Consider the following 72,089-nt stretch of genomic DNA (forward strand, 5'->3'; position numbering starts at 1 on the left):
TTGACCAAGGCCTTAGGAGCTTCTTCAAATGCATCAATTTCCTCTTGGAGCTTGTCCTTGCCTTTTTGCTTGTGGTCTTGTGGTGGAAGATCATCTTGAGCTTGTGTCCCTTTGAAAGAAGTAGGATCATACTTCTCTTGTTGAGGAACAAACTTCGTCTTGGGGTATTGATCTTCTTCCCACTCAACTCCATTGGCATTGAACTTTCGTTCAAAACCAACGCCTTGATTCTTCCGGTGCCTTCCTTGCTTGCGTACAATTTCCTCGAATTGCTTACTTCCGGCAAGGCTCTTGTAAACACCTTTCTCTATAATTCCCTTCGATAAGCTATTTTCTTGCTCAAGTGTAACTTGGCTAAGAGAATCATTAGTGGAATCAAGAGAACTACTAGAACCAACAATATTTGATTTAGCATGATTATTGTTACTACTAGAGGAAGAATCTTTCTTGTTCTTGTTACTAAACTTGACTTGAGGCATGTAAGTGGATAAGAGTAAACGCTTGGCAATGTAAGAAGAACTTTTCTTGCGAAGATCATCATTGATGGCTTTTAAGAACTCATGCTCTTGCTCAAGGTTGAGCTTTTCAAAGCGTAATTTCTCATGAGTCCTTAAAAGTTCTCGATGATCTCCTAAGATAGTTTCATGAGCTAACTTAAGAGTGTTTAGTTCTTTAGTTAGAGACTCAATCTTCTCCTTATCATTGTCATTCGTTCTATCTTGATTAGCATGATTAATTGACGTTTCATCACAGTATTCATCACTAGAGTTGTCAACAAGTAAATCATCATCACCTAACAAGTCATCTTCATCACTATTGAAATCAACATACTCGGGGTGTGATACCTTTGGGCCTTTGGACCTAACAAGTCATGTTCCAACTCCTTCATTTGGTGAGTCAAATATGTCGTAGGAGTTGGTTGTCACAAGTGCTAGACCGGCAACACCTTCATCTTGAGTATATTCGGAGTCGGAGTGATAGCTTCTCTCGGAGTGGTTGTCGGAGTCGGAGCCGGATACCCATTCACCAACATGAGCTTGATGTCTTCGTTTTGTGTAGCTCCTTGATGACTTGTCCTTTCTTTCCGAATCCTTGCTTCTCCGTGAGGGTCTTCGTTCATAACGATCATCTCTACTCCTTCTTTCTCTAGATGGTGATTCTTCTCTTCTACTTCTTCTCTTGGGAGAATATTCTCTTCTCTTGTAGGGGGGCGTACACTCATTGGAATAGTGTCCGGGCCTTCCACAATTGTAGCAGTTTCGCTCTCGACTACAAGATCTTTTGTCATTGTAGGACCTTGACTTGGAGCTTCTCTCTTTGCTTCTACTCTTGTAGAACTTGTTGAAGTTCTTCACCATTAAGCTCAATTCTTCATTGAAGGTTTGTTTCTCACTCGATGATGTGGGGGCTTCACATGAGGCTTTGTAAGCACCACTTGATTTGTTGTGAAGTTCCTCTTTATCCTTGAGTGACATCTCATGAGCAACAATTCTTCCGATGACTTCCGTTGGCTTGAGATCTTTGTAATTGGGCATCATTTGGATCAATGTGCACACGGTATCATATTTTCCATCCAAGGCTCTTAGGATCTTCTTGATGATGAATCTATCGGTCATCTCTTCACTCCCTAAGCCGGCAATCTCATTTGTGATAAGAGCAAGCCTAGAGTACATTTCAGCAACACCTTCACCATCCTTCATTTTGAACTTGTCAAGTTGACTTTGAAGCACATCCAATTTGGATTCCTTGACGGAGTCGGTACCTTCGTGCATATCAATCAAAGTATCCCAAATTTCCTTTGCATTCTCAAGACGGCTGATTTTGTTGAATTCTTCGGGGCACAATCCGTTGAAGAGGATATCACAAGCTTGAGCGTTGTATTGCAGCATTTTCAACTCTTCCGCGGTGGCTTCACGGTTCGGTTCTTTCCCGTCAAAGAATTCACCTTGCAAGCCAATACACACAATAGCCCAAACGGTGGGGTTATGTCCAAGAATATGCATTTTCATCTTATGCTTCCAACTAGCAAAATTAGTACCATCAAAGTAAGGACCTCTACGGTGATAATTTCCCTCGCTAGACGCCATACTCTCCTAGGTTGTGAAACCAAGGCTATGACCGCCAAAAGCTATGGAAATCAAAGCAAATGGAGACCAAAGCTCTGATACCACTTGTAGGATCGAAAGTATGTCTAGAGGGGGGGTGATTAGACTACTTGACCAAATAAAAATCTAGCCTTTTCCCAATTTTAGTTCTTGGCAGATTTTAGCTATCTTAGCACAAGTCAAGCAATCTCCACACAATTCAAGCAAGCATGCAACTTGCAAGAATATAAAGGGAAGGGTTTGGAGGATTCAAACGCAATTGGAGACACGGATGTTTTTTTCGTGGTTCCGATAGGTGGTGCTATCGTACATCCACGTTGATGGAGACTTCAACCCACGGAGGGTAACGGTTGCGCGAGTCCACGGAGGGCTCCATCCATGAAGGGTCCACGAAGAAGCAACCTTGTCTATTCCATCACGGCCGTCGCCCACGAAGGACTTGCCTCACTAGCGGTAGATCTTCACAAAGTAGGCGATCTCCTTGCCCTTACAAACTCCTTGGTTCAACTCCACAATCTTGTCGGAGGCTCCCAAGTGACACCTAGCCAATCTAGGAGACACCACTCTCCAAAAAATAACAAATGGTGTGTTGATGATGAACTCCTTGCTCTTGTGCTTCAAATGATAGTCTCCCCAACACTCAACTCTCTCTCACAGGATTTGGATTTGGTGGAAAGAAGATTTGAGTGGAAAGTAGCTTGGGGAAGGCTAGAGATCAAGATTCATATGGTTGGAATGGAATATCTTGACCTCAACACAAGTATAGGTGGTTCTCTCTCAGAAAATGTGTATTGGAAGTGTAGGTATGTTCTGATGGCTCTCTTCACGAATGAAGAGTGGGCGGAGGGGTATATATAGCCTCCACACAAAATCTAACCGTTACACACAATTTGCCAAACTCGGTGGGACCGAATGGTTAAACTCGGTCGGACTGATTCAGCAAACCTAGTGACCGTTAGGATTTTCGGTGGGACTGAGATGCAACTCGGTAGGACCGATATGGTTAGGGTTAGGGCATAACGTAATCTCGGTGTGACCGATTACACAAACTCGGTGGGACCGATTTTGGTAATAAGCTAACCAGAGAGTTGGTCAGGTAAACTCGGTGGGACCGATTCGCTCATCTCGGTGAAACCGAAATGTTACAGAAGGGAAACAGAGAGTTTACATTGCAGTCTCGGTGGGACCGATCGCTCATCTCGTAAGACCGAAACGTTACGAAGGGAAACAGAGATATTACAATCCCATCTCGGTGAGACTGAGATCCCTATCGGTGAGATCGATTTGCCTAGGGTTTGTGGCAGTGGCTATGACATTTGAAACTCGGTGGCGCCAGATAGAAAGAATCGATGGGGTCGAGTTTGACTTTTGGTTTAGGTCATATGTGGATGTGGGAAGGTAGTTGAGAATTTTGGAGCATATCACTAAGCACTTTGAGCAAGCAAGCCATTAAGAAACACCTCAACCCTCCTTGATAGTATTGGCTTTTCCTATAGACTCAATGTGATCTTGGATCACTAAAATATAAAATGTAGAGTCTTAATCTTGAAGCTTGAGCCAAACTTTTTGTCCTTAGAATTTTGAGGGATCCACTTTCCTCATCCATGCCATGCCATTCATTGAGCTTTTCCTGAAATATTAATCTTGGAATAATGTTAGCTCAATGAGCTATATGTTGTTAGGAATTACCAAAACCACACAGGGATAGTTGCACTTTCAAGTAGCTCTTAGCGCATCCATTGCATGGTAATCCCTACTCCTCGCATTGACATCAATTGATGGGCATCTCCATAGGCCGTTGATTAGACGTGTCGATGTGAGCCCTTCTCCTTTTTTGTCTTCCCCATATTAATCTCTACCATAGTATTCTATTCCACTTGTAGTGTTATATCCATGGCTTGTGCTCATGTACTGCATGGGGGTTGAAAAAGCTGAAGCACGTTAAAAAGCATGAACTAATTGCTTGGCTGACACTGGGGTAGTGCATGATTTATACTTTGTGTTAAGAAGATGGAGCATGATAAGACTATATGATTTTATAGGGATAGCGTTCTTCAACATTTTTATTTTGAAAGACATGATTGTTTGTTGGTATGCCTGAGTATTGATGTCTCAGATGTTTTGAAAGACATGATTGATTTTTCCATGCTATTATAGTATCAATCTTGGATGTTTTATATGCAATTATATATTATTTTTAGGAGTAACATATTAACCTAGTGTCAAGTGTCAGTTGCTGTTTTTTTGCCTGTTTTTGGCTTTCCAGGAAATCAGTACCAAACAAAGTCCAAACGCTACGAAACTTTTTGACGATATTTTTCTGGACAAGAGAGACCCTATAAGTTTCGGGAGGAGACCCGAAGGAAAACAAGGAGACGACAAGGCAACACGACACACCTTGATGCCTTGTGGGCCCCTCGTGGCTCCGTCTGACCTAATTCCACCTCTATAAATTCTCTAAAATCGGGAAACCAGTAGATAGCCACCAAAAATACTTTTTTTGCTGCTGCAAGTTTCTATTCTTCGACGGTCTCATCTGGAGGCCTTTTTCGGCACCTTGCCGGAGGGGGAATCGGTCATGGAGGGATTATACATCAACCTTGATGCCTTTCCGATGATGAGTGAGTAGTTTACCACAAACCTATGGGTCCATAGCTAGTAGCTAGATGGCTTCTTCTCTCTTTTTGATCTTCAATACAATGTTCTCCTCGATGTTCTTGGAGATCTATTTGATGTAATCTTCTTTTGCGTGTGTTTGTTGGGATTCAATGAATTGTGGGTTTATGATCAGATTATTCATGAATATTAATCGAGTCTTCTTTGAATTATTTTATGTATGATTATTATAGCTTTGTATTTCTCTCCGATCTATCCATTTGGTTTGGCTAATTAGAGTGATTTAGCTTGCAATGGGAGAGGTGCTTTGTAATGGGTTCAATCTTGCGGTGCTCTATATCTCAGTGATAGAAGGGGATAAGACACGTAACACTATTGTTTCCATTAAGGGGAAAACGACGGGGTTTACTCATATTGGTTGGATTTACTTTGTCTACATCATGTCACTTTGCTTAAGGTGTTACTCTGTTTTTCATGAATTTAATACTCTAGATGCATGCTGGATAGCGGTCGATGGGTGGAGATATAGCAGTAGATGCCGGCAGGAATCATTCTACTTATGTCGGATGTGATGCCTATATACATGATCATTGCCTTAAATATCTTCATAACTGTTAGTCAAAAAAATCGTCATAACTATGCACTTTTCTATCAATTGCCCAACGGTATTTGGTTACCCACCGTATGCTTTTTGTTCGAGAGAGAAGTCTGTAGTGAAAACTATGGCCCCAGATCGATTTTTATTATATATAAAATCCAAAAATACTTTGCCACAATTTATTTACCATTTTTTTGTGTTTTTATTTATCTATCAATCACTACCAGATTTGATCCTTACAAATAACCGTCGAGGGGATTGACAACCCCTTGATCACATTGGGTGCGAGTATTTGCTCTTTTGTGTATCTCGATGTATTTTTTTATTATTTCTGGTGTTCGTTGTACTGCCATAATTGAAGCTGAGTAGATTATAAGTTTTTCCCCAAAAACGAGGTTTCGCGTGGTTGTCCTACTGGATTGATAACCTTGGTTCTTAACTGAGTGAATACTTATCTCTGCTGCACTGCATCATCCTCTTCTTTTCGAGAAAATCTCAACGCAGCTCACAAGTAGCAGCCACTTATCTCCTTTTCCAATGCCGCTACACCACCCACATTTGGAGCCATATTTTTCCGTGGCTTGGTATGCATCACATATCTACGTCGGCCATGCACACAATGGCTTCCATGAGAGCATGGTGGAACAACAATCTTCAGATTCGCCTTGGATCCCCTAAGTCGCTGGCCTCCCTGATGATGCTCATCTCATTGGAGATATGGGCGGAGTGTAATGCCAGGGTATTAGAAACACGACCATCCCTTTCACGGTTCTAATCAGTAGATCAAAGTGGAGGTGTCTCTTTGGGTGGTGGCCGGTGTGAAGCACATGAGTGTTGTGATGCTGCAAGAGTAGACCTTTTATTGATTTTTCATTTTTGCCGCTTTACAACTTTCGTTTGAAACTTCCTTCTTAATCAATAAAATGGTAAATCTTTTGTCTTGTTTCAAAAATAAAACTGTGAAGGAACAACTACCGTGACATAACATATCAGTTTTGCTAAAGCACATCTAAATATGCCATAAGTATCGCACATCTAAATTACATGTCATTGATCTTACGCAGAGATTCGTGTGACTTTTTACTTTTTATTTTTTTTATCAGTTTTGCTAAAGCACATCTAGATGTGCAATAAGTATTGCACATCTAAGTCCTATGTCATTGATCTTATGTTGAGATTCGTGTGAATATTTTCTTTTCTTTTTTCTTTTCCTCTTTATGCTTGATTCACCCACTTAGATGTGCAATAATTAGAGCACATCTAGATGTGCCCTAGACACATCTTTTTTCATCTCTATGTTTGATTAAATCAGTTAGATTAGATGTGTAATAATTAAAACACATTTAGATGCGGTGACGGGAAGGTTATTATTACAGACGTTAACAGTTGAGACGTGTGTCGGCCCGGCATAATTTTTTCGACACGCGCGGATGGCGTGGCCGCCGTGCGGGAGACCCCTCCACGGCTCCACCGCCCCACAAGCTAACAAAACGGGCAGGTCACAGCCAAGCCGCAACATTAAAACACGAACCCCGTCCTGTTGTCTTCACTCCACTCTCCACTCTCCACACATCCACACACAGGAGTACATCACACTCCGCGAGAGCCGACACCGGTCTGGGAGAAGAGAGCAAGAGGCCATGGCGAGCGAGCGCAATGGCGACGGGGGCAAGGCGCGCGCCGCGGAGAACGGCAACGGCGGCGGCAGCGGCGTGCCCATGGAGATGCCGGAGATCAGGCACACCAAGCTCTTCATCAACGGGGCCTTCGTCGACGCCGTCTCCGGTACGTATCTGCCTGCTTTTGTCTCGCGCACGCATCTATCATGGCCTCTGGCCTGCACTGTCATGGTCGCCTTGGTAAGATAGGCCGGATCGATGCTGGTTATCCCAGGAAATTGCTTGGTCACCATTACAGCAGTCGAAGCAAATTTTTTTTTACTAGCACCATTTTGGTGGTGAACTAAGGCGCAATCTACAAGCCAAGAAACTGCTGTTCGGTCTAGTTTGTTGTGAGGTTCGGTCGTGGTTAGCTGAACCTTGAATCCTGAACAGTGAATGCTCTATCCACCGGATACGAGGCCGGTTTCTGGCGCGGTGCCGAATGTCCACGACGCACAGTTCCTCGGGAAAATGGCATGTCCGCTCTCCGCGGCCTCGCAAAGCTATAGCAGTTACCCATAATTTTCCCTTGTCCTTTTCTCAAAGAGAAAATCAGCCATCATGAGTAATCAAGCGAACAAAGCGCAATCCACGTGAGTAACAGGAGTAGCTTCCTGCAAATTAAAGAGTAGACATGTGATGTCTCGGCTGGACACGGCGAACCGAGGCGTGAGGTGAGGGCGAGCATCTCTTGCTCAAGGAGTTGTCGCGGAAGAAGCCGACTTAGTCGTAGGTGCCTGAAATTCTTACTCGTCTCTTGTAATGGGCCGATCATAGTAGTTTAAATTTTGTACTATTCTACCTGATCATGTCTTTGACCTCGTCGCGTTTGCATCAACTTTGATGCAGAGAGAGAGAGAGAGAAAGAGAGAGAGAGAGGGCTCTAGCATCCTTTTTGAAAGGAAAAAAAGGTGGCGTGGCAGGGTGCTTAGCTAAAAACGTCCTATACAGCAAGGCACGCACTGGCTAACCTAAATTTGGTAATCACAAGCTGTAGCCCATCTGACCTCTGCCCAAACGGGACTGATGAGCTCGCAGGAGCCACCGGGCATGCTAAAATGGCCACAACAATACATGTGTTCTTCTAGAAGCTCATGCGTACCATTTCACGTGCGGTGCGCGCGCATGGGGGATCTGCAGCGGGGCGATGCAGCCACTGTACCGCCACGGCCGGCCCACTCCCGCGTGTCCTTCCTTTCGTTCTCGTCTGGTCTGGTCCCGATTGTAGCCATGTCCGTTTCTGGTTTGTACGAGCGCGCGCCCGTGAAAATGCGATCGTGAAAATCCGATTCCAACGACCCACGACACGGGACGGGCGACGAGTAGGGTCCGTCGCTGTCGAGGCCCGTCGCCTTCTAGAAGCGACCGCTCGCGTTCGCGTTTTACTGGCTTGGCCTTGGCCGGTTGGGCGGCCCCCTTGCTTGCTTGTCTGCATGCTCCAGCCTTCCAGGCTGCTCGCCCGGGTTGCCGGTAAAGTTCCCAGACGCAGTATGACAGAGGTGCCTTTTCCAGCGGTAAAAATAACTGCCCTTTTGTCAGATGTTTCTTTGTAAAAAGGTCTCTGCATTTGTATTAAATTAAAGGCTATTAATGGATAGAAACCCTTTAGTAGAAATTGAAAAGAAATGTAGGCCAGTTCCTTCGGAAATGGTAAGAATACACACAAGACATAAAAAAGAAAGAAATTACAACTCGGTTTTCAGCGAGCCAAGCGAACACATTCTTTCACACCAGCCGGCGTCGCGTCACCACTACAACTTGTGGTTGGGAAGTCGGCGAGCTAAGATCCAACGGGGCCAACACCTAAAGAATAGGATCCATCGTAGAAGCCTTGTGTGGATCGAAATCCCAACGCCGAACCATCTTTTGAACATAGCTTTCGTGAGCTTTGCAACGGTGGCGGATCTAACGCCGCTCCGATGGAGAGGGGGCATCAACCACACTAAAGAACAATCTAGCGAGTCAGGAAGACACCTGATGGGAGAAATAGAGGCCATGGCCTTGTCGTTATCGAAAAAACGATTGGGCAAACATCACTCCAATCTCCAAAATTGACACTAAAATACAAAATTAAGATTTTTTTTTTGAAAAATCAAAACATTTCAGTACAGTTGCTAAAAAGTGTGAAATTTTTTACATGAAATAAATTTTAAAATTAAGAAAATACATTACCTCATAATTATTCAATAAAATTCATACAAAATCACGATAGTTCTAGATTTTTTTTTGTAATGCTTACTATGATTTTGTCTTTCTTTTTGTAAAATTTCCGATTCTTCTCATTTTAATAATTGTTGGATTTCCATGTTTCTCACAAAATATCTCTTGTTTTGTTAATATACTCAGATCTTTTAAGAACTCTCAGATTTTATTTTGAAATGTTATGACTTTCTTTCCAACGGTTTCTAGTGCCTAGGATGTCACATGTGCTAAACCACAGCCGGGTCATCATAATAAGTAGTACTACTCCTTAAAAATTACTCCCACAGTCCTTGAAAGAGTGTACTTCCAACTTTGATGGAAAGTCAAACTCTTTTATATTTGACCGTATTTATACAATAATACACCAATAATTATGCCATCAAATTAGTAGCATTAGATTCATGATAAAATATATTTTCATCATATACCTATTTGGTTTCACAAACATTGCTGTATTTTTGCACAAACTTGGTCAAATTTTGAGATAATTTACCGAAAAAGGGTTTCCCCTATTTTGAGATAATTTGACCCTCCAACTTTGTTAGAAGTACACTCTTTCAAAGACAGAGGGAGTAAGGGTTAAACTTGTGTTATTGTAACGTTCCCTAACTCGACCAATGGCTGAGGGCTGGATGCTTATTCCAATAAGAATATCAAAATCTTGTGTTTGCTAAGCTTAATCAACTAAGATTTTGTAAATTTAGTGGGAAATGTGAAGCCTTTAGATTTTGCTCCAATAAGAAGTCAATAACCGAGTATTTTAGAAATTACATTATGGTGCAACTCGGTCAACAGAGAGAAAGGAATCTGTAAGCCATTCGAAATCTGTATAAACTGATAGCTGATCAGTTCGTCTGTTCGTGTCAGCTACGGCCCCAGGGGTAACAACAGGCGTAAGATTTAAGTACCTGATGGTGGTTTTTCTCCCCTTCTGATCTGAACTGATAGCTAATTCAGTAGTTTTTCTCCCCTTCTGATCTGAACTGCACGGCTGTTATGTTGGTGGTCTCTTTGATCAGGTAAGACATTCGAGACCAGGGATCCGCGTACCGGGGATGTGATCGCCAGCATCGCCGAAGGTGACAAGAAGGACGTGGACCTGGCGGTCAAGGTGGCAAGAGAAGCCTTCGATCATGGCAAATGGCCTCGCATGCCCGGATCCGTAGGGTTCTTTCTTCAGTCAACTCCTCATGGCGAATGGCCCTTGGCATGTTTACCTGAAAAACAACCAATGGCGCGCAGGAAAGAGGAAGGATCATGATGAAGTACGCGGACCTGGTGGAGGAGCACGCGGACGAGCTGACCCTGCTGGAGAGCCTGGACGCCGGCAAGCCGTGCACCGTCACCAGGGCGGTCGACATGGCGACCGCCGTGAGGTCCCTGCGCTACTTCGCGGGTGCGGCCGACAAGATCCACGGCGAGACGCTCAAGATGTCGAGGCAGTTCCAGGGGCACACCCTGCGCGAGCCCATGGGCGTCGCCGGGCTCATCATCCCCTGGAACTTCCCTGCCATCATGTTCTTCTCCAAGGTCGCCCCGGCGCTTGCCGCCGGCTGCACCATGGTCGTCAAGCCGGCCGAGCAGACCCCGCTCAGTGCCCTGTACTTCGCTCACCTAGCCAAGCAGGTCAGATCGGTCACTTAACACGTGAGACACAACGTGATGTCTCTGCTGTTATGAACTTTTGGCGCTCTGTTCTTGAGCAGGCCGGAGTCCCGGATGGGGTGATCAATGTGATCACCGGCTTCGGCCCGACGGCGGGAGCGGCGATCGCGTCTCACATGGACGTCGACATGGTAATCTCACAGCATCAGTCATTCAGTAGTTGTACCTCAGCAAGTGGTCATACTGTTTTCTTGCTCTGGTCGTTTGTCCGTGCAGGTGAGTTTCACGGGATCAACAGCAGTTGGGCGGCTGATAATGGAGGCGTCGGCGAGGAGCAACCTGAAGCCGGTGTCGCTCGAGCTGGGTGGCAAATCTCCCCTCATCATCTTCGACGACGCAGACGTCGACATGGCCGTGGGTCTCGCCATCGCCGCCAACTTCTTCAACAAGGTGAAGAAAATGTTAATGATCAGTCGTAGCGTAGCCATACGAGGGATCATTCATGGGTCTCAAGACTGAACCGGGAATTCACAGGGAGAAGCTTGCATTGCGGCGAGCCGTGTGTACCTGCAAGAGGGCATCTACGACCGGTTCGTGAAGAAGCTGGCGCAACGCATGGAGAGTTGGGTCGTCGGGGACCCTTTCGATCCTCGCGTCAATCAAGGGCCTCAGGTTTAAAATTCAGGCATCGACCCACTGTTGTTTGTGCGACACAAGTTGATTTTCTTGTTGTATCAGAAACTTAGCAGGTGCTACTCATGTCATGTGTGTAGGTGGACAAGGCTCAATATGAGAGGGTGCTCGGCTTCATCGACCATGGCAAGAGAGAAGGGGCCACCGTCCTGACAGGGGGGAAGCCCTTTGGCCAGAGAGGCTACTACATCGAGCCCACGGTTTTCACCGATGTTAAGGTCGAAATTCACCGCCAGACCACAAACTGTAATCCCGTTACATGATCACTTCACTCTCTATCTAGCACATCTGACATCATGGTACGGAATCTCTGAACAGGATGACATGATCATTGCAAAGGAGGAGATCTTCGGACCCGTCATGTGCCTTATGAAGTTCACGTAAGTTCATTCCGGATGATCGGCATAGATCTGCTATTGCACTCTGAATCTGTGATGATCTTCTACATATAGGTCGGTGGAGGAGGCGATCGCGAGGGCCAACGACACGAGGTACGGGCTGGCGGCGGGGGTGGTGACCAAGGACATCAACGTGGCCAACAGGATGGCGCGGTCGATCCGCGCCGGGGTGGTGTGGGTGAACTGCTACTTCGCCATGGACAGCGACTGCCCGTTCGGGGGCCGCAAGATGAGCGGGTTCGGCAAGGACGACGGCATGCACGCGCTCGACAAGTTCCTCGCCGTCAAGTCCGTCGTCACCCCCGTCTACGACTCGCCCTGGCTCTAGGCTGCATCTCTCTAAGCTCTCTGCTTCTCTTGTCCGTGCACAGCTCCATGCCGTCGTACTACACACTTTAGTAGTACGAGGGAAGCAGCAAGAGAAGGTGAGAAACATTGTTGCAACGTTGTTTGTCGATGCCGTGGTAATGATTCCTGCCAGTAATTTGCATTGGTGTTCTAAAGTGTTACTTTAATCCTGAGCACAAATGCACCCGTATGAACAGTGAATTCCAAAAAAAAAAATAGAAAAACAACGTTCATTCATTCAAAGTCGGGCTCTCCTTGAGCCTTCGTTCTAAAAGAAAAAAAAAGAAAAACGAATAAAAAAATCTGAATTTTTTGTGGATCAACGAACAAGTTTTAACATCCTGCAAAAAATCGCCACGAAAAGATATTTGCAGAGGTGTGCAAAAAACCAAAATGTGTGCTCCAAAATGCTTCTTTTTGAGACTTGAATTTTGTTTTTTCTGTACAGGTGAAAATTTGCAGGAAGGATGTTAAAGTTTTTTTGATGTTCATACAAAGCAATTCAGTATTTTTTTATTTTGTTTACTATTTTTCAGATTTTTTTGTTGAAGTTCAACCAAAATTGCAAAAACCTATCACGTTATGGTATAGGGTTACTGAAAACTATCACTTTTTAACATTTCTCGAAAATCTACCACAATTTTCGTTCGTTGTTCCAAAAAACTAATTTGTCACACTGATGCATATGTTGGTTAACTTTAAGCATGATTATGGCAGCTCGGGTCCACTCGTTAGGTTGACCGTTGACAGGTTATGATAGGTGGGGCCAATTTTTTTAAAGCAATCAGGTCCCTTTAACTTTTAGATAAAAAGCAATCGGTCCCTGGAGGCTTTTTTTATAAATTAGTAAGATGCTCGTGCGTTGCACGGTACATCAAAATGCATTGATCTGACAGTTGTTTATTTAACAAAGTATGTGGCCATGTGGGGTCATCTCATATCTAACAAATATCGATAGGTTTCTTTGAATATTCATTCTTCTCTAGAGCTCACAAGCATATGGTGAATAGTAAATGTAGGCAAAATAGATTAAAAAAATATCTTTTGCAAACAAAAGCATTCAAGTGTTCAACATGCATCCAAAACTTCATGAAGAAATACTTATTGTGCCTTGCAAAAAATGATCATTAAAAATTATTTTTTGAGTATCGATTTTTTTTTCTAGATCCCCATGAAGGTAACTCGGGATGACTTGGGAAGGGGCGGAGGAGATGGCGAGGAGGAGGGGGTCGTGGTGGTGGTTGGGAATGCGGTCTGAGAGAAGGCATGAGAGGCGTTGGGGGCAGAAGGCGCCGAGAGCAACAACCTCTCTAGATAATTCTTATTTTTTCCTGAGATGGCTAGATGAGGTGGGAGGGGGAGTGGCTGAACGTGAGAGGCAGGGGGTTATCTATGAACGAGGACTAGAGTGTGGGGGTCTTTTTGCAAAGCTGACATAGTTTGTCTCAAATGCGTTGGATGTAAATCGAACGGTTGTAAATGAAGGATGATAGGCACACCATCATCACCAACTCGGCTTTTTATAAGAGTAGAGATAAAAAGTTGTTGGTTGTTGCACTGCTACCTGTCGTGTTGCCGCTTGCCGCCGCGCCGCCTTGCCGTGCTGATGCTAGCCGCCGCGCTACTGCTTGTCGCGATGCCTTGTCGTGCCGCTGCTTGTCGCCACCCACCAACTGATGTTGCTTGCGCTGCCTGTCGCCACTGCTGCTTGCCCCGTGGCCCTCTGAGAGCACAAGTTCTCCCTGGATGGTTTTGGTAATTAATGTCAACATATTTCTTGTTGGACTAATGTTTTCATCTAGTATATTTCAGACAAGTTCAATAGATGGAGTGACATGGACAAGAAGATGTGGAACCCCTTCAAAATGCTAAGGACAAAAGATTGGCTCAAGACTCTACATTTTGTTTTTAGTGATCCAAGATCACATTGAGTCCATACGAAAGCCAATACTATTAAAAGGGTATGAGATGTTTCTTAATGGCTTGCTTGCTCAAAGTGCTTAGTGATATGCTCCAAAGCCCTCAACCACTTTCTCATATCCATATATGTCCAAACCAAAAGTCAAACTCGGCCCCACCGAAATTTTCCATCCGGCGCCACCGAGTTCACTTGACATAGCCACTACCAAAAACCCTAATCAATTCGGCCTCACCGATGGGATCTCAGTCTCACCGAGATGGGCTTGCAAACTCTCTATTACCTATTGCAATAATTTCGGTCTCACCGAGATATGTAATCGGTCCCACCGAGTTTGCTTGACCAACTCTCTGTTTCGCTTATTACCCAAACCGGTCCCACCGAGTTTGTGTAATCGGTCAAACCGAGATGAGGTTTTACCCTAACCCTAGCACATCGGTCCCACCGAGTTGATCGTGTCGGTTCCACCGAAAATCCTAACGGTCACATTATGAACTGAATCGGTCTGACCAAGTTTTTTGATTCGGTCCCACCGAGTTTGGTCAATTGTGTATAACGGTTAGATTTTGTGTGGAGGCTATATATACCCCTCCACCCACTCTTCATTCATGGTGAGAGCCATCAGAACATGCCTACACTTCTGTCATACATTTTCTGAGAGAGAACCACCTACACTTGTGTTGAGGTCAAGATATTCCATTCCAACCACATAAATCTTGATCTCTAGCCTTCCCCAAGTTGCTTTCCACTCAAATCATCTTTCCACCAAATGCAATCCTATGAGAGAGAGTTGAGTGTTGGAGAGACTATCTTTTGAAGCACAAGAGCAAGGAGTTCATCATCAACACACCATCTATTACCTTTTGGAGAGTGGTGTCTCCTAGATTGGTTAGGTGTCACTTGGGAGCCTCTGTCAAGATTGTGGAGTTGAACCAAGGAGTTTGTACGGGCAAGGAGATCGCCTACTTCATGAAGATCTACCCTAGTGAGGCAAGTCCTTCGTGGGCGATGGCCATGGTGGGATAGACAAGGTTGCTTCTTCGTCGACCCTTCGTGGGTGGAGCCCTCCGTGGACTCGCGCAACCGTTATCTGCTACCTCTTGAGCATGCGTTGGTTTTCCCTTGAAGAGGAAAGGGTGATGCAGCAAAGCAGCGTAAGTATTTCCCTCAGTTTTTGAGAACCAAGGTATCAATCCAGTAGGAGACCATGCATGAGTCACCTCGTACCTACACAAACAAATAAGAACCTCGCAACCAACGTGATAAAGGGGTTGTCAATCCCTTCACGACCACTTGCAAGAGTGAGATCTGATAGAGATAATAATAATAATAAGATAAATATTTTTGGTATTTTTATGATATAGATTGAAAGTAAAGATTGCAAAGTAAACGGTGCTAGAAATAGCTAATTGACGGAAGATTAATATGATAGAAGATAGACCCGGGGGCCATAGGTTTTACTAGTGGCTTCTCTCAAGATAGCATAAGTATTACGGTGGGTGAACAAATTACTATCGAGCAATTGATAGAATTGAGCATATTTATGAGAATATCTAGGTATGATCATGTATATAGGCATCACGTCCGTGACAAGTATACCGACTCCTGCCTGCATCTACTACTATTACTCCACACATCGACCGCTATCCAGCATGCATCTAGAGTATTAAGTTCATAAGAACGGAGTAACGCTTTAAGCAAGATGACATGATGTAGAGGGATAAACTCATGCAATATGATATAAACCCCATCTTGTTATCCTCGATGGCAACAATGCAATACGTGCCTTGCTGCCCCTACTGTCACTCGGATCGAGCACCGCAACATTGAACCCAAAGCTAAGCACTTCTCCCATTGCAAGAAAGATCAATCTAGTAGGCCAAACCAAACAGATAATTCGAAGATACTTGCAAAGATAACCAATCATACATAAAAGAATTCAGAGAAGATTCAAATATTGCTCATAGATAATCTTGATCATAAACCCACAATTCATCGGATCTCAACAAACACACCGCAAAAGAAGATTACATCGAATAGATCTCCAAGAGAATCGAGGAGAACTTTGTATTGTGATCAAAAGAGAGAGAAGAAGTCATCTAGCTAATAACCATGGACCCAAAGGTCTGAGGTAAACTACTCATACATCATCGGAGAAGCTATGGTGTTGATGTAGAATCCCTCTGTGATCAATGCCCCCTCCGGCAGAGCGCCGGAAAAGGCCCCAAGATGGGATCTCACGGGTACAGAAGGTTGCGGTGGTGGAATTAGGTTTTCGTGGTGCTCCCCGATGTTTTTAGGGTACATAGGTATATATAGGAGGAAGAAGTAGGTCGGTGGAGCCACGAGGGGCCCACGAGGGTGGAGGGCACACCCAGGGGGTAGGCGCGCCTCTGCCTCGTGGCTTCCTCGTTGGTTGCTTGACGTCCACTCCAAGTCCCCTGGATCACGTTTGTTCCAAAAATCACGCTCCCGAAGGTTTATTCCATTTGGACTCCGTTTGATATTCTTTTTCTGCGAAACACTGAAATAGGCAAAAACAGCAATTTGGGCCGGGCCTCCGGTTAATAGGTTAGTCCCAAAAATAATATAAAAGTGTATAAATAAGCCCATTAAACATCCAAAGCAGAATATATAATAGCATGGAGTAATCAAAAATTATAGATATGTTGCAGACGTATCGTTACCCTTCGTGGGTTGAAGTCTCCATCAACGTGGATGTACGATAGCACCACCTGTTAAAACGTGATCAAAAATAATAATAGCTTGCTTGATATGTATTGCGAATGTTTAAACATGTGCTAATACTCCACCTTAACTTGAAGAAAATAAAAACTGTAACTTTCTCTTGTTAAGAGTCTATTCACCCCCGTCTAGACACCTCTTCTTGATCCTTTCAATTTGTATCAGAGCAATGAGACACTTTGGTCTTGATGATAGTGACTATGATCTTGATGATGCGATGATACACTTTGGTCTTATGGCTAATCTTCGCGGCTACATGGCTGGAGGAAAGGAATGGGTTCTTGATAGTGGGTGTGCCTATCATATGACCGGAGACAAAGATATGTTTTGTGAGCTTGCTGAAAACAACGGCCCTTGAAAGTATGTCACTTTTGGTGACAACTCAAAGGGTAAGGTGGTTGGCCTTGGTAAGGTGGCCATCTCACATGATAGATCCATACAAAATGTTATGCTCGTTGAATCTCTTGGCTACAATTTACTTTCCGTATCTAGACTTGCTGACTTTGGTTTCAATGTCCTATTTACTGAAGTAGATTGCCAAGTGTTTCATAGAGATAATCATAAAATGGTCTTTACCGGTACACGTAGAGGTGATCTATATATTGTTGATTTCACTAGAACTTGCCTAATTGCTAAATCCTCGAAAGGCTGGTGGTGGCATAGAAGGTTAGGTCATGTGGGCATGTGAAATCTTGATAAGCTTATTAAAGGTGATCATATCCTTGGAGTAAAAGATGTTATATTTGACAAGGATAGACTTTGTAGTGCTTGTCAAGCAGGAAAACAAGTTGGAGGAAGCCACCCCGTGAAGAACATCATGACCACGAGAAGACCGCTCGAGCTACTTCACATGGATCTCTTTGGTCCCAATGCCTACAAGAGTCTCGGTGGTAACTCATTTGGTCTAGTCATAGTCGATGATTTTTCAAGATTTACGTGGGTGTTCTTTCTTAATGATAAATCGCAGGTCCAAAAGATCTTCAAAAACTTCGCTAGGAAGGCCCAAAATCAATTTGAAGTGAAGATCAAGAAGGTTCATGGCGACAACGGAACGGAGTTCAAAAATACAAATGTGGATACCTTTCTTGATGAAGATGGGATTTCACATGCGTTCTCGGCTATGTACACGTCTCAACAAAATGGAGTTGTTGAGAGGAATAACCGAACCCTTATTGAGATGGTGAGAACAATGCTTGATGAGTACAAGACTCCAAAACACTTTTGGGCGGAAGCGGTTGAGACAACTTGTCATGCAAAAAATCGCTTGTATCTTCACAAGCTGCTGAGCAAGATGCCATACGAGCTTCTCACCGGTAACAAACCCCAAGTTGGATAATTTCAAGTTTTTGGCTCAAAGTGCTGCATTCTTGATAAGCATCGTCATTCTAAATTTGCTCCTGACTCTCATGAAGGTTTCCTACTTGGTTATGGCTCAAACTCTCACACTTACCGTGTCTACAACAATTTCACCCGAAAGGTTGAAGAGACGGTAGATGTGAAGTTTGATGAATCTAACGGCTCTCAATTAGAGCAATTGCCAATTGATGTAGGAGATAAGGATCCTTCGGAAGCAATCCAAGACTTGTCTATTGGCAAGATTCGTCCAACGGAGGTGAAGGAGAGTACCTCGTCCGTCCAAGTGGAAGCCTCTACCTCACGACAAGGTGAACCAAGAGTTGATACGGAAGCATCCACAAGTGGGACACACCAAGACGAAGAAAACGAGGAAGTACACCAAGATGAATCTCGTCAACCCCCTTCTCCACCACGACAAGGAAATGGCAACGTCAACAATGAAGAAGGACAAGATGACGGAGAAGATGTTCCACCCTGACCCAAGCAAAAGCTTTCACGAGTTCAAGCAAGAGTCTCAAGATACCATCCCGTCGAACAAATCTTCAATGATATTCAAACCGGGAGAATCACTCGCTCTAAATCTCATTTGGCTAATATTTGTGAACATTATTCATTCATCTCTAGCATTGAGCCTATGAAGGTTGAAGAAGCATTGGAAGATCCGGATTGGATAAATGCATGCATGAAGAGCTACACAACTTTGAGACAAACCAAGTGTGGACATTGGTCGAGAAGACCGACAACAACCACAACATCATTGGTACCAAAGGGTGTTTCACAACAAGGAAGACGAAGATGGTCAAGTCGTCCGCAACAAAGCATGTCTCGTCGCCCAAGGCTACACTCAAATTGAAGGTATGGACTACGGTGAGACATATGCCCCCGTTGCTAGACTTGAGTCCATCCACATCTTAATTGCCTATGATAATCACCATGATATCACCTTGTACCAAATGGACATTAAGAGTGCGTTTCTTAATGGTGAAATTGAGGAGGAAGTTTATGTTAAACAACCTCCCGGCTTTGTCAATCCTAAGAAATCTAATCATGTTTACAAACTTCACAAAGCTCTTTATGGTCTTAAACAAGCTCCTAGAGCGTGGTATAAATGCTTGACCAAGTTCCTTATCAAAAAGGCTTTGAAATTGGAAAATTAGATTCTACTCTTTTTACTAAAAGGGTTAATGGTGAATTATTTGTGTGCCAAATTTATGTTGATGATATCATATTTGGTTCGACTAACCCTCATTTTAGTGAAAAGTTTGGGAAGCTAATGTCGGAAAAGTTTGAGATGTCTATGATGAGTGAACTCAAGTTCTCTTGGTTTGCAAATCAAGCAAACTAAGGACGGCACCTTTTTTCTCAAACAAAGTACACCAAGGACTTATTCAAGAAGTTCAACATGCAAGAAAGCAAAGGTATGAAAACTCCCATGCCTACTAGTGGACATCTTGACTTGACCAAGGATGGCAACCCGGTTGACCAAAAGGTTTATCGCTCTATGATTGGTTTATTGTTATATCTATGTGCTTACCGTCCCGATATCATGCTAAGTGTGTGCATGTGTGCACGATATCAAGCGGCCCCCAAAGAATGTCATCTTACGGCTGTGAAAAGGATAGTGGGATACTTAATACATGCACCAAAGTTTGGCATTTGGTATCCTAACGGTCCTCTTTTGATCTTGTTGGCTACTCCGATTCGGACTATGCCAGAGACGAGGTTGATAGAAAGTCCACTTCGGGTACTTGTCAATTTCTTGGTAGATCTATCGTGTCTTGATCTTCCAAGAAACAAAACTCGGTATCCTTATCCACCGCCGAAGCGGAATACATTGCCGCTGGTTCATGTTGTGCTCAATTACTTTGGATGACCCAAACTCTTAAATATTATGGGATATATGTGAAACACGTTCCTTTGCTTTGTGACAATGAAAGTGCTATTAAGATTGCTCACAATCCCGCGCAACATTCTCGAACTAAGCATATTGAAGTTCGTCATCATTTCATTCGAGATCATGTTGCTAAAGGAGACATTGATCTTAAGCACGTTCGTATCGATAAGCAATTGGCGGATATATTCACCAAACCGCTTGATGAGAAAGTCTTTTGCTGTTTGAGAGGTGAATTGAACATCATTGATGCTTCAAACTTGGAGTAGAATCTCCATTCGGATACATGCAAGGCATAAGCCTTTGACTAATCCTTGACTTCTTCTCTTATGATGATGATCATATGTCTTGGATATATTTGCACCCTTGCATGCTATCTAACCCTTGTAGGTACTTGGATGAATCTAAGTCCATGAGATTCCAACCCACTCACATCTTGAGCAATCTTTACATCACCAAGTCTCTACTCCATGGTGGTTTAAGAAAAGGGAGCATGAAATCCTTCAACATGTCCTTTGACAAATTCTATATCAAATTTCATGTTTGTCATTTTAGATACACAAGTGCTCTTCCTTGCAAGACTAACCCATGTAGGTAGATGGACTCCAAATTACAAGTGGTGCTCCCAACTCAATGAGCTACATCAACCTTGAGCAACGCACACAAGTTCAACTACATGATCAAGTTCAACACCACCACCCAAGGTATGTTATTCCATCTTAGAGAAGCTTTACTCCCGAGTCATGGGTCAAAGCAACTCAACAAGATGCGAATACATCAAAAGCTTAAACGATAAATGGTAACCCCATTTTGAGCTTAAACGATGAGTATGACCTACGATCAAGTGTTCTCACTTGACTCCTCAGTCAATATACTCTAACATAGGTGACTCTGTCACCGACCAATTCTAGATGAAGTTCTCTAGTGTTTCTATGTTTCTTGCATTTGCCTCTTGCATATTTATTTCCCTTCATCTAGATTTCTTTTCTTTTTTCTCTGTTTTGCTCTGCATTCCCAGCATCCAATTCATTGCAAATCCTTTAGTTAATTACTTGCAAATCTTTGTGAGATCTTATTTGCCTAATGAGATGAGGTGACAAGTGTTCTCTCTGTGTTGAACTCGGTCATACCGATATGTTGTTTTCGGTCAAACCGAACCAATTCGGTACCACCGAAGACTACAACTCGGTATCAACGATTTCACTGCGGAGAAGACAATTTGCCGCTTGTTCCTGCACTTTTGTTCCAGCTCCACTCAATGATTCTTGTCCTCTACCAGCATCACAATCTATATGCTGCTTTGTTCCGTGACTCAAGGACCAAACCTATTTTGACTCACACTCCAGAAGGTACCTTCTTGGAAATTGATGTCAAAGGGGGAGAGAGATCACATCAAAGCTTATTCTCTTCAAAGGGGGAGAGGAGAAAAAGGGAGAGAGAGGTAATCTCATCAAAGGCCCCAGAGTGTTCAAGAGGAGAGAAGTCACATGTCTTTAAGAGGGGGAAGACATGTCTATGTTATGTTTATATTTATGATCTGTTTTGCTCTGATTTTGTTTACCTATGTTCTCCCATTATCCAATACAAGATTCAGGGGGAGAAAGACTGCTAGGGAAGGAAGACTGCTAGGGAAGGAAATCCTTGAATTCATTGCATATCTTTATCCTTTGGGGACATGTCTACCTATAGAGTACCTAGTACTCACTCTCTACATGTCATCCCAGTCTTGGTGCTCTTGTGGTTCTTTCGTTTGCTCTGTCTAGTTGATGTATTTGTGTTATCTAACCTTGTTTACCCAGGTTCATCTCTTCCAAAGCTAGCTCGAGACCACAAGGTAAGTATATGCATCACACTCATGTGCATGAAGATTTCTTACTAATGTACATATTGTTTACAAGAAGGAATCATGAGCATGAAGTTACAACCTCATACACTCACATCATTTGCTCTAATGTATATAGCCAAGATACATGTAACACATTGCTTGCTCTGTCATGTTTATGCATTCACATGCTCTTACTTTCCATATTGACATGATTGCATACATGTAGGGGGAGTTCATGCATGTTACATGTCTTTCCAAAGCTTTACTTGCTATTCTATATATCTTTATCTAAAGCTTTGATGTATGTTGTCATCAATTACCAAAAGGGGGAGATTGAAAGCACAAGTGCTCCCTGGGTGGTTTTGGTAATTAATGTCAACATATCTCTTGTTGGACTAATGTTTTCATCTAGTATATTTCAGACAAGTTCAACAGATGGAGTGGCATGGACAAGAAGATGTGGAACCCCTTCAAAATGCTAAGGACAAAAGATTGGCTCAAGACTCTACATTTTGTTTTTAGTGATCCAAGATCACATTGAGTCCATAGGAAATCCAATACCATTAAAAGGGGATGAGGTGTTGCTTAATGGCTTGCTTGTTCAAAGTGCTTAGTGATATGCTCCAAAGCCCTCAACCACTTTCTCATATCCACATATGTCCCAAACCAAGAGTCAAAATCGGCCCCACCCAAATTTTCCATCCGACGCCACCGAGTTCACTTGACATAGCCACTACCAAAAACCCTAATCAATTCGGCCTCACCGATGGGATCTCGGTCTCACCGAGATGGGCTTGCAAAATCTCTGTTACCTATTGCAATAATTTCGGTCTCACCGAGATATGCAATCGGTCCCACCGAGTTTGCTTGACCAACTCTCTATTTCGCTTATTACCCAAATCGGTCCCACCGAGTTTGTGTAGTCGGTCAAACCGAGATGAGGTTTTACCCTAACCCTAGCACATCGGTCCCACCGAGTTGATCATGTCGGTCCCACCGAAAAGACTAACGGTCACATTATGAATTGAATCAGTTTGACCGAGTTTTTTGATTCAGTCCCACCGAGTTTGGTCAATTGTGTGTAATGGTTAGATTTTGTGTGGAGGCTATATAAACACCTCCACCCACTCTTCATTCATGGTGAGAGCCATCAGAACATGCCTACACTTCCATCATACATTTTCTGAGAGAGAACCACCTACACTTGTGTTTAGGTCAAGGTATTCCATTCCAACCACATAAATCTTGATCTCTAGCCTTCCCTAGGTTGCTTTCCACTCAAATCATCTTTCCACCAAATCCAATCCTATGAGAGAGAGTTGAGTGTTGGAGAGACTATCATTTGAAGCACAAGAGCAAGGAGTTCATCATCAACGCACCATCTATTACCTTTTGGAGAGTGGTGTCTCCTAGATTGGTTAGGTGTCACTTGGGAGCCTCCATCAAGATTGTGGAGTTGAACCAAGGAGTTTGTACGGGCAAGGAGATCGACATCAACCGTTACCCTTCGTGGGTTGAAGTCTCCATCAACATGGATGTACGATAGCACCACCTAGTGGAACCACGCCAAAAATCACCGTGTCTCCAATTGCGTTTGCAAACTCCAATCCCATCCCTTCACATTCTTGCAAAGTTGCATGCTTTACTTTCCTCTGCCCATATACTCTTGTCATGATTGCTTGATATGTATTGTGAATGTTTAAACATGTGCTAATACTCCACCTTAACTTGAAGAAAATAAAAACTGCAACTTTCTCTTGTTAAGAGTCTATTCACCCCCTCTAGACACCTCTTCTCGATCCTTTCACCCTCCTACTTCTTGCTGCTTGCATTGCCCGTCGTGCTGCTTGCGCCGCTCGCTGATACGTCTCCAACGTATCTATAATTTTTTTATTGTTCCATTCTATTATATTATATGTTTTGGATGTTTTATATGCATTAATATGCTATTTTATATTATTTTTGGGACTAACCTATTAACCTAGAGCCCAGTGCCAGTTTCTGTTTTTTTCCTTGTTTTTGAGTTTCGTAGAAAAGGAATACTAAATGGAGTCCAGACGGAATAAAACTTTCGCGGTGATTTTTGTTGGACCAGAAGACACCCAGGAGACTTGGAATGCAAGTCAGAAGAGCCATGAGGCGGCCACAAGGGTGGAGGGCGCGCCCCCTACCTTGTGAGCCCCTCGGTGACCCCCTTCCCTACATCTTCCTCCTATATATTCACATATATTCCCAAACCACCAGAACTATCCACAAAAACACTTTTCCACCGCCACAACCTTCTGTTCTCATGAGATCCCATCTTGGGGCCTTTTCCAGCATCCTGCCGGAGGGGGAGTCGATGATGGAGGGCTTCTACATCAACTCTATTGCCCTTCTGATGAAGCATAAGTAGTTTGCCACAGACCTACGGGCCATAGCTAGTAGCTAGATGGCTTCTTATCTCTCTTTGATTCTCAATACCATGTTCTCCTCGATGTTCTTGGAGATCTATCCGATGTAATCTTGTTTTGCGGTGTGTTTGTCGAGATCCGATGAATTGTGGATTTACGATCAGCTTATCTATGAATATTATTTGAATATTCTCTGAATTCTTTTATGCATGATTTGGTATCTTTGTAATTCTCTTCGAACTATCGGTTTGGTTTGTCCAAATAGATTGGTTTTTCTTGCAATGTGAGAAGTGCTTAGCTTTGGGTTCAATCTTGCGGTGTCCTTTCCCAGTGACAGTAGGGGCAGCAAGGCACGTACTGTATTGTTGCCATCGAGGATTAAAAAGATGGGGTTTACATCATATTGCTTGAGTTTATTCCTCTGCATCATGTCATCTTACTTAAAGCGTTACTCTGTTCTTCATGAACTTAATACTTTAGATGCAGGTAGGAGTTGGTCGATGTGTGGAGTAATAGTAGTAGATGCAGAATCGTTTCGGTCTACTTGACACGGACGTGATGCCTATATTTCATAATCATTGCCTTAGATGTCGTCATAACTTTGCGCTTTTCTATCAATTGCTCGACAGTAATTTGTTCACCCACCGTGTTATTTGCTATCTTGAGAGAAGCCTCTAGTGAAACCTATGGCCCACGGGTCTATTTTCCATCATATAAGTTTCTGATCTACTATTTTGCAATCTTTTACTTTCCAATCTATAAACCAAAAATACCAAAAATATTTACTTTATATTTTGTTTAGTTTCAACTATCTCTATTAGATCTCACTTTTGCAAGTAACCGTGAAGGGATTGACAACCCATTTATCACGTTGGGTGCAAGTTGTTTGATTGTTTGTGCAGGTATTGGTGATTTGTGTGTTGTCTCCTACTGGATTGATACCTTGGTTCTCAAACTGAGGGAAATACTTATCTCTACTTTGCTGCATCACCCTTTCCTCTTCAAGAGAGAAAGCAACACAAGCTCAAGAAGTAGCACTCGCTGCCACCGTGCTTGCTGCTGCCCGCTGCCACCGCTGCTGCTTGACGGGGAGCATGGATGAGAACAGGGAGGCAGCTAGGCGCCGCTACCCACCGCGGCTGTTAGTCCTTGCGACTGCCGCTCCTTGCCGTTGTTGCTTGCTGCTGCTCCTTGCGCCTGCTGCTCTGTTGTTGCTTGCAACTGCGGCTCCTTACGACATCGTGCTCCGCCGCCCTGTTCCCGAGTAGCAAGCCAGCCGTGGCGGTGCTGTCCGACTATCGCAGCGCCGGACTTGGCGTTGGCCGTGGTGTGCCATTCATGGCTCAGGAGGGAGAGAGACAAGGGAAGGAGAGGGATAGAAGGAAGAGAGAGCTTACGTGTGGACCCTATGTGTAAGTTAATGGTTAAACAAACAGCAGTCAATGGTATATATGTTTAGGAGTAGGCTCGATCTTTCATAAACTGGATCAATTTAAAATCATATGGTCATTCGGGTTTTTGGAACAACGAACCAAAATTGTGGTAGATTTTTGTGAAATTAAAAAAATGGTAGTTTTGTTTAACCATGGCCTATAATGTGGTAGTTTTTTTTGCTATTTACTCGCTAAAAAACAAAATCTATGCTCCAAAATGCTTGTTTTGAGACTCGAATTCTGTCTTTTCTCTACAGACCTGAATGGATGTCATTTCAAGGTGAAATTTTGCATGATGTTAAATTTTTTGTTGATGTTCATACAAAAATAATCAGTTTTTTTGTTTACTATTTTTTAGAATGTACTATTCATGTGGATGCATTTGTGCTCGTGATTAGATTATACATGTTCGTTGGTGTTCCATATATATGTGGGCGAGCTTAGCGGGGGGAATAAAGAGGGCGAAAGCGGACCTCCATTGCTACCTATTCCAACCGAGGGGACGAGCGCCTCTGCGAGGGAGGATAACCAAGGGGAAGAATATGACATTCTCTCTCCCCGGGGTAGAAAGAGGACTACCTCTGAAGATCCGGAAACCAAGGTTTCCAAACGGGAGAAGAAATCTCCGCCAGAGGGTCCTACCTCGGAGGGTGTTCTTGCCGCACAATGTCCACGTGGGGATCAGCCCTCTAACGAGCTGTAAGTAATCAAAAAGTACTTAATAGTGAAGATATCCTACCTTACTTCTGAGGAAAATAACCGAAGCATTTATCTTGCAGTTCGGATCTTAACCCTTCTCAGCAGAGCTCGTCTTTGGGGGATCTTCTTCCAGAGATGATGGAGAGCGAAACGCCTCCTCCTGCCACACTTCCTCACGAGGCGGGCGACCCCGAGGTGTCGTCGCGAAGGGTTTGTCCTGATCTGGCAAGGCCAGAAGGTAATCCTATGGCCACCCGAAGTCCCCAGTATCCGGCTCTTGAAGAGAGCAATCAAAAGAGTCCGGCACCATCTGGTATGCGGTCGGACGTACTGAGGGTTCTGCTAGAGCGAGCGACTATCTCAGAAGAGCACCGTAAGTTGATGGGTACGGTGATTGAAAGGATTTCGTCCGCCGAAAGCGGGTTGCATGAAGCCTTTATGAGTCTACTGACGGGTTTTGAGGTACGTGAAATGATGTACATTTTTGACAGTACCGCACATTTTGAGGTGTGCCCTGTGTAGATAGTAGCCCCTGAGACTCTGGTTGTCGTCAAGAACGACGACAAACAGAGGATCATAGTCCCAGGTAATAACCAGACCACCTTTATGTGCAGGTGGTTGAAGCTCTGGTGGCTAGCCAGACTGATGGGTTTGCCGAACTAAAGCGGCAACTGGATGCGGCAGATGCCGACATCATGCTTGTTAACCAGCGGCTTGACGAGGCACAGGGTAGGTGATTTTTCTGGTGAATGTCGCATAGTAAGAGCAGCATGATGCCAGTATCTTTAATATGTTGTGGCTGCAGATGGAGCTGCCACTGTGGAGACCCTTCGGGCGGAGCTTGCCCGAGCCAAGGAGCAAGCAAGGAGTAGTAATGCGGCCGCTTTAAAGGCGGCCGAAGATTTAAGGGCTAAACAGGCCGCACATTGCGGGAGCAAAGAAAAAATTGTCAAGATGGCAGTGGAGTTAAAAGATGCTGCTGACCGTTACCGGCTTCTTGAAGAAGAAAACCGGGTGAAGGTGACGGACCTGGAGAAGGCCCGGGTGGCTGCCAAAGAGGCCCGCTCCAAAATTAGAGCGACGAAGGAGGAGCTGAATCAAGCTGCGGATATCGTTTCTGGGAAGCCCTTCTTGTTGCGGACTAAGTTCGGAGATCCGAAATATGCTCCTCTGGACCGGCTATGGAGTTCTGCGGATGAGTACATGGATTTGGCTGCGAGTGCTGCGGATGCGAACGAGTACTTCAAGGATCAGAAAGGTCCTGAAGTGGAGAAGCTGTTCTGGTCACAGTTTCACGCTCCAGTGCGTCCGCTATTGCTGAATGAGCGATTGACCGGTTGGGCCGAGCTCCATAGATTATCCGGATTAGCCATGAGGTCCATTGTGGATCATTTGTGGCCAGGAGGGCCAAGGACGAGTAGCTAATTTAGCTTAGTGCAACAATTCCTTGGCGCTGTGCCACGCATCGATGCTGCAAAGAGGTCGGCGTGTGTAGAAGGTTCGCGGATGGCCCTTGCCCGTGTCAAAACATAGTGGGCGGAGATGGATGCCACCACTATTGCAGCACAGGGTTCAGCCATAGGCCGAGTGGCTGCCGAGCACTACTTTGAAGAAGTTCTTGAAGGCGCTCGTTCGATAGAGGCTCAATGCTCGAAGAATATTATGTTTGAATGACATGTATTCCCATTGTAAAAACAATGTTTTATTGAATTTATCAAGGCTGTATTTATACTTTTGCCCAAAAGTGCTATGATGCCTCCTGTGCGGCCGTTTATGTATATATGTATATAACCTGAAAGATTGCAGTCGTCGACTTCAGCCCCCACGCATATAATGCGGGGGTGTTCGCAGAAGACGCATGTTGACACTTGATCCAACGTCTTGGTCCATTAAGGAGGTGATAGCGCAGCGAACTAGGCAACCGGACTATAATGCTTTAACACTTTCACTTAGCCAGAGGAGTTTGACAGTGGGGCTACTATATAGCCCCTGGTGGCTCCGCACTCATCCGAATTCGGGGTGCGTACATGCCTGGCCGGGAAACGGACCTTTGTTAAAGCGGAGGAATCCCGAAGATTCCGCTAGGTCATCGAGTGGTTGACCAGTCTCACGCTATATCATGACAGTCAGTTTTCGGCTTTCTCTACTAAGGTGCTCATCCGGATGAACCAGGGCACAATCGCAGTAGTTATCCTGGTGCCGCCTTAGCCGATAGAGCGGAACGTAAGGCAGCAAAACACAGGAGCCGGGCAAACCCAACATTTGACCAAAGACATGATTCGGAGCTGATGCATATAAGGCCAAACTCGCGACGCCGAACACTCCCTAAGGTATTTAGTCTTTATGGTGGAAACCGGGCTTAAGCAGTGCCCTTTGTAATAAGCCCCTGGTGTCCAGGTAGTGCAATATTCTGACGTGGCCACATGCCAATACGTCAGCATCCTTCTCAATTGTACTGAGAATCCGGGGGATGTGTATCAACAAGAGACAGTAAAAAAGGTTTACGCAGGGTCTTAATCTAAAAAGAATCCTTAGAATGGGTCCCTGCTGCACGTCTGCACCTGTGTCTCCGTTGTGCCGTATCCTGGACGGGTGTAGCATGATGGTCATCTGTAAAAGAGAGGAACTTAGTTGGAAAGTTGTCGTGCAAAAAGGTAGGTTATACTAAAGAAACCATGTACAATTCGAGATGAGTAAAGTTTGAGCCTAATTGCCACTTGTTTGCACGCGTTGAGCCCCTTGTATTGTAATAGGGGTATGGTCATCAAACCTGTATCAATTACATATAGCTGCGTCGGACTCGTCTATCCGCGTTCGTGGTCTTAACGACCTGTCAAATGCTTTAGTTGGTGAGGTCATTTAGTGTGCGGCTGCCAAGGCAGCCGCACTGTCTTCGGCGAGCAAGGAGCGCTCAATATTTCCATTTACTGTAATGATGCCGCGTGGACCGGGCATCTTAAGCATGAGAGAAGCGTAATGCGGTATTGCGTTAAAGCGAGCGAAAGCTTCGCGTCCGAGTAGTGCTTGATAGACACTTTGGAACGGAGCGATGTGGAAGGTTAACTTTTCGCTGCGGAAGTTATCGGGAAGGCCGAATATAACCTCTAGTAGCAGGGAGACCGTGCAATGGGCTTCTGGGCCTGGCGTTACTCCTTTAAAGGTAGTATTGCTATGGCTAATTTTTGCTGGGTCTATCCCCATGTTGCGGACTGTGTCCTGGTATATTAGGTTTAAACTGCTGACGCCGTCCATCAGGACTCGTGTGAAGTGGTATCCGTCAATTATTGGGTCTAATGCCAAGGTAGCCCATCCTGCATGTCGGATACTTGTCGAGTAATCCCAATGGTCAAAGGTGATCGGTTGGGACGACCAGTGGCAGAACTCCGTGGTGATAGGCCCTGGGGCATGTGTCTCTAGGGGTGCCGCTTTGTTTCTCCCCTTTATCACGTGTAACATGTTGACTGTTTTGACTTCTGGTGGGAATTTCTTCTGTTCCCCAGTGCTTTGCTTGCGAGGCTCGTCCTCGTCTTCGCTTGGTGTATCCTGCCCCTTGTGTTTGGCGTTAAGTTTGCCGGACTGCTTGAAGACCCAACATTCTCTGTGGGTATGATTTGCAGATTTATCGGGGGTGCTATGGATCTGACATATTTGGTCCAGAATCTTGTTTAGGCTGGATAGTTCGTCTCTGTTGCCTTTGGAGGGTAGCTTTTGCTGACCTGGCCAAGAGCTTCTGAATCCGGCGTTTACCGTCATGCTCTTCGGGCTTTCTTCTTTATTCCGACGCTTGTTTTTGCTGCGTCGTAATTTCCCATTTCCGTCCCTGACTTCGGATGTACTTGGGTCGCTGGTGCTGCATCGGGCTAACCAGCTGTCCTCGCCCGTGCAAAAGCGGGTCATGAGGCTTGTTAAAGCTGTCATTGTTCTCGGCTTTTCTTGGCCGAGGTGTCTGGCGAGCCATTCATCTCGGACGCTGTGCTTGAAAGCTGCTAAGGCTTCGGCGTCCGGACAGTCGACTATTTGGTTCTTTTTAGTGAGGAACCCGTTCCACAGCTTGCGGGCTGACTCTCTAGGCTATTGAGTTATATGACTTAAATCGTCTGCATCCGGTGGTCAGACATAGGTCCCTTGAAAATTTCCCGAAAGGCGTCTTCGAGCTCTTCCCAGCTTCCAATGGAGTTTTCGGGGAGGCTTTTAAGCCAGTGCCGAGCTGGCCCTTTGAGCTTGAGGGGTAAGTACTTGATGGCGTGGAGATCATCTCCTCGAGCCATGTGGATATGGAGGATGTAGTCCTCAATCCAGACCCAGGGTCTGTCGTTCTGTCGTATGCTATGTTTACGAGTTTGAATCCCTCTGGAAATTCATGGTCCAGCACCTCATCGGTGAAACATAGGGGGTGTGCGGCACCCCTGTATTTGGGCGTACCGTGGTGTTCAGATGTTTGTTGTGTTGCATTGCATGCTGGAGCGCGCTTGCATGGCCCGTATATGGATCTGGTTGCGCCATCCTTTTGATGCGAGCCCTCGCGTGGATCGCGTACTGGCTTATGTGTGGCGTCGTTTGCCGCTCTATGTTGGCCATGAAGTCATCTATCCGACTGGATGGCCGTTTTGTTTTTTAATTGCGGGGGATCTAAGGCCTCCTCATCGAATTCAGGTAGCAATTTTCGCTTCGGGTAGCTCTTGATGTGGCAATTACCGCCGTACTTTGCTGCAGTGTTGAGTACTTCACTCCATCTAATTCTGAGTGTGTCTTGTGCAGCCCTGAGCCTTTGCTTCTGCTTTTTCAGACTCCTCGCATTGGCAACAAGCCTTTGATGGGCATTCTGTTGCTCCGGGTGCCTGTCCGGTGTGATGTCGTCTGGACTGTTATCTTCGACGGAGTCGGGTTGTTTGGTTTGATTCTCCGTGTTGCCGTGGTTGGGCGATGGTTCACCCTGCTCTAACGTTGGGTCTATATGATCGTTGTTTCTGCCGAGGCGGGATTTGGAGCGGCGCTTACGCCGCCGCTTTGACTGCTTCTCGAGGGAACAACCCTTCGCTGCGTCCTTCCGTTCCTCGTCGTCGTTTTCTTTGGGTGTGTCGTATACGTCATATGATGAAGTGGGCGTCCAGTACCCTGTGGGCAGTGGTTCATGTTCGTCTCCTGCATCGTCGTCCATACCGTTGATGTCTTCAGAGTCGAAGTCGAGCATGTCGGTCAAATCGTTGACAGTGGCTACTAAGTGGGTGGTGGGTGGGCGGCGAATTTCTTCGTCATCCGCATCCCAATCCTGCCGGACATAGTTCGGCAAGGACTCTCCTAACAAGGAGAGAGACCTTAATGAGTTCAGTATGTCGCCGAAGGGCGAGTGCTGAAAGATATCCGCGGAGGTAAACTCCATGATCGGCGCCCAGTCGGATTCGATAGGCACGGGCGCAGGCGGTTCGGAGTCCGTGGCCGGGGAAGGATCCAGCAGCTTGGCATCACGACTCTCGTGAAGGGTAAGGTCGATACTCGGCTCGTTAGCCGCTGAGGATACGGCCTCCGTGGCGGGGTCTATCCACCCGTCCATGGATGGCGCAACTGGCTCCGAATTGAGGGTCGGAGCGGTTGCCGGCGCGATCTCCTGAACACTGTCCGATGGTAGAGCTAAATCATGCTCATCATAACCGTGTGGCGCACTAGGCAGGGGCTCGAATCCGTCGAAGATCAAGTCTCCGCGGATATCAGCCGTGTAGTTTAAGCTTCCAAACCTGACCTGGCGGCCAGGGGCGTAACTCTCGATCTGCTCCAGATGGCCAAGTGAGTTGGCCCGCAGTGCGAAGCCGCCGAATACAAAGATCTGTCCGGGAAGAAAAGTCTCACCTTGGACTGCATCGCTATCGATGATTGAAGAAGCCATCAAGCCTAATGATGACGACACAGAGGAACTCTCAATGAAAGCACCAATGTCGGTGACAAAACCGGCGGATCTCGGGTAGGGGGTCCCAAACTGTGTGTCTAAGGCGGATGGTAACAGGAGGCAGGGGACACGATGTTTTACCCAGGTTCGGGCCCTCTTGATGGAGGTAAAACCCTATGTCCTGCTTGATTATTCTTGATAATATGAGTAGTACAAGAGTTGATCTACCACGAGATCAGAGAGGCTAAACCCTAGAAGCTAGCCTATGGTATGATTGTATGTTGTCCTACGGACTAAAACCCTCCGGTTTATATAGACACCGGAGGAGGCTAGGGTTACACAAGGTCGGTTACAAAGGAGGAGGTATGCATATCCGTATTGCCTAGCTTTCCTTCCACGCCAAGTAGAGTCCTATCCGGACACGGGACAAAGTCTTCAATCTCGTATCTTCATAGTCCAACAGTCCGGCCAAAGGATATAGTCCGACTGTCCGAAGACCCCCTAATCCGGGACTCCCTCAATGAGCTCTCACTAAATTTCAATGTACAAGTGTTCTCCCTGAGTATGCACCGTTGCCAAAGTTCGTCGTGCCGAGACACCACGTGATGATCAGGTGTGATAAGCTCTACGTCCATCTACAACGGGTGCAAGCCAGTTTCGCACACGCAGAATACTCGGGTTAAACTTGACGAGCCTAGCATATGCAGATATGGCCTCAGAAACTAAGACCGAAAGGTCAAGCGTGAATCATATAGTAAATATGATCAACATAGTGATGTTCACCATTGAAAACTACTCCATCTCACGTGATGATCGGACATGGTTTAGTTGATATGGATCACATGATCACTTAGATGATTAGAGGGATGTCTATCTAAGTAGGAGTTCTTAAATATGATTAATTGAACTTTAATTTATCATTAACTTAGTACTTGATAGTATTTTGCTTGTCTATGTTGTTGTAGATAGATGGCCCGTGTTGTTGTTCTGTTAAATTTTAATGTGTTCCTTGAGAAAGCAAAGTTGAAAGATGATGGTAGCAATTACACCGACTAGTTCTGTAACTTGAGGATTATCGTCATTGCTGCATAGAAGAATTATGTCCTGGAAGCACCGCTAGGTGTACCACCCGCGCCGGCAACTATAGACATTGTGAATGCCTGGCAGTCGCGTGTTGATGACTACTCGATAGTTCAGTGTGCCATGCTTTACGGCTTAGAACTGGGACTTCAACGACGTTTTGAACATCATGGAGCATATGAGATGTTCCAGGAGTTGAAGTTAATATTTCAAGAAAATGCCCGAATTGAGAGATATGAAGTCTCCAATAAGTTCTACAGCTGCAAGATGGAGGAGAATAGTTCTGTCAGTGAACATATACTCAGAATGTCTGGGTACCATAACCACTTGACTCAACTGGGAGTTAATCTTCCTGATGATAGTGTCATTGACAGAGTTCTTCAATCACTGCCACCAAGCTACAAGAGCTTCGTGATGAACTATAGTATGCAAGGGATGGATAAGACAATTCCCGAGCTCTTCGCAATGCTAAAGGCTGCGGAGGTAGAAATCAAGAAGGAGCATCAAATGTTGATGGTCAATAAGACCACCAGTTTCAAGAAAAAGGGTAAAGGGAAGAAGAAAGGGAACTTCAAGAAGAACGACAAACAAGTTGCTGCTCAAGAGAAGAAAACAAAGTCTGGACCTAAGCCTGAGACTGAGTGCTTCTACTGCAAAGGGACTGGTCACTGGAAGCGGAACTGCCCCAAGTATTTGACGGATAAGAAGGATGGCATGGTGAACAAAGGTATATGTGATATACATGTTATTGATGTGTACCTTACTAAAGCTCGTAGTAGCACCTGGGTATTTGATACTGGTTCTGTTGGTAATATTTGCAACTCGAAACAGGGACTATGGATTAAGCGAAGATTGGCTAAGGACGAGGTGATGATGTGCGTGGGAAATGGTTCCAAAGTCGATGTGATCGCCGTCGACACGCTACCTCTACATCTACCTTCGGGATTAGTTTTAGACCTGAATTTTTGTTATTTTGCTGCCATCGTTGAGGATGAACATTATATCTGGATCTTGTTTGATGTGAGACGGTTATTCATTTAAATTAGAGAATAATGGTTGTTCTATTTATATGAGTAATATATTTTATGGTCATGCACCCTTGAAGAGTGGTCTATTTTTGATGAATCTCGATAGTAGTGATACACATATTCATAGTGTTGAAGCCAAAAGATGCATAGTTGATAATGATAGTGCAACTTATTTGTGGCACTGTCGTTTAGGTCATATTGGTGTAAAGCGCATGAAGAAACTCCATTCTGATGGACTTTTGGAATCACTTGATTATGAATCACTTGGTACTTGCGAACCATGCCTCATGGGCAAGATGACTAAAATGTCGTTCTCCGGAACTATGGAGCGAGCAACAGATTTGTTGGAAATCATACATATTGATGTATGTGGTCCGATGAATATTGAGGCTCGCGGCGGGTATCATTATTTTCTCATCTTCACAGATGATTTGAGTAGATATGGGTATATCTACTTGATGAAACATAATTCTAAAACATTTGAAAAGTTCAAAGAATTTCAGAGTGAAGTGGAAAATCATCGTAACAAGAAAATAAAGTTTCTACGATATGATCGTGGAGGAGAATATTTGAGTTACGAGTTTGGTCTTCATTTGAAACAGTGCGGAATAGTTTCGCAACTCACGCCACCCAGAACACCACAGCGTAATGGTGTGTCCTAACGTCGTAATCGTACTTTACTAGATATGGTGCGACCTATGATGTCTCTTACTGATTTACCGCTATCATTTTGTGGTTACGCTTTAGAGATGGCTGCATTCACGTTAAATAGGGCACCATCTAAATCCGTTGAGACGACTCCTTATGAACTATGGTTTGGCAAGAAACCAAAGTTGTCGTTTCTTAAAGTTTGGGGTTGCGATGCTTATGTGAAAATGCTTCAACCTGATAAGCTCGAACCCAAATCGGAGAAATGTGTCTTCATAGGATACCCAAAGGAGACTGTTGGGTACACCTTCTATCATAGATCTGAAGGCAAGAAATTTGTTGCTCAGAATGGATCCTTTCTAGAGAGGGAGTTTCTCTCGAAAGAAGTGAGTGGGAGGAAAGTAGAACTTGATGAGGTAACTGTACCTGCTCCCTTATTGGAAAGTAGTCCATTAGAGAAACTGGTTCCTGTGACAACTACACCAATTGGTGAGGAAGCCAATGATGATGATCATGAAACTTCATATCAAGTTACTACCGAACCTCGTAGGTCAACCAGAGTAAGATCCACACCAGAGTGGTACGGTAATCCTGTTCTGGAGGTCATGTTACTTGACCATGATGAACCTACGAACTATGAGGAAGCGATGATGAGCCCATATTCCGCAAAATGGCTTGAGGCCATGAAATCTGAGATGGGATCCATGTATGAGAACAAAGTGTGGACTTTTGTTGACTAGCCCGATGATTGGCAAGCCATCGAGAATAAATGGATCTTCAAGAAGAAGACTGACGCCGACGGTAACATTACTGTTTACAAAGCTCGACTTGTCGCGAAAGGTTTTCTACAAGTTCAAGGAGTTGACTACGATGAGACCTTCTCACCCGTAGCGATGCTTAAGTCCGTCCGTATCATGTTAGCAATTGCCACATTTTATGATTATGAAATTTGGCAAATGGATGTAAAGACTGCATTCCTGAATGGATTTCTGGAAGAGTTGTATATGATGGAACCTGAAGGTTTTATCGATCCAAAAGGTGCTAACAAAGTGTGCAAGCTCCAGCGATCCATTTATGGACTAGTGCAAGCCTCTCGGAGTTGGAATAAACGTTTTTATAGTGTGATCAAAGCATATGGTTTTATACAGACTTTTGGAGAAACCTGTATTTATAAGAAAGTGAGTGGGAGCTCTGTAGCATTTCTAATATTATATGTGGATGACATATTGTTGATTTGAAATGATATAGAATTTCTAGATAGCATAAAAGGATACTTGAATAAGAGTTTTTTAATGAAAGACCTCGGTGAAGCTACTTATATATTGGGCATCAAGATCTATAGAGATAGATCAAGACGCTTAATTGGACTTTCACAAAGCACATACCTTGATAAAGTTTTGAAGAAGTTCAAAATGGATCAAGCTAAGAAAGGGTTCTTGCCTGTGTTACAAGTTGTGAAGTTGAGTAAGACTCAATGCCCGACCACTGCAGAAGATAGAGAGAAAATGAAAAGTGTTCCCTATGCTTCAACCATAGGCTCTATCATGTATGCAATGTTGTGTACCACACCTGATGTGTGCCTTGCTATTAGTCTAGCAGGGAGGTACCAAAGTAATCCAGGAGTGGATCACTAGACAGCGGTCAAGAACATCCTGTAATACCTGAAAAGGACTAAAGGATATGTTTCTCGTTTATGGAGGTGATAAAGAGCTCGTCGTAAATGGTTACGTTGACGCAAGATTTGACACCGAACCGGATGATTCTAAATCGCAAACCGGATACGTGTTTATATTGAACGGTGGAGTTGTCAGTTGGAACAGTTCTAAACAAAGCGTCGTGTCGGGATCTACGTGTGAAGCGGAGTATGATACGTCCATTTTGCATCATGATTTTATATCAATATTTATTGCATTATGGGCTATTATTACACATTATGTCACAATACTTATGCCTATTCTCTCTTATTTTACAAGGTTTACATGAAGAGGGAGAATGCCAGCAGCTGGGATTCTAGGTTGGAAAAGGAGCGAATATTATAGACCTATTCTGCACAGCTCCAAAGGTCCTCAAACTTCATGGAAGTTATTTACAGAATATATAAAAAATACTGAGCGAAGAAAGTTCCAGAGGGGGCCACACCTTGGCCACGAGGGTGGGGAGCGTGCCCTACCCCCTGGGCGTGCCCCCTGCCTCGTGGGCCCCCTGGTGGCCCTCCGATGCCCATCTTTGGCTATATGGAGTCTTTCATCCGAGAAAAAAAATCATAAGCAAGCTCACCGGATGAAACTCCGCCGCCACGAGGCGGAACCAATCTAGGGCTCCGGCAGAGCTGTTCTGTCGGGGAAACTTCCCTCCGGGAGGGGGAAATCATCACCATCATCATCATCATCAACGATCCTCTCATCGGGAGGGGGTCAATATCCATCAACATCTTCACCAGCACCATCTCATCTCAAACCCTAGTTCATCTCTTGTATCCAATCTTTGTATCCAAACCTCAGATTGGTACCTGTGGGTTGCTAGTAGTGTTGATTACTCCTTGTAGTTGATGCTAGTTGGTTTACTTGGTGGAAGATTATATGTTCAAATCCATTATGCATATTAATACCCCTCTGATTATGAACATGAATATGCTTTGTGAGTAGTTACGTTTGTTCCTGAGGACATGGGAGAAGTCTTGCTATTAGTAGTCATGTGAATTTGGTATCTGTTCGATATTTGATGAGATGTATGTTGTCATCCCTCTAGTGGTGTCATGTGAACGTCGACTACATGTCACTTCACCATTGTTTGGGCCTAGAGGGAGGCATTGGGAAGTAATAAGTAGATGATGGATTGCTAGAGTGACAGAAGCTTAAACCCAAGTTTATGCGTTGCTTCGTAAGGGGCTGATTTGGATCCATATGTTTCATGCTATGGTTAGGTTTACCTTAATACTTCTGTTGTAGTTGTGGATGCTTGCAATAGGGGTTAATCATAAGTGGGATGCTTGTCCAAGTAAGGATAGTACCCAAGCACCGTTCCACCCACATATCAAATTATCAAAGTACCGAATGTGAATCATATGAACGTGATGAAAACTAGCTTGACGATAATTCCCATGTGTCCTCGGGAGCGCTTTCCTTCATATAAGAGTTTGTCCAGGCTTGTCCTTTGCTACAAAAAGGATTGGGCCATCTTGCTGCACCTTATTTACTTTTATTACTTGCTACTCGTTACCAATTACCTTATCACAAAACTATCTGTTACCGATAATTTCAGTGCTTGTAGAGAATACCTTGCTGAAAACCGCTTATCATTTCCTTCTGCCCCTCGTTGGGTTCGACACTCTTACTTATCGAAAGGACTACAATAGATCCCCTATACTTGTGGGTCATCAAGACTCTTTTCTGGCTCCGTTGCCGGGGAGTGAAGCACCTTTGGTAGGTGGAATTTGGTAAGGAAAAATTTATATAGTGTGCTGAAATTTACTGTCACTTGTTACTATGGAACATAATCCTTTGAGGGGTTTGTTCGGGGTATCTTCACCTCGTCCGAACCACAATTAGTTACCCCCAACCTACTGAACCTACTGAAAATGTTTACTTTGAAATTCCTTCGGGTATGATAGAGAAACTACTAGCTAAACCTTTTGCGGGAGATGGAACATTGCATCCCGATTTGCACTTAATCTATGTGGATGAAGTTTGTGGATTATTTAAGCTTGCAGGTATGACCGATGATGTTATCAAGAAGAAGGTTTTCGGTGTCAAAACCGGCGGATCTCGGGTAGGGGGTCCCGAACTGTGCATCTAAGGCGGATGGTAACAGGAGGCAGGGGACACAATGTTTTACCCAGGTTCGGGCCCTCTTAATGGAGGTAAAACCCTACGTCCTGCTCGATTTATTCTTGATGATATGGGTATTACAAGAGTTGATCTACCACGAGATCGGAGAGGCTAAACCCTAGAAGCTAGCCTATGGTATGATTGTTGTTGTCCTACGGACTAAAACCCTCCGGTTTATATAGACACCGGAGAGAGTTAGGGTTACACAAGGTCGGTTACAAAGGAGGAGATATCCATATCCGTACTGCCTAGCTTGCCTTCCATGCCAAGTAGAGTCCCATCCAGACACGAGACGAAGTCTTCAATCTTGTATCTTCATAGTCTAACACTCCGGCAAAAGGATATAGTCCGGCTATCCGGAGACCCCCTAATCTAGGCCTCCCTCAGTAGCCCCTGAACCAGGCTTCAATGACGATGAGTCCGGCGCGCAGTATTGTCTTCGGCATTGCAAGGCGGGTTCCTCCTCCGAATACATCACGGAAGAATTTGAATACAAGGATAGTGTCCGACCCTGCAAAATAAGTTCCACATACCACCGTAGAGAGAATAATATTTCCACAAATCTAATCTGCTGCCACGTTTTGGCAACATGACATATGCCATGGCCCGGTAATTATTCGAACCGTTTCCTTTAACTAGCCCCGCACACAATGCGAGGCAGTTTCTTGACACGTCTTGTCAAAGCAGAGATCGTGTTCCCCTTATTACGGGATTCTCATCAATACGGGCGTGGGTAACCCAACCGCGCCATCGATTACGGCGCTTGGGGGATAAGCGAGTTTTACCAGGCTAGTGGGGGCGCATAGTTTCGGCCGCCCTTATAAAGGGACAAGGTTTAACCTTTTTTCTACCCATGCCTTCTTCCTCCTTGCTCATCCACTCTTGCGCACTCGAGCTCCAACGCCCAAGCCCACATCCTTCCCCTCAACCTTCTCCAATCATGTTCGGAGCGGGAGGCAAATGGATGGCTTCCTCCGTTACGGAGGGACACATCAAGAAGCTGCGCGGAGCCGGATACTTGGCCGCGAATATAGCGCATCGGCTGCCTACTGCGGGGCAGATCGTTCCTACCCCTGAACCTCATGAGAGGGTAGTTTTCCTCCACCACTTCCTCCGCGGACTAGGGTTTCCCCTCCATCCATTCGTCTGTGGCCTCATGTTCTACTACGGGCTGGACTTTCATGATCTGGCCCCGAACTTCGTCCTCAACATTTCGGCGTTCATCGTTGTGTGTGAGGCTTTCCTCCGCATCCGGCCCCACTTCGGCCTGTGGTTAAAGACCTTCAATATCAAGCCGAAGGTGGTGGGCGGCTAACAAGCAGAATGCGGCGGAGCCATGGTGGGCAAGATGCCCAACATTATATGGCTTGAAGGCTCCTTCGTGGAGACCATAAAGGGGTGGCAATCGGCGTGGTTCTACATCACCGAGCCGCGCGACGCCAAATGGGTGGCTGCCCCCAAGTTTTGATCCGGAATCCCCACGCGGCTCACCTCCTGGAAAGAGAAGGGCCTGTCCTGGGGTTCATCGGTAGAGCTGGACGGACTCCAGAAATGTATCCGGAATATGGCCGGCAAGAAGCTCAAGCTTGACAATATAGTCCAGGTCATGCTCATCCGCCAGATCCTCCCGTGCCAACAACGGGACTTCAACTTGTGGGAGTTCGACCTAGCCCAGCACCAGACTCTGAGCGAGCTCTTTGACACGACGCACAAGGACGTCTGGAAGGTGCTATTCAAGGGCGCCGAGGTCCCTCCCTCCCTCACCGAGGACCACAGGATAAGCGCGAAGCGCCAAGCGCATTCGGTGAGTTCCATACATCCGGTAGGATATTTATTTCCCCCAGCTTAACCATGTGCAGGGTCTGAGCTCCATGCCTTTGACAGGACTGGGTGGAGACGTCGGGGCAGATTAACTGTCCGGCCCCTCTGCCCGAAGACACTGCGGACGCTCTCCTGACGGAGATGCTGACTCCGGCTCCTTACAAGGTGCCGGAGAAGACCAAGAAGGCCAAGGGAACCCAAAAGAGTTCCCGACACCAGGGTTTATCGGACTTATCGTCCGATAACTTCGCGACGCACTCCTCCCCCGAAGACGAGGAGGAAGATGAAGATGTTCCCCTCCAGTCGGGGGAGACAAGAAAAGGAAGGCCGCCCCTACTGGGGGGGCAGAAGGGTCCAAGAAGGGAAGGACTCTCCATCCGGACTAATCCACCACCGCCGCCGAAGGCGAAGACGAGTGGCTGCTCAGGGCCAAGCCCCTGGCGAAGTCGTAAGTATTTGGATACCAGAGTAACTCATAGCATTCCTTTGTCGCACTACTTCTCCTAATGCCGAATTATGATTATGCAGACCGCCACGAGCCCGTATCGACGTATCGTCGGACGGCTCCCTGGGCTCGTCGGATATGGATAGCGATCCACTTCCGACCGCCACCTCCCCTTGCCCTATAGACAACGCCGAGGTATTGTCTCAAGAGGCACCGGGTCGAGGGGAGACAGTCCTGGAGGCGCCTCAAGGCGACCTTCCGGACTCCGGGAGCAGAGGGAGCAAGGTTCCCGAGGGCTCCGAGTTCGGCCATCAGCCGAACACCGCGTCGGAACCTCCAATGGTTCCGGACTCAGGCAGGCGACCTCCTTCCAAAAGGGGCAAGACGCCTGTGCTGGTGACATTTGTCCAACCAGAGGCACCGGACAATCTGCTGGGAGCGCTTCGCAGCGCTTCCATCGACAAAGAGCACCGCACTATTATGAGTGCGGTGGTCCAGAAGGTTCAGTCCGCCAAGAGCGGATTGACTGAAGCCTGTGCCAGCCTTCTAACAGGCTTTGAGGTAAGTTTTTGAAATATAGGAAAAATATTACCGCATAGACAGTAGCCCCTGATGCTCTGTTCGTTGTTCAAAAAGAAAAGCTGAATAGAGGATCAAACAATATTGGAGGAGTCTAACATAAGTATGTCTATATGCGTATGCAGGCTTTGCTGCTGGCATCTGCCGCACTGACTGCAGAGGTCACCGCATTGAAGCAGGACCTTAAAGGGTCCAAGGACGAGCTCGGCCTTGCCAAGAGGCAGCTCGAGGAGAACAAAGGTAAGTAGTACCTAGTCTATGGATATGTATAAAAAGTATGCGACTGCATAATGACAGGATCATCGTAAATTTGCCAGGGGCCACGACCGAGGTGGCGACCCTGAAGCAAGCGCTATCCGAGGCCGAAAACAAAGCGAACAAGGAGCGCACCGAGCGGGAAAGGCATGAGGCACAGGTGGGCGAGGTGCAACAAGAGCTCCACGCTCTCGTGACGAAGCACGAGGCGTTGGAGCTTGACTTGAAGACGCGAGAGTCTGAGCTTGCCGCGGCCCTCGAGAGCGCAAAGAGTGCCAAGGCTGAAGCCCAAAAGGCCCTCCAGGAGATTGATGCAATGAAGGAGATAGCGGCGGGTAAGGCATTCTATATGCAAAGCAAGCATGTGAAAGTAAATTACTTGTTACTTACCCGAATCCGGAGCTCTCCAGGAGCATTCGCAGATTTGCCCCGCAGCGTGTCGGATGCCGCAATGTTTTACCAGGCCGAGGAGGGAAGCTTAACGGAGAAGTTGTTCTGGGCCCAATATATTGGGACCGAACACCCGGTGCCTATGAGCGACCAGCTAAAGCAGCTGGTCGAGCTATACAAGGCGGCAGAACAGGCCATGAAGGGCTTTATAGTCCGGCTGTGGCCTGGCGACGCCCTTCCGAACAGCTACTTCGGCCTGGTGAGGCAGCCTGTGGATGCCTGCCCACGGCTGGAAGTCGTCAAGCGGTCCGTCTGCATCGAAGGTGCACGCCGGGCTTTCGCCCGTGTGAAGGTGCAATGGGCCAGGCTAGACACCGTGAAGCTGATCAACGAAGAGCCACCGGAGGGCAAGGAGCATCGCCACCCCGAGATGTAATATGAGGGTGTCCTGAAGGGTGACCGTCTCGTAGCGGACGAGTGTACCAAAGATACAATATTTGAACGAGTGTGCAAAAGATGTAATATTTGAATGAACTTGCTCGTGTAATCCTGTATTATGAAAAATTGTTCATATGCCTATGCAATGCTTGTTTGAATTTAAAATATTACCTTCTGTTTGGCTGTTTATCAAACCTGAGAGATGTCTAGTCATCGGCTTCTGCCCCCATGCCACGAGTGCTGGGGTGTTCGAGATAAACCTGAGCACTCTTGTTCCCATTGTTGAGTCCTTCGAGGGAGGTGCTCAGCACAACGAACAAGGCAATCGGACTATGCGTTATCACTCTCACTTAGCCATAGAATTCTATAATTTTAAATTTCAGCGAAGCCCCTAGTATTTGGAAGGCCGAATTCGGGGCGCGATACACGCCTTAAGCCGGACAGGGCCGACTCCTCGCTCTAAGCAGCATAAGTCTTTAGGGACTCGAAAACCTCTCGAACAGCGACCAGTCTCTCGCCTTATCATGACAGTCAGTTTTAGCTTTCTCTACTGATGTGCTTAGCCCAGCTGAACCGGGGCACAATCGCAGTAGTTCTCCTAGTGCTACCTTAGCCGATATAGCAGAACGTAAGGTACCAAAACATGGGAGCCGGGCAAACCCAACTATTGACCAAAGACATGATTCGGAGCTGATGCATATAATGCTATAAGTTCGGGGTACCACACTTGTGAAAGTGTTCGGACTTCTCACACCATATTGTGGGGTACTTAAGCCCCTGGTGTATTGGCCGTACCAGAGTGTACGGGTGCTGGATGTCATGAATGAACATATATATATATATAAGAAGAATGCAATAATAGTCTTAATGCTATGCATCGTTTATTCAAAAAGGTGCGTTAAAGCAGAATGATACATGCAGTGCAATAAGCAAAAAGTAGGACTATGTCCCCTCCAAGGGCGAGCTGAAGAATAGTATTAAGGCAAGTATTTCACTCGTTATCGTAATCCACCTGGGAGTTCTGTGGTGTGATGTAGCTTTCTACCTCCTTGGTTGCTGCATCATATGTTCAGCAATCATGCTGCCGGACCGGGTTTCCAGAGATTAAAGTCCTAAAAAGAAAATAACAAAGCGGGAAGCCCCTAGTGCGGTTTAAGCCGCGTCTTGGAGCGTGCCGTAGTTCGTGCCCCCTCCCTACCTGTGCCCATGGTATTTTTAATGCGTAATTATGTACGCGTGGCACGGATTTCGCCGTTTGGCTTGGGCCGGGGTGGGGGCCGCATTGCTATGCGAGCTCGAACGTGCCAGGCAGTCCTGTTGCCGATTACTCCGGGCGCGCTTGAAGGTGTTCGGGTCCTTAAACGCCGAACTAGTGGATTGCCTTAAGAGGCTGCTTTGCGCTTCTGCTGCGAGGGCCGCAGTGTGCTCCTCCATTTGGAGAGAGCGCTCTGTGTTTCCATTAACTGAAATGACCCCCTGAGGTCCTGGCATCTTGAGCTTGATGTATGCATAATGCGGTACCGCATTGAATCTCGGAAATGCGGTTCGCCCGAGCAGTGCATGATAACCACTGCGGAACGGGACTATATCGAAGATTAACTCTTCGCTTAGGAAGTTATCCGGGGATCCGAAGACCACTTCCAGTGTGACTGATCCGAAGACCACTTCCAGTGTAATTGAGCCTGTGCAATGGGCCTCCAGACCTGGAATGACGCCTTTAAAGGTCGTTTTCGTGGGTTTGATCCTTGAGGGGTCTATACCCATTTTGCGCACTGTGTCCTGATAAAGCAGGTTCAGGCTGCTGCCGCCATCCATAAGGACTCGAGTGAGGTGAAATCCGTCAATGATTGGGTCTAGGACCAGTGCAGCAAATCCGCCATGACGGATACTAGTGGGGTGGTCCCTGCGATCGAAGGTGATCAGACAGGAGGACCAAGGGTTGAACTTTGGGGCGACTGGCTCCAACACATATACGTCCCTGAGTGCATGCTTCTGCTCCCTCTTGGGGATGTGGGTTGCGTATATCATGTTCACCGTCCGCACTTGCGGAGGAAACCTCTTCTGTCCTCCGGTGTGCGTCTGTAGGGGCTCCTCCTCGTCATCGCTATGCGGCCCCTTGTCCTTGTTTTCGGCAATTAACTTGCCGGCCTGGTTGAACACCCAACAATCCCTGTTGGTGTGATTGGCTGGCTTGTCCGGGGTGCCGTGTATTTGACACGAGCGATCGAGTATACGGTCCAAGATGGACGGACCCGGCGTACTTTGTTTGAATGGCTTTTTCCGCTGACCGGGTTTAGAGCCTTTGAATCCGGCATTGACTGACGTATCCTCGGTATTTTCGCAGTTAATGTGGCGTTTATGCTTGTTGCGACGTGACCTGCTATTGCCGCCCTTGGTATCCAAGGTACCATGGTTCTTTGATATGTTATTACTGCGAGCCAGGCAGCTGTCTTCTCCCGCACAAAAGCGGGTCATGAGCGTCGTGAGAGCTGCCATAGATTTCGGCTTTTCCTGACCAAGGTGCCGGGCTAGCCACTCGTCTCGGATGTTGTGTTTGAAAGCCGCTAAGGCCTCTGCATCCGGACAGTCGATGATTTGATTTTTCTTTGTAAGGAACCGAGTCCAGAATTGCCTGGCCGACTCTTCTGGCTGCTGAATTATGTGGCTCAAGTCATCGGCGTTTGGTGGTCGCACATAAGTTCCCTGAAAGTTGTCGAGGAATGCGGCTTCCAGATCTTCCCAACAGCTAATGGAGTCCGCTGGCAAGCTGTTAAGCCAATGTCGCGTTGGTCCTTTAAGCTTTAGTGGGAGGTATTTGATGGCGTGTAAGTCATCACCGTGGGCCATGTGGATGTGGAGGAGGAAATCCTCGATCCATACTGTGGGATCTGTTGTGCCGTCGTATGATTCAATATTTATAGGTTTGAAACCTTCTGGGAATTGATGTTCCATTAATTCGTCTGTGAAGCATAAGGGGTGTGCGGCGCCTCTGTATTGGGCTATATCGCGACGCAGCTCGAATGGGTCTTGCCCGCTGTGTTCGGCCCGGCCGGATTTGCTTTTACTATATTCGGCATGACGTTTATCGTCTCACAAAGTAGTGCACCCTCGTGATCCGTAGATCGATCTTGCATGCTTTGCTTTGTCCTCCAATATGTCTCGCAGGTCTGGCGTATCTCCCCATGCCTTTTTTATTGAATGGCGTCGGGGTGGAAGCTGAGTTTTTGGCTGGAATGCCTCTCTATCGCGGCCACGAGGTGGCCGATCAGCCATATCATATGCTTCTTCCTCCAGTCGGGGTAGTAACCTGCACTTTGGGTAATTCTTGGAGGGGCGCTCGAGTTTATATTCCTCGGCCGCGAGGACTTCAGTCCATCTGTCAGCTAGCAGATCTTGATCAGCTTGAAGCTGTTGCTGCTTTTTCTTCAGGCTATTTGCCGTGGCCATAAGCCGGCGCTTGAAGCGCTCCTGATCGATGAGATCCTCTGGTACGGCGAATTCATCGTCGCCGAGGCTTGCCTCGTCTTTGGAATGGGGCATGTAATTGTCATCCTCCTCCTCTCCGTCTGCCGCTCTCTTAGGAGGGCTGGCTCCTCCATCCTCCTGCTTTAAATCTTGCTGGAGGGGATTGTTGTTGTCTTCGGCACTATCCGGAGTTTTATTATCTCCTGTGCCGGTATCACCACTTTTGCTTTGGCGGGACTTAGAGCGGCGCTGCTGATGTCGGCGCTTGGGTCGCTTCTTGGAGGGGTCATCCTCCGTTGTCTCGTCGCCATTGCCTTCTTTGGGTGTATCCACCATGTATATGTCATATGGCGAGGTGGCTTTCCAGTGCCCTATAGGCGCTGGTTCATGTTCATCTCCTACATCGTCGTCCATACCGTCGATGTCTTCGGAGTCGAAGTCGAGCATGTCGGTTAAATCATCGACAGTGGCTACGAAGTGGGTAGTGGGTGGGCGTCGAATTTCTTTGTCGTCCGCATCCCAATCCTGTTGGCCATAGTCCGGCCAGGGCTCTCCTGACAAAGAGAGAGACCTTAGCGAATTCAGAATATCGCCGAAGGGCGAGTGCTGAAAGATATCCGTGGCGGTGAATTCCATGATCGGCGCCCAATCGGATTCGATTGGCAGGGGCGCGGACGGTTCGGAGTCCGGAAAAGAGTCCAGCACCTTGGAATCACGGGCTTCGTAGAGGATTAGGCTGGTGTTCGGCTCGATCGCCGTTAAGACTGCAGCCCCTGAGGCGGTGTCTAGCCACCCATCCTCGATTGGCGCAGTTGGCTCCGAGCTATGGGTCGGCGCTGATGCGGGCGCGGCCTCTGGGGCACTGTTCGGCGGCAGAGCTAGGTCATACCCATCGTGACAGTGCGGCGCGCCCGGCTATGGCTCGAATCCGTCGAAGATCAAGTCTCCGCGGATGTCGGCCGTGTAGTTCAAACTTCCAAATCTGACCTGATGGCCAGGGGCGTAGCTTTCAATCTGCTCCAGATGGCCAAGCGAATTAGCTCGCAGTGCAAGGCCGCCGAACACGAAGATCTGTCCGGGGAGAAAGGTCTCACCTTGGACCGCATCGTTGTTGATGATCGGAGGAGCCATCGGGCCTAAAGGTGACGACACAGAGGAACTCTCAATGAAAGCACCAATGTCGGTGTCAAAACCGGCGGATCTCGGGTAGGGGGTCCCGAACTGTGCGTCTAGGCTGGATGGTAACAGGAGGCAGGGGACACAATGTTTTACCCAGGTTCAGGCCCTCTTGATGGAGGTAAAACCCTACGTCCTGCTTGATTAATATTGGTGATATGGGTAATAAAGAGTAGATCTACCACGAGATCAGAGAGGCTAAACCCTAGAAGCTAGCCTATGGTATGATTGTATGTTGTGGTTGTTGTCCTACGGACTAAACCCTTCGGTTTATATAGACACCGGAGAGGGTTAGGGTTACACAAGGTCGGTTACAAAGGAGGAGATATCCATATCCGTATTGCCCAGCTTGCCTTCCACGCCAAGTAGAGTCCCACCCGGACATGAGACGAAGTCTTTAATCTTGTATCTTCATAGTCTAATAGTTCGGCCAATGGAGATAGTACGGCTGTCCGGAGACCCCCTAATCCAGGACTCCCTCATGGGCCATCGCCCCGGGAACTCCTACACGTTGCGAGGGAGGCCGCTGAGCAGACCTAGCTACCTCCTTAAACAAGGCAGTTGCTTACGCAGTCCAACCCGGCGCACGCCGCTCAGTCGCTAACATCTATTAAGCTTCGGTTGATGCATACGACGCAGAACGCCCATACAATGCCCATGTGATGGTTAGTGCTATCAGGCCAGAGGCCCCTCAGATCAAATATCCAAATCATAATGGATTAGGAACGCGCGGTAACAAGCAGAGACTCACGAAAGATGTGACCTCGTCGCCCCGTCTCGAGTACTTGCGGCAAGGGCTAAGAATGCTCGACCACGCCTCGTAAGTATCTCGCGGGCACCCTCCAGGTCAACCCGTCTCCACATCACTCGCGGGTACCCCTCAGGGTCGACTCGCCTTTCCATGTAACAGTTGTAAAGTCCAAGTATCCATGTGTCCAAACATCAAGGGGAAAACCTGAGGAATCACCCCCGGTGAATTCCACTCGATGTTATCATCAAGGTGAACGTAAGAGGATCCACCCTCGAGGTTCACACTTGAGGGGTTGCATGACAGAGCCGTAACGGAAGTGGTTAAGGAGGAAATCACCCTCGATGACCTCGACCGTATAGCTACACTATAGAGATCTCATCAGGAGTGATGTAAGAGGTTCCACCCTCGGCACTCGATGGTAACTCTGCAGAGTCGTACGACTAGGGGGTGATGTGCAGTGTCGGGGCCTGGACATCGATCACGTTGATCGAGTCATCGAACATAAAGCGGGGCAACTGGGACAAGGTGGGGGTCACTGATGGATCTCTAACCAACCGATACTAAGAAGTTTAGGATAAGCAGGTAAGGTATGAAAGCAGGTAACAAAAATAGGCTATGCATCAGAGTAGGATCATACAAAAAGCAGTAGCAGTTCTAATGCAAGCATGAGAGGGAAAGAAATGGGCGATATCGGAATGCTCAAGGGGGTTTGCTTGCCTAGAAGCTTTGCTGAAAGAAGAAGTGTCGTCGACGTAGTCGATCACAGGGGCGGCATCGTTCTCGGGGTCTACCAGAGAGAAGAGGGGGAAGAAACAGTAAATACATAGCAAACAGATGCATCATTAAGCATTACATGATGGTAGGCAGAGCTAGGGTTGTCCTAACGTAGTACTACACGTTGCAGACGGAGGGGATAAACATCCGAGGATGAATTCCCGGCGTTAGACGAATTTCGGACAGGTGGAAGAGGGGGAACAGTTCCATGTTCAGCATGCTAGGGGCATGTGACTGATGAAAGGACCGCGTATTTGTATTCGTTGGATTTTTCTGAGAAACTTTCATATAGAAAACATTTTCATCCGAGCTACGGTTTAATTTCTACGAATTTTCAAAGTTTTAAACATTTTCTGGAATTAATTAAATTAACAAAAAAGAAAATATGACGTCAGCATGATGTGCTGATGATGTCAGCAGTCAACAGACTTGCTGACCAGGTCAAACTGACCAGTGGGTCCCACCTGTCATAGAGAGTGGGGCTAATAGGGGGTTTATTTTAATTAAATAGAGATAATTAGCAGTAGGACCCCACATGTCTGTGATTAATTAGGTTAACTAATTATTTTTATTTATAAAAACATTTCAATTAACTTAATTGTGCGGTGGGGCCCGCTTGTCAGTGACACTGGGCTGCCCAGTCAGCAGTTGACTGGGTTAACCCAGTTAACTGGGGCCCACGGGGCCCACTAGCAGTGAGCCAGGGGTGGGGCCTGGCCAGCCACGTCGGCGGAGGCAGGCGCCTCGCCGCCGGTGACGCTAGGACGCGGCGGAGCCGCTCGGGCCTCATCGGAAAACATCTGCAGGCGGCCGTTTCGCGCGCGCGAGGGTGCGTTCGAACGGGTAAGCAACGCCGCATCCAACGCGGGTGGCCACGCGAGCTGGGATTGCTGGAGCCGTCGCCGGCGAATGGGATGGCGGAGACCCGAAGCACGGCGAACTCGCGCGCGAGCAAGTGAAGGCCAAAACGGGCGGCACACTACTCCTATGGCGTCTTCTCGAGGTCATAAACGCGGAAAGGGACTCGGCGTCCATGTCAGTGGCTCACGTGACGGCGACGAGCTCATCAGCGGAGCTGGGCTCAGCCATGAAGGAACCAGCCGCCCCGAGCTCGTAGAAGAGGAGAAAGGAGGGGAGCAGAGATGGAGATCACCGCAGCGGCTCAAGGTGGCCTGTGGAAGGATTAGTAGCAGCAGAGGGTGGCGCTGGAGATGAAGAAGAACGACGGCAGCCGGAGATGGGAACGAAGGGGATCCGGTGCTGCAGCGCCTCCGAGCTCCAACTGAGGGCGCCGGTCGAAGGAGTCGACCCCGGCGGAGCTCACCGACAAGGTCAGCGGGCGCGGGGCCGCCGGTGGCCGCGACAACGACGGAGGGCGTTGGCGATGGCGCTCGGAGGAGGATGGAGAACGAGGGGGAGAGGCAACGCGCAGTCAGAGAGGGTGAGGGGCTTCTAGGAGCGGGTGGAGGTAGGTAGGGAAGGACTCGAGGAGCCGGAGGGGAGGCGCGGGGCCTTATCCCCTCGCCGAAGCTAGCGAGGTGGTCCGGCGGCGACCGCGCCCATGGTCGCTCAAACAGAAAGTCGACCGGGGGAGAGGTAGGTGGACCGGCCTGGGTGAGGGGGAGTTGGGCCGTCCCAAGTGGGCTTGGCCCCAGGGGACAGGGGCACTTCTCTCTCTCTCTCCTTTTTCTCCTTGCTTTCTTCTTTTTTAAAGCTTTTCTGTTTTAGCTATTTTAGGCTACTTAGGCATTTTGCAAAAATGTTGGTTCACCACCAATATTAACAAGTGATTATTGGCCACAAGATGAACATTTTAGTTTTCATGTTTGAGCATTTTGAATTTCACTCATAATTTGAAAATGAATTCAACTGGAATTTGGAATGGAATATTGATCAAAGTGACCAAGCACTGTTATAGCAAAATGATTAGCTTGATCTCAGGGATTACTGTAGCATCATTACAACGCGGTGTTACATTAGTCCACGGCACTCTTGCACTATTATTATTTTCACATCGTTCGGTCGTGCAAGTGAAAGGCAATAATGATGATATTCGATGAACTGGTCGTGGCCGAGAGAAATTGGTATGAACTCGACTTGTTCTGTTTGTGTAAATATGTTTAACCTAGTATCCATGATTCAGCCCATTATGATTAACATGTTTGCAATGACAATTAGAGATTGTAGTTTCTCATGCCATGCATAATTAGCTGGGAGTAGATAACAATTTATCTTAGATATCAACATTGTGTTAAAATGATTGTGATGTAGTACGATGATATGGTATCCTCCCCTGAATGTTCGAGTGGCTTGACTTGGCACATGTTCATGCATGTAGTTAATTCAAAACCAACATAGCCTCTATGATATTTATGTTCATGTTTTATGTTGTGTTCACAAAACCCCATGATGGAAATACCTCTAAGAAAGTTAAGAACAAAGATGACAAAATTTAGATCCTTGCTTTATGCCTAGCGAAGGGCATAAAACTACAGCGCTTGTTGGGAGGCAACCCAATGAGTACATTTTATTTTTTCTTTTTTCTTTCTGTTTTTGTGTGTTAGCACAATTATGCTACTGTTATGATTGTGTTTTTTGTGTTTTAATTAGTGTTTGTGCCAAGTAAAGCCTTTAGGATCTTCTTCGGCGATAGTTGTTTGATCTTGCTGAAAAAATAGAAACTTTTACGCTCACGAAATTAATTTTCATTTTTTACCAGAGAGCGATAAAATATTCATTCCACTTGCAGTAGATCAATATAGAAATTTTTCAGGTCATCCTAATTTTTCAGAATTTTTGGATTTACACAAGTATTCGAAATAGTCATATTGCTACAGACTTTTATGTTTTGACAGAATCTGTTTTCTTTTTGTTGTGTGCTTATTTTGATGGCTCTATGGTTTTCTTTGATGAGTTTTTGCCATAGAAAAGTTGGAATACAGTAGATATAATACAAAATCAAAATATGAATTGGTTTGATACAGTACTTATAGTAGTGATTTATTATTCTTATACTAACGGATCTCACAAAGGTTTTGTTGAGTTTTGTGTCATTGAAGTTTTCAAGTTTTGGGTTATCTTATGATGGATGAAGGAAGGATGGAAGAGCCTAAGCTTGGGGATGACTCGGCATCCCAATCTATTAACCAAAAATGAGCAACCAACTAAGCTTGGGGATGCCCCCGAGTGGCATCCCCGCTTTCTTCCAACGACCATCGGTATTTTACTCGAAACTATATTTTTATTCATCACATGATATGTGTTTTGCTTGGAGCATCTTGTATGATATGGGTCTTTGTTTGTTTTATTTTGTGTTTTAAGTCATCATTCCTTTCTGTACACACCTATTTGAGAGAGATCCAAAATTATTTCATGACTTGTTAGAATTGCTCTCTATGCTTCACTTAAATTTTTATGAGCAATGGACTTGCTCTAGTGCTTCACTTATATCTTTTTGATCACGATGTGCTTTAGTAATTTTGAATAAATGCTCTCTTGCTTCACTTAGATTTATTTGAGAGTTAGTAAAATTTTCAAGAAATTCTCTCTTGCTTCACTTAAATTAATTGGAGAGAAAGAAAATTTTATTATGCTCATGATCTTCAATTATATTTGTTGGATCTTGTCAAAAGCAATACATGAAAATTAGTCCCAAAGTGATAGATATCCAAGAAGGATATAATAAAAAAATTCATGAAGATCCTTGGACAAAATAAACTTGATTCTTACTAATAGTTTCGATATATGATGATGTGATATGTGAGTTATGTTGGTGAGTAATTATGCTTTAGTAAGAATATTGGTGTTAAGGTTTGTGATTCCCGATGAAAGTACGAAAGTCAATAGTCATGCAATGAAATTACATCCTACTTGTGGTGCATTATTCGGTGTTATTTATGCTTAATGCTTGCTTACGAGATTATTCATTTCTTAGTTGGTCGCTTCCCAATCTTTTGCTAGCTTTCATTTTACACTAAGTATGATCACTACTTGTGCATCCAAAAACCTTTAACCCAGTTTTGCCGCATGAGTCCACTATATCTGTTGGGGAACGTTGCAGAAAACAAAAAAATTCCTACGGTTTCACCAAGATCCATCTATGAGTTCATCTAGCAACGAGTGATTGGATTGCATCTACATACCTTTGTAGATCACGCGCGGAAGCGTTCAAAGAACGGGGATGAGGAAGTCGTACTCGATGTGATCCAAATCACCGGAGATCCTAGCACCGAACGGACGGCACCTCCGCGTTCAACACACGTACGGTCAGCGTAACGTCTCCTCCTTCTTGATCCAGCAAGGGGAAGGAGAGGTTGAGGAAGACGGCTCCAGCAGCAGCACGACGGCGTGGTGGTGATGGAGCTGCAGTACTCCGGCAGGGCTTCGCCAAGCACTATGGAGGAGGAGGCTGTGTTGGAGAGTGAGAGGGAGGCACCAAAGGCGTGGTTGAGAGGCCCTCCTTCCCCCACTATATATAGGGAGCCTAGGGGGGGCGCTGGCCCTAGGAGATCCAATCTCCTAGGGGGGGGCGGCGGCCAAGGGAGGAATCCCTCCTCCCCAAGGCACCTAGGAGGTGCCTTTCCCTTTTAGGACTCTTCCTTTCTTGATCTCTTGGAGCATGGGCCTCTTGGGGCTGGTGCCCTTGGCCCATACAGGCCAAGGCGCACACCCCTACAGCCCATGTGCCCCCCCCGGGGCAGGTGGCCCCACCCGGTGGACCCCCGGGACCCTTTTGGTGGTCCCGGTACAATACCGGTGACCCCGAAACTTGTCCCGATGGCCGAAATAGCACTTCCTATATATAATTCTTTACCTCCGGACCATTCCGGAACTCCTCATGACGTCCGGGATCTCATCCGGGACTCCGAACAACATTCGGGTTACTGCATATACATATCCCTACAACCCTAGCGTCACCGAACCTTAAGTGTGTAGACCCTACGGGTTCGGGAGACATGTAGACATGACCGAGATCGCTCTCCGGTCAATAACCAACAGCGGGATCTGGATACCCATGTTGGCTCCCACATGCTCCTCGATGATCTCATCGGATGAACCATGATGTCGAGGATTCAAGCAACCCGTATACAATTCCCTTTGTCAATCGGTATGTTACTTGCCCGAGATTCGATCGTCGGTATCCCAATACCTCGTTCAATATCTCGTTACCGGCAAGTCACTTTACTCATACCGTAATGCATGATCCCGTGACCAGACACTTGGTCACTTTGAGCTCATTATGATGATGCATTACCGAGTGGGCCCAGTGATACCTCTCCGTCATACGGAGTGACAAATCCCAGTCTTGATCCGTGTCAACCCAATAGTCACTTTCGGAGATACCCGTAGTATACCTTTATAGTCACCCAGTTACGTTCTGACGTTTGGTACACCCAAAGCACTCCTACGGTATCCGGGAGTTACACGATCTCATGGTCTAAGGAAAAGATACTTGACATTGGAAAAACTCTAGCAAACGAACTATACGATCTTATGCTATGTTTAGGATTGGGTCTTGTCCATCACATCATTCTCCTAATGATGTGATCCCGTTATCAATGACATCCAATGTCCATAGTTAGGAAACCATGACTATCTGTTGATCAACGAGCTAGTCAACTAGAGGCTTACTAGGGACATGTTGGTGTCTATTATTCACACATGTATTACGATTTCCGGATAACACAATTATAGCATGAATAAAAGACAATTATCAGGAACAAGGAAATATAATAATAATGCTTTTATTATTGCCTCTAGGGCATATTTCCAACAGTCTCCCACTTGCACTAGAGTCAATAATCTAGTTACATTGTGATGAATCGAACACCCATGGAATTCTGGTGTTGATCATGTTTTGCTCTAGGGAGAGGTTTAGTCAACGGATCTGCTACATTCAGGTCCGCATGTACTTTACAAATATCTATGTCTCCATCTTGAACATTTTCACGAATGGAGTTGAAGCGACGCTTGATGTGCCTTGTCTTCTTGTGAAACCTGGGCTCCTTGGCAAATGCAATAGCTCCAGTGTTGTCACAGAAGAGTTTGATCGGCCCCGACGCATTGGGTATGACTCCTAGGTCGGTGATGAACTCCTTCACCCAAATTGCTTCATGCGCTGCCTCCGAGGCTGCCATGTACTCCGCTTCACATGTAGATCCCGTCACGACGCTCTTCTTGCAACTGCACCAGCTTACTGCCCCACCATTCAAAATATACACGTATCCGGTTTGTGACTTAGAGTCATCCAGATCTGTGTCGAAGCTAGCGTCGACGTAACCTTTTACGACGAGCTGTTCGTCACCTCCATAAACGAGAAACATTTCCTTAGTCCTTTTTAGGTACTTCAGGATATTCTTGACCGCCGTCCAGTGTTCCTTGCCGGGATTACTTTGGTACCTTCCTACCAAACTTACGGCAAGGTTTACATCAGGTCTGGTACACAGCATGGCATACATAATAGAACCTATGGCTGAGGCATAGGGGATGACACTCATCTCTTCTATATCTTCTGCCGTGGTCGGACATTGAGCTGAGCTCAATTTCACACCTTGCAACACAGGCAAGAACCCCTTCTTAGACTGATCCATATTGAACTTCTTCAATATCTTATCAAGGTATGTGCTTTGCGAAAGACCTATGAGGCGTCTTGATCTATCTCTATAGATCTTGATGCCTAATATATATGCAGCTTCTCCAAGGTCCTTCATTGAAAAACTCTTATTCAAGTAGGCCTTAATGCTGTCCAAGAGTTCTATATCATTTCCCATCAAAAGTATGTCATCTACATATAATATGAGAAATGCTACAGAGCTCCCACTCACTTTCTTGTAAACACAGGCTTCTCCATAAGTCTGCGTAAACCCAAACGCTTTGATCATCTCATCAAAGCGAATGTTCCAACTCCGAGATGCTTGCACCAGCCCATAAATCGAGCGTTGGAGCTTGCACACCTTGTCAGCATTCTTAGGATCGACAAAACCTTCCGGCTGCATCATATACAATTCTTCCTTAAGGAAACCATTAAGGAATGCCGTTTTGACGTCCATTTGCCATATCTCATAATCATAGAATGCGGCAATTGCTAGCATGATTCGGACGGACTTTAGCTTCGCTACCGGTGAGAAAGTCTCATCGTAGTCAACCCCTTGAACTTGTCGATAACCCTTAGCGACAAGCCGAGCTTTATAGATGGTCACATTACCATCCGCGTCTGTCTTCTTCTTAAAGATCCATTTATTTTCTATGGCTCGCCACTCAACGGGTAAGTCAGTCAAAGTCCATACTTCGTTTTCATACATGGATCCTATCTCGGATTTCATGGCTTTTAGCCATTTTTCGGAATCCGGGCCCGCCATCGCTTCTTCATAGTTCGAAGGTTCACCATTGTCTAACAACATGATTTCCAAGACAGGGTTGCCGTACCACTCTGGTGCGGAACGTGTCCTTGTGGACCTTCGAATTTCAGTAGGAGCTTGATCAGAAGTATCTTGATCATCATCATTAACTTCCTCTCTAGTCGGTGCAGGCACCTCAGGAACATTTTCTTGAGTTGCGCCATTTTCCGGTTCAAGAGGTAATACTTCATCAAGTTCTACTTTCCTCCCACTTACTTCTTTCGAGAGAAACTCCTTCTCTAGAAAGGATCCATTCTTGGCAACAAAGATCTTGCCTTTGGATCTGAGGTAGAAGGTATACCCAATAGTTTCTTTAGGGTATCCTATGAAGACGCATTTCTCCGATTTGGGTTCGAGCTTTTCAGGTTGAAGTTTCTTGACATAAGCATCGCATCCCCAAACTTTTAGAAACAACAGCTTAGGTTTCTTCCCAAACCATAATTCATACGGTGTCATCTCAACGGATTTCGACGGAGCCCTATTTAAAGTGAATGCGGCAGTCTCTAAAGCATACCCCCAAAAAGATAGCGGTAAATCGGCAAGAGACATCATAGATCGCACCATATCTAATAGAGTGCGATTACGACGTTCAGACACACCATTACGCTAAGGTGTTCCAGGCGGCGTGAGCTGTGAAACTATTCCACATTTTCTTAAGTGTGTGCCAAACTCATGACTCAAGTATTCTCCTCCCCGATCTGATCGCAGGAACTTGATTTTCCTGTCACGTTGATTCTCAACCTCACTCTGCAATTCCTTGAACTTTTCAAAGGTCTCAGACTTGTGTTTCATTAAGTAGACATACCCATATCTACTCAAGTCATCAGTGAGGGTGAGAACATAACGATAGCCACCGCGAGCCTCAACACTCATTGGACCGCACACATCAGTATGTATGATTTCCAATAAGTTGGTTGCTCGCTCCATTGTTCCTGAGAATGGAGTCTTGGTCATTTTACCCATGAGGCATGGTTCGCACATGTCAAATGATTCGTAATCAAGAGACTCTAAAAGTCCATCAGCATGGAGCTTCTTCATGCGTTTGACACCTATGTGACCAAGGCGGCAGTGCCACAAGTATGTGGGACTATCATTATCAATCTTACATCTTTTGGTACTCACACTATGAACATGTGTAGCATTACGCTCGAGATTCATTAAGAATAAACCATTCACCATCGGAGCATGACCATAAAACATATCTCTCATATAAATAGAACAACCATTATTCTCGGATTTAAATGAGTAGCCATCTCGTATTAAACGAGATCCTGATACAATGTTCATGCTCAAACTTGGCACTAAATAACAATTATTGAGGTTCAAAACTAATCCCGTAGGTAAATGTAGAGGTAGCGTGCCGACGGCGATCACATCGACCTTGGAACCATTCCCGACGCACATCGTCACCTCGTCCTTCGCCAGTCTCCGCTTATTCTGCAGCTCCTGCTTTGAGTTACAAATGTGAGCAACTGCACCGGTATCAAATACCCAGGAGCTACTACGAGTACTGGTAAGGTACACATCAATTACATGTATATCACATATACCTTTCGTTTTGCCGGCCTTCTTGTCCGCTAAGTATTTGGGGCAGTTCCGCTTCCAGTGACCACTTTCTTTGCAATAAAAGCACTCAGTCTCGGGCTTGGGTCCATTCTTTGGCTTCTTCCCGGCAGCTTGCTTGCCGGGCGCGGCAACTCCCTTGACGTCTTTCTTGAAGGTTTTCTTACCCTTGCCTTTCTTGAACTTAGTGGTTTTATTCACCATCAACACTTGATGTTCCTCTTTGACTTCTACCTCTGCTGATTTCAGCATTGCAAATACCTCAGGAATGGTCTTTTCCATCCCCTGCATATTGAAGTTCATCACAAAGCTCTTGTAGCTCGGTGGAAGCGACTGAAGGATTCTGTCAATGACCGCGTCATCCGGGAGATTAACTCCCAGCTGAGTCAAGCGGTTATGCAACCCAGACATAGTGAGTATGTGCTCACTGACAGAATTGTTTTCCTCCATCTTATAGCTGAAGAACTTGTCGGAGACTTGATATCTCTCGACCCGGGCATGAGCTTGGAAAACCATTTTCAGCTCTTCGAACATCTCATATGCTCCGTGTCTCTCAAAACGCTTTTGGAGCCCCGGCTCTAAGCTGTAAAGCATGCCGCACTGAACGAGGGAGTAGTCATCGGTACGTGCCTGCCAAGCATTCATAACGTCTTGTTCTGCAGGGAGAACAGGTGCGTCACCCAGCGGTGCTTGTAGGACATAATCTTTCTTGGCAGCTATGAGGATGATCCTCAGGTTCCGGACCCAGTCCGTGTAGTTGCTGCCATCGTCTTTCAGCTTGGTTTTCTCTAGGAACGCGTTGAAGTTGAGGACTACGTTGGCCATTTGATCTACAAGACATATTGTAAATATTTTTAGACTAAGTTCATGATAATTAAGTTCATCTAATCAAATTATTCAATGAACTCCCACTTAGATAGACATCCCTCCTGTAATCTAAGTATAACATGATCCGAGTTAACTAGGCTGTGTCCGATCATCACGTGAGACGGACTAGTCAACATCGATGAACATCTTCATGTTGATCATATCTTCTATACGACTCATGCTCGACCATTCGGTCTTCTGTGTTCCGAGGCCATGTCTGTACATGCTAGGCTCGTCAAGTCAACCTAAGTGTTTGCATGTGTAAATCTGTCTTACACCCGTTGTATGTGAACGTTGGAATCTATCACACCCGATCATCATGTGGTGCTTCGAAACAACGAACTGTCGCAACGGTGCATAGTTAGGGGGAACACTTTCTTGAAATTATTATGAGGGATCATCTTATTTACTACCATCGTTCTAAGCAAACAAGATGCAGAAACATGATAAACATCACATGCAATCAAATAATAATAGTGACATGATATGGCCAATATCACATAGCTCCTTTGATCTCCATCTTGGGGCTCCATGATCATCTTGTCACCGGCATGACACCATGATCTCCATCATCATGATCTCCATCATCGTGTCTCCATGAAGTTGCTCGCCAACTATTACTTCTACTACTATGGCTAACGCGTTTAGCAATAAAGTAAAGTAATTTACATGGCGTTTCTCAATGACACGCAGGTCATACAAAAAATAAAGACAACTCCTATGGCTCCTGTCGGTTGTCATACTCATCGACATGCAAGTCGTGATTCCTATTAAAATAGCATGAACATCTCATACATCACAAATATATCATTCATCATTCATCACAACTTTGGCCATATCATATCACAAAGCACTTGTTGCAAAAACAAGTTAGACGTCCTCTAATTGTTGTTGCAAGTTTTACGTGGCTGAATTAGGGTTCTAGCAAGAACGTTTTCTTACCTACGTGAAAGCCACAACGTGATTTGTCAACTTCTATTTACCCTTCATAAGGACCCTTTTCATCGAATCCGCTCCAACTAAAGTGGGAAAGACAGACACCCGCCAGCCACCTTATGCAACTTGTGCATGTTAGTCGGTGGAACCGGTCTCACGTAAGCGTATGTGTAAGGTTGGTCTGGGCTGCTTCATCCCACAATACCGTTGAAGCAAGATAAGACTAGTAGCGGCAAGAAAGTTGACAACATCAACGCCCACAACAAATTGTGTTCTACTCGTGCAAGAGAACTACGCATAGACCTAGCTCATGATGCCATTGTTGGGGAACGTTGCAGAAAACAAAAATTTTCCTACGGTTTCACCAAGATCCATCTATGAGTTCATCTAGCAACGAGTGATTGGATTGCATCTACATACCTTTGTAGATCACGCGCGGAAGCGTTCAAAGAACGGGGATGAGGAAGTCGTACTCGACGTGATCCAAATCACCGGAGATCCTAGCGCCGAACGGACGGCACCTCCGCGTTCAACACACGTACGGTCAGCATAACGTATCCTCCTTCTTGATCCAGCAAGGGGAAGGAGAGGTTGAGGAAGATGGCTCCAGCAGCAGCACGACGGCGTGGTGGTGATGGAGCTGCAGTACTCCGGCAGGGCTTCGCCAAGCACTATGGAGGAGGAGGATGTGTTGGAGAGGGAGAGGGAGGCACCAAAGGCGTGGTTGAGAGGCCCTCCTTCCCCCACTATATATAGGGAGCCTAGGGGGGGCGCTGGCCCTAGGAGATCCAATCTCCTAGGGGGGGCGGCGGCCAAGGGAGGAATCCCTCCTCCCCAAGGCACCTAGGAGGTGCCTTTCCCTTTTAGGACTCTTCCTTTCTGGATCTCTTGGAGCATGGGCCTCTTGGGGCTGGTGCCCTTGGCCCATACAGGCCAAGGCGCACACCCCTACAGCCCATGTGCCCCCCCGGGGCAGGTGGCCCCACCCGGTGGACCCCCGGGACCCTTCCGGTGGTCCCGGTACAATACCGGTGACCCCGAAACTTGTCCCGATGCCCGAAATAGCACTTCCTATATATAATTCTTTACCTCCGGACCATTCCGGAACTCCTCATGACGTCCGGGATCTCATCCGGGACTCCGAACAACATTCGGGTTACTGCATATACATATCCCTACAACCCTAGCGTCACCGAACCTTAAGTGTGTAGACCCTACGGGTTCGGGAGACATGTAGACATGACCGAGATCGCTCTCCGGTCAATAACCAACAGCGGGATCTGGATACCCATGTTGGCTCCCACATGCTCCTCGATGATCTCATCAGATGAACCACGATGTCGAGGATTCAAGCAACCCCGTATACAATTCCCTTTGTCAATCGGTATGTTACTTGCCCGAGATCCGATCGTCGGTATCCCAATACCTCGTTCAATCTCGTTACCGGCAAGTCACTTTACTCGTACCGTAATGCATGATCCCGTGACCAGACACTTGGTCACTTTGAGCTCATTATGATGATGCATTACCGAGTGGGCCCAGTGATACCTCTCCGTCATACGGAGTGACAAATCCCAGTCTTGATCCGTGTCAACCCAACAGTCACTTTCGGAGATACCCGTAGTATACCTTTATAGTCACCCAGTTACGTTCTGACGTTTGGTACACCCAAAGCACTCCTACGGTATCCGGGAGTTACACGATCTCATGGTCTAAGGAAAAGATACTTGACATTGGAAAAACTCTAGCAAACGAACTATACGATCTTATGCTATGTGTAGGATTGGGTCTTGTCCATCACATCATTCTCCTAATGATGTGATCCCGTTATCAATGACATCCAATGTCCATAGTCAGGAAACCATGACTATCTGTTGATCAACGAGCTAGTCAACTAGAGGCTTACTAGGGACATGTTGGTGTCTATTATTCACACATGTATTACGATTTTCGGATAACACAATTATAGCATGAATAAAAGACAATTATCATGAACAAGGAAATATAATAATAATGCTTTTATTATTGCCTCTAGGGCATATTTCCAACAATATCTACCTATATGCGGCATTCTTTTGCCGTTCTAAGAAAATTTGCATGTGCCATCTCTAATTTTCAAATAAACTTCTCTTTTGTGTGTTTGTTTCGCTCGTGGAGCGGTGAGGGGTGGCTAATATTTTCCATGCGAGATGTGTTATTCTCAAGATGAGTGTTTATTCACTTGTCATTGCACGAGAGTAAGGCAAAGATATTATGGATGCCCAGTCCCGAAATGAAAAAAAAATGAATTTACTTTATGTTGTCAAATAATAAATTCCTTGGAAAGTGTTGGTATGGAGGGCACCCGTGGATACGGTTAGCCATGGAAAGTGAAAGTATGGTGGAAAAAGGAATAAACTTTATTTTCTGTTTGGAAACCGCCTAAGATATATCTATGCATGGGAAGTATTGGGAACTCTAAGTCGTTTCGTTGGTGGGATGGATACAACTCCCAAAATGTTTTTATCTCTAAGTTTTCGCTTTGAGCTCTGGCATCTCTACAAATCCCTACTTCCCTCTGCGAAGGGCCTTTCTTTTACTTTATGCAATTTTTATTTTGAGTCTCCATCTTCTCTTATAAAAGCACCAACTAGGAGGCAATATGATTGTACTTAAGTATTGGGTGTAGCTAATATTCGAATGTGTTTCATGAATGGATCAATGTTTGAGCATGATGGGCTAGGAATAACTTATTTTAGCGTTGATATTTTGAAATACATGGTTGCTTGTTGATATGCTTGAGTATCTAAATTATCATGTCAAAACTGGACTATTGCTTTGAACAACTAAAAGTCCAAATGTTCATGCTATAAAGAAAAGAATATGATATGACATGTTAGGCAGCATTCCACATCAAAAATTCTGTTTTTATCACTTACCTACTCGAGGACGATAGGAGTTAAGCTTGGGGATGCTGATACGTCTCCAACGTATCTATAATTTTTTATTGTTTCATGCTGTTATATTATCAATCTTGGATGTTTTATAATCGTTTTATAGCCATTTTATATCATTTTTTGGTACTAACCTATTGACATAGTGCCAAGTGCCAGTTGTTGTTTTTTCATGTTTTTTACATCGCAGAAAGTCAATATCAGACGGAGTCCAAATGCCCCGAAACTTTAAGGAGACTTTTTATGGGCTAGAAGGAACACAACGGGCCCTGGCTACGCCTGGGGGGTGCCCTGAGGGGGGCACAACCTACCAGGGCGCGCCAGGAGGCCCAGGCGTGCCCTGGTGGGTTGTGCCCACCTCGGGTGCCCCCGGACCACCTCTTTGCTCTATAAATACCCCAAAAATCCAAGAACCCTAGAGGAGTCGACGAAATATTCATCCAGCCGCCGCGGAGTCCAGAACCACCAGATCCAATCTAGATACCATCTCGGATGGGGTTCACCACCTCCATTGGTGCCTCTCCGATGATGCGTGAGTAGTTCTTTGTAGACCTTCGGGTCCGTAGTTAGTAGCTAGATGGCTTCATCTGTCTCTTGATTCTCAATACAATGGTCTCTTGGAGATCCATATGATGTAACTCTTTTGCGGTGTGTTTGTTAGGATCCGATGAACTTTGAGTTTATGATCAGATCTATCTTTTTATATCCATGAAAGTTACTTGAGTTTCTTTGATCTCTTATATGCATGATTGCTTATAGCCTCGTATTTCTTCTCTGATATTTGGGTTTTGTTTGGCCAACTTGATCTATTTATCTTGCAATGGGAAGAGGTGCTTTGTAGTGGGTTCAATCTTACGGTGCTTGATCCTAGTGACAGAAAGGGAAACGACACGTATGTATCGTTGCTACTAAGGATAAAACGATGGGGTCTATCTCTACATAGATAGATCTTGTCTACACCACGCTATCATTCTTATTGCATTACTCCGTTTCTCCATGAACTTAATACACTAGATGCCTGCTAGATAGCGGTCGATGTGTAGGGTAATAGTAGTAGATGCAGGCAGGAGTCGGTCTACTAATCTTGGACGTGATGCCTAATGATCATTGCCTGGATATCGTCCTAATTATTTGAAGTTCTATCAATTTCCCAACAGTAATTTGTTTACCCACTGTTTGCTATTTTTCTTGAGAGAAGCCACTAGTGAAACCTACGGCCCCCGGGTCTTCTTTCTCATATATTTGCCTTTGCGATCTACTTTTCTCTTGCATTTATTTTCAGATCTATTAACCCAAAAACCCAAAAATACTTTGTTGCACTTTATTTTATTTGTGATCTATTTATTCAATCTATTACAGCTTTCTCCCGTCACGCACCAATTTTTGGCACCGTTACCCGAAAGGGATTGACAACCCCTTTAACACGTCGGGTTGCGATGATTTGTTATCTGTGTGCAGGGGCTGTTTACGTTGTGTTGCTTGGTTCTCCTACTGATTCGATAACCTTGGTTTCATATCTGAGGGAAATACCTACCGCCGCTGTGCTGCATCATCCCTTACTCTTTGGGGAGATACCGACATAGCTTCAAGGGACATCATGCATCTGTTGCATGGCAATCCCTACTCACTCACATTGATATCTATTGATGGGCATCTCCATAGCCCGTTGATACGCCTAGTTGATGTGAGACTATCTTCTTCTTTTGTCTTCTCCACAACCACCATCTATTCCACCTATAGTGCTATATCCATGCCTCACGATCATGTATTACGTGAAAGTTGAAAATTTTGAGAACATTAAAAGTATGAAACAATTGATTGGCTTGTCATCGTGGTTGTGCATGATTTGAATATTTTGTGTGATGAAGATGGAGCATAGCCAGACTATATGATTTTGTAGGGATAAGCTTTCTTTGGCCATGTTATTTTGAGAAGACATAATTATTTTGTTAGTATGCTTGAAGTATGCTTGAAGTATTATTGTTTTTATGTCAATATTAAACTTTTGTTTGGAATCTTACGGATCTGAACATTCATGCCACAATAAAGAGAATTACATGGATAAATATGTTAGGTAGCATTCCACATCAAAAATTCTGTTTTTATCATTTACCTACTCGAGGACGAGCAGGAATTAAGCTTGGGGATGCTTGATACGCCTCCAACATATCTATAATTTTTTATTGTTCCATGCTATTATATTATCTGTTTTGGATGTTTTATATGCATTAATATACTATTTTATATGATTTTTGGAACTAACCTATTAACCTAGAGCCCAGTGTTGTTTTTGTTTTTTCCTTGTCTTAGAGTTTCGCAGAAAAGGAATACCAAATGGAGTCCAAATGGAATAAAACTTTCGCGGTGATTTTTCTTAGACCAGAAGACACCCATGAGACTTGGAGTGCAAGTGAGAAGAGCCACGAGGCGGCCACAAGGGTGGATGGCGCGCCCAGGGGGTAGGACGCCGCACCCCCAACCTTGTGGGCCCCTCGCTGAGCTCCTGACCTAGATATTCCTCATATATATACTCATATACCCCAAAAACTTCCAGGGAGCCACAAAACCACTTTTCCTCCGCCGCAACCTTCTATACCCGTGAGATCCCATCTTGGGGCCTTTTCCGGCGTCCTGCCGGAGGGGGATTTGATCAGGGAGGGCTTCTACATCAATACCATTGCCTCTCCGATGAAGCGTGAGTAGTTTACCACAGACCTACGGGTCCATAGCAAGTAGCTAGATGGCTTCCTCTCTCTCTTTCTCTCTTTGATTTCTCAATACAAAGTTCTCCTCGATGTTCTTGGAGATCTATTCGATGTAATACTCTTTTGCGGTGTGTTTGCCAAGATCCGATGAATTGTGGACTTATGATCAGCTTATCTATGAATATTATTTCAATCTCCTCTGAATTCTTGTATGCATGATTTTATATCTTTGCAAGTCTCTTCGAACTATCGATTTGGTTTGGCCATCAAGATTGGTTTTTCTTGCAATGGAAGAAGTGCTTAGCTTTGGGTTCAATCTTGCAGTGCTCGATCCTAGTGACAGAAGGGGAATCGACACGTATTGTATTGTTGCCATCGAGGATAAAAAGATGGGGTTTTCATCATATTGCTTGAGTTAATTCCTCTACATCATGTCGTCTTGCTTAAAGCGTTACTCTGTTCTTATGAACTTAATACTCTAGATGCATGTTGGATAGCGGTCGATGTGTGGAGTAATAGTTGTAGATGCAGAATCATTTCGGTCTACTTGACACGGAGGTGATGCCTATGTTCATGATCATTGCCTTAGATGTCATCATAAATTTGTGCTTTTTTATCATTTGCTCGGCAGTAATTTGTTCACCCACCGTAATAATTCCTTTCTTGAGAGAAGCCTCTAGTGAAACCTATGGCCCCTAGGTCTATTTTCCATCATATAAGTTTCCGATCTACACTTTTAGTTTTCTATTTACTTTCTTTGCAATCTTTTACTTTCCGTTCCATAAACTAAAAATACCAAAAACATTACTATGCCGCTTATATATCTCTATTAGATCTCACATTGCAAATAACCGTGAAGGGATTAACAACCCTTTTATCGCGTTAGGTGTAAGTTGGTGTTTGTTTGTGCAGGTATTCGGTGGCTTGCTTGTGGTCTCCTACTGGATTGCTACCTTGGTTCTCAAAACTGAGGGAAATACTTACTCTACTTTGCTGCATTACCCTTTCCACTTCAAGGGAAAAAACAAACGCAAGCTCAAGAGGTAGCACATATCCACCACAAATAGCTACCACAACATCACAATCTATCATCTGCTCACATATGGCGTACGAACAACCCTATCACATGCTTGCACATCAAACCCTACGACCACATGCTTTCAAATCTAGTTACAATGAACAGAGAGAAGGGGGTGATTGAACTCACAGAGGTTATGGCTGCAGCTCGAGGGGTACGCGGGAACGGTCGAAGAAGTTGAGGACAGGAGTCGCCGCCGTGGACCGCCCGCGGGTGAAGGGGCGCCGCTTACCTGCTCCTCAATGCCGACGTGCGTCGGCGGGAAAGCTCGAAAGGGGGGAGAAGGGTGGCGGGAGTTTGGGCGCTGGGAGAAGGGGGCTAAATAGGGGCGACCGAGTCGGCGGGAGGTGTGCCTAAATCCTCCCGCCCATTTTTCGGAGACGCGCGCGAGCTCGCGCCATCTTCATGGTCGCACGAGCTCAGGGCCGCGTTCCCCTCCCCTGCTTCGGCCGAGCCTGGCTCTCCAGAAACTGCCGATTCAGGCGTAGCGGTTGGGCCTAGCAAGGAGGTGCTTTAAACTTCGTGCGATGCAGACCGACAGTGTATGGGGCAACAAAACAGTCTAAAATCTTCCCGCGCGTGCCTGGTTGGGCCAAATGCAGGTAACCAAACCCACCTAGAAGATATAATCTATAGGACCGAATTGTCAACTGGATCAATACAGCCATCCGGCCTTCAGCAAAAAAGGAACAAGAAGAAAAGAATACGGGTGACAAAGGTTCCTACAATACAAAGCCCTACTCTTGATTTGCCTAACATACCCATAAAAAAATCTGTCTAGCACAGGACCAATTAAACGATTTTATATTCAACGATTATAATAAACAACTGAAAAACTATGAACGAAGCGAAAGAAGCCGCTGTCCGATTCTTATAGAAGAATATGTCCACGAGCCCGAGTATCACTAAATCACAAGACTCCTCACCAAGTGGCGAATAGCATTCGTCGCACATCGAATACCAACGACCATATTCGAAGCTCCACCCAACAGTTAAATAGTGTGCTAGACCAAATAAGATCTCGCTGGACGAATGGCTTTGATCGCTGGAGAGTTAGGCTCCTGGTGAGTAGGCCCGATAATATATACGTGCACTTATCTATCGTGTTTGTAGTCTAGCACCACGATGACGGACGCCACACATCTCACGGGTCTCGCAACGGCGCCAATGGGGACGGACAGTCGGACGGAGCTGTTACGCGAGGTGTGTGTCGGCCGGGCCTAGTTTTGCCGCGCGCGCGGATGGCACTTTCTTTTCTTCTTCTCCATAAAAACGAAGGGCACCCCCCTCCCCTCTGTCCTCACTACACGGTCCACTCGACAGTCCACACACATCATCACACTGCGCGAGAGCCGGCACCGGTCTGGGAGAAGAGAGCAGGAGGCCATGGCGAGCGAGCGCAATGGCGACGGGGGCACGGAGAACGGCAACGGCGGCAGCGTGTCCATGGAGATGCCGGAGATCAGGTACACCAAGCTCTTCATCAACGGGGCCTTCGTCGACGCCGTCTCCGGTACGCGCCTCCGCATCTCTTCTCTCCTTTGTCTTGCGTACGCATCTACGAGTATCATTCAACATAGCCTTAGCAGCTGAAAATATATACGTATTTGCACTACAACTTCGCTAGCAGCCCCTTCAAAATGGACCGTTCACCTTGAGAGTCTGAGCTTAGTTCGAACTAACCGAGCAGGCTTTGCTCGTGGTAGGCTGAACTATGAATCCCGAACAACGAATACTCTATCATCAAGCGTCAAAGGGGGCGGAATTTGAGGTCAGTTCTGGCGCGGAGCCACATGTTGTTGACCCTCTTCACGACGCACAGTTCTTGGCGAACATGGCATGACCAGCTACAATAAGACACACCGTGCTAAGCGGAATCCACGGAAGTAACATGGCTAGCTTGTTGTAAACTAAGTGAGAACAAGCCACGAGCTTAGCTAGCGTGACGGGGTGCTTAGCTCAGCTAAAGAAATGTCCTCTAGTAGTCTTGCAAATAGAGGGCGGAAAGTACGACAAAACGTAGCTATGACAGCAGGGGCTGATGAGCTTGTAGGCGATCTGATCTCTATGCCGAGATGCATGGCACTGATGAGCTTGTAGCTAGGAGCCCATTGTCTATCTCCCTGCAGTAGAAATTGAGACATTTATTTTGAGACGGAAAAAGTATTAGGCAAATCATGTAGTTTCTTAAATGAAAATCAGAGGGGGAAGCCCTTCTTATGCTAGAAAAAAGGAGCCCATTGTCTTGGGGCAGAGAGAGAGAGAGAGGGGCACCGATGAAATTCTTGGGATGGCAAGAGCAACACATGTGTTCTTCTGTCTAGAGGCTCATGACGTCCTTGTTGTCAGCCCCCACGGCACACTTCCTCGTGTTCTTCCTTCCTCTCGTTCTCGTTGTCATCTGGTCCCGTTTTCCTTGTCTGGGACGGCCGTTTCTCGTTTGCAGGAGCATGCGCCCGTGAGATGCCATCGATGATGCGTCTTCAAATCAGATTCGACTGACCGTAGAGCCTGTCGCCTAGGGATGTCAATCGGGTCTGTTTAATTTCGTTTAAAGTCTATTTATGATATTATAGTTCAAAAAGGTTTTTTGTTTATTTGAGGAAAATAAACTATCAAGCTGGCAAAAACTAGCTAAACGGAATTGTGGATGCCATTTATTTGCCACTTACATCCCTACTGTCGCCTTCCAAGCCCGTCCGTCACTAGAAGCGAGCGAATGCCTGCGTTCACGTCACTGGCTCCCTTGCTCGGAAATAATGAAAACAAATAAGTTTGAAGCAGTGAAAAGAACAAATAAGTTTGAAGCAGTGAAAAAAATGTTGCCCCTTGCGTTCACGTCACTGGCTCCCTTTCAAGCCCATCTGTCACCTTCTAGAAGCATGCGAATGCCTGCATTCACGTCCGCCCCACCTTCGATGGCCTTTGTAATTTCTTTTACCTCTATTGCTTTTTATACTACCATGATTAATTATGAATATATCAGAAATTTCTCTTGCAAAAAATGAAGAAGTCGGAGACAAAGCCGGAGGGTGCCTTATTGCGTACGGTTCCCACCATAGCTAGAAGGCGGCACAAATAGTTTCCCACCACAGCTGGAAGGCGGCACAAATAGTTAACACCTGCCTATTCATCTGCCTTTAGCATCGCCTGACTCGGACATGGTGTTCCCATACTTCTCAATACCCAGTCAGGGCAATGTAGCTATCCCAAATAATAAGACATATGAAAGCTGGCCACACCCGAGCCCCTATTCTGATACATACTATAATGTTCGATCTCAACCTTTCCAAGCAACTGAACTAAAAACACTTTTATATTATGGGACGGCGGGAGTAGATGCTTAATGTCCTCAATCACATGACCATGATGTTTTTGACACTACACTAGTGTCAAAAACGCTCTTATATTACGGGACGAAGGGAGTAGATGCTTAATGTCCTCAATCACATGGCCATGATACAATTGGGTATCCGGTCATTTATTGCACATGATCTCGTCATGGGATCTTGTGTCCCATGTGCCACTAGAGCCATAAGAAGTCTAAGTAACCATTATTAAGTACCTCCGTCATCACCGTCGGATGGGTCGAAGAGACATATAACGAGACTTTCTAAAGCTCCAAGACGGGACAACTATAGCTCCCGCCTAGAATGTTTAACTGATTGTTAGTTAAGTAAAATATAACTTTTGGGTCCTTACCTATTAGCTAAGTTTATTTAACCGCATGTCACTACATTTTAAAGCAGGTAAGTCTTCTTTTGCCAGGGTTCAACTAGGCAGTTTGATCTTTATCTTTTAGTAGCATGGAGTTTTGCTTCTCACCAACACATATCGACATGGCGACAATTTTTCCTATATGTAAACTTTAAACATGGATTCGAAACAAGTGTGGAAACATGTCATTGAAATTGCTAGAAAAAAATCAGAGCCAAGTAGATTTAGATTTTTTTTAAATTCAAAGGATTGCATTTGAGTTGCTAAAATTTGTGGAAACTTTAAACAAGGAATACATACAAAAAAGGTTAAAATACCATAGAACAATTGCTCCGAGGTCTCGGCTAAAAAAATACATAAAAGGTTAGAAAAAAGAGGGGAAAGTATAAGGTGGTACCAACCCATCCATGCTCTCATGCTCCCAATTGAAAAGTTCAAACTTAAACATTTCAATGATTTTTGAACCAAATCATGTATGCTCTTAACATTTGTGTCTACAAGTCCCTGAAAAATTACAATCCAAATTCATCATGAATATGCCAAAAGATGACAAAGGTAAAAAAATGACACTATTCACATCTGGATTTATCTTTTTTGGTTTCTTTTTTTGTTCCAAATTTAGATCTGAATTTTTGAGGGGTTGTAGACACATATCTTATGAACACTCACAATTATTTCAGATTTTTTTAAATGTTTAAATTTGATTTTTTTTCTAAATTAGGAGCATCGATGCATGCGAGGGATGGTATTACTGGATATTTTCCGATGAAAAGAGATTAACTCATAACTTTTGAAGAAATCTCATAGATGATTTATAATATTAAAATCACCCAATGTCTATAGTTTTTGTGTAATGCTTATGATCACTTCTCTCTTTTTAAAAAATTTCGGGTTGCTCTCATTTTCAATAAGTGTTGTATTATCCATGCTACATACGGAATAATGTTTTTTAATATATTCTGATAATTTTAAGAAGCACTCTAAGATTGTTGTAAAAAAATTGACTTTTTTCATCCTATTTTTATTTTAAAAATAGCAACAAGCAGATACAAAACATAATGAACAACACCTGATCTCTGCATAGCAAATATGCAGACAACCAAAACTAAGTCTCACAAAAGTAAGAAAAATGACATGTTGGCAACAATAAGGTCATACGGGAGTGACACTATGCCAGTTGAAGGAGGTGGAGGACCGATCAACAAATTATGTTTCCATCCATGTTAGGCAAGAATCTCTCTACCGGCATACACAACCTTCGAACAGTGGTTGATATTCCGTTCAACATAGCATAGACCACATACAAAGCCAATACATACAATGGTACAAAACCTGCAAAATAGAAGAGATTTTGCCATTAAAAATATAATTCTTAAATAGCCAAAGCCACCATAATTGTTAAGCTTCATGAACTAGCCAACGCAACTAAAAGTCCGAACTGATGGAAAGGGCTAGGCAATCCACATATACACTTCAACACCCCCTCTCACGTGTGACGCAAGAGGCCTATATGTGGACATAAGAGGGGGGTAACAACAATTTTTGAATAAACTACGAAAGCCAGGACTTGAACACAAGACCTTAGGCTCTGATACCATGTTAACCTTTATGCACTAACCAACGCAACCAAAAGTCCGAACTGATGAAAAGGGCTAGGCAATCTACATATACACTTTTGGTTGCGTTGGCTAGTGCATGAAGCTTAACATGGTATCAGAGCCCAAGGTCTTGATTTCAAGTCCTGTCTTTTACGATTTATCTAAAAATTGTTGTCCCAAGTCTCACAGAAGTAAGAAAAATGGCATGTTGGCAACAATAAGGTCATACGGGAGTGACACTATGCCAGTTG

The 72,089-nt window shown here is 45.6% G+C and overlaps 2 protein-coding genes across 2 annotated transcripts in view; both read left to right on the forward strand.

The window, feature by feature from the left end:
• Window positions 1-6,847: 6,847 nt before the first annotated feature.
• LOC125522993 (aldehyde dehydrogenase family 2 member C4-like) lies at window positions 6,848-12,370 on the forward strand. Its single transcript, XM_048688030.1, has 9 exons — window positions 6,848-7,104; window positions 10,202-10,344; window positions 10,425-10,808; window positions 10,889-10,978; window positions 11,064-11,237; window positions 11,322-11,459; window positions 11,561-11,698; window positions 11,799-11,860; window positions 11,933-12,370. Exons 1-9 carry the CDS (start codon window positions 6,960-6,962, stop codon window positions 12,204-12,206), a joined length of 1,548 nt encoding a protein of 515 aa, XP_048543987.1. The 5' UTR covers window positions 6,848-6,959; the 3' UTR covers window positions 12,207-12,370.
• Window positions 12,371-67,791: 55,421 nt separating this feature from the next.
• The window catches only part of LOC125521145 (aldehyde dehydrogenase family 2 member C4-like), a 7,456-nt gene continuing 3,158 nt past the window's right edge, over window positions 67,792-72,089 (forward strand). Inside the window, exon 1 of the mRNA XM_048686192.1 lies at window positions 67,792-68,036. Within this exon, the coding sequence (XP_048542149.1) occupies window positions 67,910-68,036 (127 nt within the window). The 5' untranslated portion in view covers window positions 67,792-67,909. The remainder of the gene's footprint in view (window positions 68,037-72,089) is intronic.

The sequence above is a fragment of the Triticum urartu genome, chromosome 7, assembly GCF_003073215.2.
Source record: "Triticum urartu cultivar G1812 chromosome 7, Tu2.1, whole genome shotgun sequence".
NCBI lineage: Eukaryota > Viridiplantae > Streptophyta > Magnoliopsida > Poales > Poaceae > Triticum > Triticum urartu.

What these genes read in the sequence shown, in the direction of transcription:
- LOC125522993 (XM_048688030.1), top strand. Translation starts at nt 6,960, where the DNA reads ATGGCGAGCGAGCGCAATGGCGACGGGGGCAAGGCGCGCGCCGCGGAG. An exon ending in TCGCTCACCTAGCCAAGCAG is followed by an intron (nt 10,809 to 10,888) that starts GTCAGATCGGTC and finishes GTTCTTGAGCAG; the next exon opens with GCCGGAGTCCCGGATGGGGT. An exon ending in CCGCCAACTTCTTCAACAAG is followed by an intron (nt 11,238 to 11,321) that starts GTGAAGAAAATG and finishes GGGAATTCACAG; the next exon opens with GGAGAAGCTTGCATTGCGGC.